Source organism: Aegilops tauschii, chromosome 2 (genome assembly GCF_002575655.3).
Source record: "Aegilops tauschii subsp. strangulata cultivar AL8/78 chromosome 2, Aet v6.0, whole genome shotgun sequence".
NCBI classification, from domain to species: domain Eukaryota; kingdom Viridiplantae; phylum Streptophyta; class Magnoliopsida; order Poales; family Poaceae; genus Aegilops; species Aegilops tauschii.
The window spans coordinates 18,196,836-18,268,309 of NC_053036.3; the positions used below are offsets into that span (position 1 = coordinate 18,196,836).

Consider the following 71,474-nt stretch of genomic DNA (forward strand, 5'->3'; position numbering starts at 1 on the left):
AACCCATCGGCGACACTTCGAGGAATCGACCGATCGGGCGTGGGGGGGGGGGGGGGGGGGGGTGGTGGTTTATTCCATGCGCACCACGCCCCATAATATTGCATCGAACCACCCTCCTTCACACCCCTCCTACCACCATAACAACCTCTCCATGCCGCGGATATGCAATAGATATATTCGGATTAGGACACCGAATCTACATCGTCGGTGTACAGTCATGGTCGTACAAAGAAGGTGTAACATTTAGTTTATATATATATATATATATATAGTCGGCTACGAGTAAACAAATCGCTTTTTGTTTATCTTGAAAACGCGTGCTTATTTTGCTTAACCACAGTTAGTCCCACCGACGCCCCGACACATCAATAACACTTGGATGAATCGACCGATCGGTATCCGTGTGGGGTGATAGCATCTAATGACATCATCACCCGTGCGAGTCATATATGTGGGACTAGTTGTTGGAAATATGCCCTCGAGGCAATAATAAAATGGTTATTGTTATATTTCCTTGTTCATGATAATTGTCTATTGTTCATGCTATAATTGTGTTATCCGGAAATCGTAATACATGTGTGAATACATAGACCACAACATGTCCCTAGTGAGCCTCTAGTTGACTAGCTCGTTGATCAACAGATAGTCATGGTTTCCTGACTATGGACGTTGGATGTCATTGATAATGGGATCACATCATTAGGAGAATGATGTGATGGACAAGACCCAATCCTAAGCATAGCACAAAGATCGTGTAGTTCGTTTGCTAGAGCTTTTCCAATGTCAAGTATCATTTCCTTAGACCACGAGATCATGCAACTCCCGGATGCCGTGGGAGTGCTTTGGGTGTACCAAACGTCACAATGTAACTGGGTGACTATAAAGGTGCACTACGGGTATCTCCGAAAGTGTCTGTTGGGTTGGCACAGATCGAGACTGGGATTTGTCACTCCGTATGACGGAGAGGTATCTCTGGGCCCACTCGGTAATGCATCATCATAATGAGCTCAATGTGACCAAGTGTCTGGTCACGAGATCATGCATTACGGTACGAGTAAAGTGACTTGCCGGTAACGAGATTGAACGAGGTATTGGGATACCGACGATCGAATCTCGGGCAAGTAACGTACCGATTGACAAAGGGAATTGTATACGGGATTGATTGCATCCCCGACATCGTGGTTCATCCGATGAGATCATTGTGGAACATGTGGGAGCCAACATGGGTATCCAGATCCCGCTGTTGGTTATTGACCGGAGAGTCGTCTCGGTCATGTCCGCATGTCTCCCGAACCCGTAGGGTCTACACACTTAAGGTTCGGTGACGCTAGGGTTGTAGAGATATTACTATGCGGAAACCCGAAAGTTGTTCGGAGTCCCGGATGAGATCCCGGACATCACGAGGAGTTCCGGAATGGTCCGGAGGTGAAGAATTATATATAGGAAGTCCAGTTTCGGCCATCGGGAAAGTTTCGGGGGTTATCGGTATTGTACCGGGACCACCGGAAGGGTCCCGGGGGTCCACCGGGTGGGGCCACCTGTCCTGGAGGGCCCCATGGGCTGAAGTGGGGAGGGGAATCAGCCACTGGTGGGCTGGTGCGCCCCCCTTGGTCCTCCCCTGTGCCTAGGGTTGGAAACCCTAGGGGTGGGGGGGGGGCGCCCCACTTGGCTTGGGGGGAAAGCCACCCCCTTGGCCGCCCCCCCTCAGATGGGATCTCCAGGGGGCCGGCGCCCCCCCCAGGACCCCTATATATAGTGGGGGGGAGGGTGGGCAGCAGTACCCTAGCCCCTGGCGCCTCCCTCTCCCTCCCGTGACACCTCTCCCTCCCGCTTGCGCTTGGCGAAGCCCTGCCGGGATCCCCGCTACTTCCACCATCGTGCTGCTGGATCTCCATCAACCTCTCCTTCCCCCTTGCTGGATCAAGAAGGAGGAGACGTCGCTGCTCCGTACGTGTGTTGAACACGGAGGTGCCGTCCGTTCGGCGCTCGGTCATCGGTGATTTGAATCACGACGAGTACGACTCCATCAACCCCGTTCACTTGAACGCTTCCGCTCGCAATCTACAAGGGTATGTAGATGCACTCCTTCCTTCTCGTTGCTAGTAAACTCCATAGATGGATCTTGGTGATGCGTAGAAAATTTTAAATTTCTGCTACGATCCCCAATAGTGGTATCAGAGTCAGGCCTATGTGTAGTTTCTATGCACGAGTAGAACACAAAGCAGTTGTGGGCGTAGATGTTGTCAATTTTTCTTGCCACTACTAGTCTTATATTGTTTCGGCGGTATTGTGGGATGAAGCGGCCCGGACCGACCTTACACGTACTCTTACGTGAGACAGGTTCCACCGACTGACATGCACTACTTGCATAAGGTGGCTAGCGGGTGTCTGTCTCTCCCACTTTAGTCGGAACAGATTCGATGAAAAGGGTCCTTATGAAGGGTAAATAGAAATTGGCATATCACGTTGTGGTTCTACGTAGGTAAGAAACGTTCTTGCTAGAAACCTATAGAAGCCACATAAAAACTTGCAACAACAATTAGAGGACGTCTAACTTGTTTTTGCAGCATGTTCCTTGTGATGTGATATGGCCAGAAGATGTGATGAATGATATATGTGATGTATGAGATTGATCATGTTCTTGTAATAGGAATCACGACTTGCATGTCGATGAGTATGACAACCGGCAGGAGCCATAGGAGTTGTCTTTATTTTTGTATGACCTGCGTGTCATTGAATAACGCCATGTAAATTACTTTACTTTATTGCTAAACACGTTAGCCATAGAAGTGGAAGTAATCGTTGGCGTGACAACTTCATGAAGACACGATGATGGAGATCATGATGATGGAGATCATGGTGTCATGCCGGTGACGAAGATGATCATGGCGCCTCGAAGATGGAGATCAAAGGAGCAAAATGATATTGGCCATATCATGGCACTATTTGATTGCATGTGATGTTTATCATGTTTTACATCTTATTTGCTTAGTATGACGGTAGTAAGTAAGATGATCCCTTATAATAATTTCAAGAAAGTGTTCCCCCTAACTGTGCACCGTTGCGAAGGTTCGTTGTTTCGAAGCACCACGTGATGATCGGGTGTGATAGATTCTAACGTTCGCATACAACGGGTGTTGACGAGCCTAGCATGTACAGACATGGCCTCGGAACACATGCAATAACACTTAGGTTGACTTGACGAGCCTAGCATGTACAGACATGGCCTCGGAACACGGAAGACCGAAAGGTCGAGCATGAGTCGTATAGAAGATACCATCAACATGAAGATGTTCACCGATCTTGACTAGTCCGTCTCACGTGATAATTGGACACGGCCTAGTTGACTCGGATCATGTTTCACATAGATGACTAGAGGGATGTCTATCTGAGTGGGAGTTCATTGAATAATTTGATTAGATGAACTTAATTATCATGAACTTAGTCTAAAATCTTTACAATATGTCTTGTAGATCAAATGGCCCACGTTGCCCTCAACTTCAACGCGTTCCTAGAGAAAACCAAGCTGAAAGATGATGGCAGCAACTATATGGACTGGGTCCGGAACCTGAGGATCATCCTCATAGCTGCAAAGAAAGATTATGTCCTAGAAGCACCGCTAGGTGAAGCACCCATCCCAGAGAACCAAGACGTTATGAACGCTTGGCAATCACGTGCTGATGATTACTCCCTCGTTCAGTGCGGCATTCTTTACAGCTTAGAACCGGGGCTCCAAAAGCGTTTTGAGAAACATGGAGCATATGAGATGTTCGAAGAGCTGAAAATGGTTCTCCAAGCTCATGCCCGGGTCGACAGATATGAATTCTCTGACAAGTTCTTCAGTTGTAAAATGGAGGAAAATAGTTCTGTCAGTGAGCACATACTCAAAATGTCTGGGTTACACAACCGCTTGTCTCAGCTGGGAGTTAATCTCCCGGATGACACGGTCATTGACAGAATCCTTCAGTCGCTTCCACCAAGCTACAAGAGCTTTGTGATGAACTTCAATATGCAGGGGATGGAAAAGACCATTCCTGAGGTATATTCAATGCTGAAATATGCGGAGGTGGAGATCAAAAAGGAACATCAAGTGTTGATGGTGAATAAAACCACTAAGTTCAAGAAAGGCAAGGGTAAGAAGAACTTCAAGAAGGACGGCAAGGGAGTTGCCGCGCCCGGTAAGCCAGTTGCCGGGAAGAAGTCAAAGAATGGACCCAAGCCTGAGACTGAGTGCTTTTATTGCAAGGGAAGTGGTCACTGGAAGCGGAACTGCCCCAAATACTTAGCGGACAAGAAGGCCGGCAACACCAAAGGTATATGTGATATACATGTAATTGATGTGTACCTTACCAATACTCGTAGTAGCTCCTGGGTATTTGATACCGGTGCGGTTGCTCATATTCGTAACTCAAAACAGGAGCTGCGGAATAAGCGAAGACTGGCGAAGGACGAGGTGACGATGCGCGTCGGGAATGGTTCCAAGGTCGATGTGATCGCCGTCGGCACGCTGCCTCTACATTTACCTACGGGGTTAGTTTTAAACCTCAATAATTGTTATTTAGTGACAGATTTGAGCATGAACATTGTATCAGGATCTCGTTTAATTCGAGATGGCTACTCATTTAAATCCGAGAATAATGGTTGTTCTATTTATATGAGAGATATGTTTTATGGTCATGCCCTGCTGGTCAATGGTTTATTCTTAATGAATCTCGAACGTGATGTTACACATATTCATAGTGTGAATACCAAAAGATGTAAAGTTGATAACGATAGTCCCACATACTTGTGGCACTGCCGCCTTGGTCACATTGGTGTAAAACGCATGAAGAAGCTCCATGCAGATGGACTTTTGGAGTCTCTTGATTACGAATCATTTGACACGTGCGAACCATGCCTCATGGGTAAGATGACCAAGACTCCGTTCTCCGGAACAACGGAGCGAGCAACCAACTTATTGGAAATCATACATACTGCTGTGTGCGGTCCAATGAGTATTGAGGCTCGCGGTGGCTATCGTTATGTTCTCACTCTCACTGATGACTTAAGTAGATATGGGTATGTCTACCTAATGAAACACAACTCTGAAACCTTTGAAAAGTTCAAGGAATTTCAGAGTGAGGTTGAGAATCAACGTGACAGCAAAATAAAGTTCGTACGATCAGATCGTGGGGGAGAATATTTAAGTCACGAATTTGGAACGCACTTAAGGAAATGTGGAATCGTTTCACAACTCACGCCGCCTGGAACACCTCAGTGAAATGGTGTGTCCGAACGTCGTAATCGCACTCTATTGGATATGGTGCGATCTATGATGTCTCTTACTGATCTACCGCTCTCACTTTGGGGCTATGCTTTAGAGACTGCCGCATTCACTTTAAATAGGGATCCGTCGAAATCCGTTGAGACGACACCGTATGAATTATGGTTTGGGAAGAAACCTAAGCTGTCGTTTCTAAAAGTTTGGGGATGCGATGCTTATGTCAAGAAACTTCAACCTGAAAAGCTCGAACCCAAGTCGGAAAAATGCGTCTTCATAGGATACCCTAAGGAAACCATTGGGTATACCTTCTACCTCAGATCCGAAGGCAAAATCTTTGTTGCCAAGAACGGGTCCTTTCTGGAGAAATAGTTTCTCTCGAAAGAAGTGAGTGGGAGGAAACTGGAACTTGATGAGGTGATAGTCACCCCTTCCGAACCGGAAAGTAGCGCAGCACGGGAAGATGTTCCTGTGGTGCCTACACCGACTGGGGAGGAAGTTAATGTTGATGATCATGAAGCTTCGAATCAAGTTACTGCTGAACTTCGTAGGTCCACAAGCACATGTTCCGCACCAGAGTGGTACGGCAACCCTGTCCTGGAAATCATGTTGTTAGACAACGGTGAACCTTCGAACTATGAAGAAGCGATGGCGGGCCCGGATTCCAACAAATGGCTTGAAGCCATGCAATCCGAGATAGGATCCATGTATGAAAACGAAGTATTTACTTTGACTGACTTGCCCAATGATCGGCGAGCCATAGAAAATAAATGGATCTTTAAGAAGAAGACAGACGCGGATGGTAACGTGACCATCTATAAGGCTCGACTTGTCGCTAAGGGTTATCGACAAGTTCAAGGGGTTGACTACGATGAGACTTTCTCACCCGTAGCGCAGCTGAAGTCCGTTCGAATCATGTTAGCAATTGCCGCATTCTATGATTATGAGATATGGCAAATGGACGTCAAAACGGCATTCCTTAACGGCTTTCTTAAGGAAGAATTGTATATGATGCAGCCAAAACGTTTTGTCGATCCTAAGAATGCTAAAAAGGTATGCAAGCTCCAGCGCTCCATCTATGGGCTGGTGCAAGCATCTCGGAGTTGGAACATTCGATTTGATGAGATGATCAAAGCGTTTGGGTTTACACAAACTTATGGAGAAGCCTGTGTTTACAAGAAAGTGAGTGGGAGCTCTGTAGCATTTCTCTTATTATATGTGGATGACATACTATTGATGGGAAATGATATAGAATTCTTGGAAAGTATAAAGGCCTACTTGAATAAGTGTTTTTCAATGAAGGACCTTAGAGAAGCTGCTTATATATTAGGCATCAAGATCTATAGAGATAGATCAAGACGCCTCATTGGTCTTTCACAGAGTATGTACCTTGACAAGATATTGAAGAAGTTCAATATGGATCAGTCCAAGAAGGGGTTCTTGCCTGTATTGCAAGGGTGTGCAATTGAGCACGGCTCAATGCCCGACCACGGCAGAAGATAGAGAAAAGATGAGTGTAATATAGGGTCTATTATGTATGCCATGCTGTGTACCAGACCTGATGTAAACCTTGCCGTAAGTTTGGTAGGAAGGTACCAAAGTAATCCCGGCATGGAACACTGGACAGCGGTCAAGAATATCCTGAAGTACCTGAAGAGGACTAAGGATATGTTTCTCATTTATGGAGGTGACGAAGAGCTCGTCGTAAAGGGTTACGTCGACGCTAGCTTCAACACAGATCTGGATGACTCGAAGTCACAAACCGGATACGTGTATATTTTGAATGGAGGGGCAGTAAGCTGGTGCAGTTGCAAGCAAAGCGTCGTGGCGGGATCTACATGTGAAGCGGAGTACATGGCGGCCTCAGAGGCAGCGCAAGAAGCAATCTGGATGAAGGAGTTCATTACCGACCTAGGGGTGATTCCCAATGCGTCGGGCCCGATGACTCTCTTCTGTGACAACACTGGAGCTATTGCCCTTGCCAAGGAGCCCAGGTTTCACAGGAAGACCAGGCATATCAAGCGTCGCTTCAACTCCATTCGTGAAAGTGTTCAAAATGGAGACATAGATATTTGTAAAGTACATACGGACCTGAATGTAGCAGATCCGTTGACTAAACCTCTCCCTAGAGATAAACATGATCAACACCAGAACTCTATGGGTGTTCGATTCATCACAATGTAACTAGATTATTGACTCTAGTGCAAGTGGGAGACTGTTGGAAATATGCCCTAGAGGCAATAATAAAATGGTTATTATTATATTTCCTTGTTCATGATAATTGTCTATTGTTCATGCTATAATTGTGTTATCCGAAAATCGTAATACATGTGTGAATACATAGACCACAACATGTCCCTAGTGAGCCTCTAGTTGACTAGCTCGTTGATCAACAGATAGTCATGGTTTCCTGACTATGGACATTGGATGTCATTGATAACGGGATCACATCATTAGGAGAATGATGTGATGGACAAGACCCAATCCTAAGCATAGCACAAAGATCGTGTAGTTCATTTGCTAGAGCTTTTCCAATGTCAAGTATCATTTCCTTAGACCATGAGATCGTGCAACTCCCGGATGTCGTAGGAGTGCTTTGGGTGTACCAAACGTCACAACGTAACTGGGTGACTATAAAGGTGCACTACGGGTATCTCCGAAAGTGTCTGTTGGGTTGGCACAGATCGAGACTGGGATTTGTCACTCCGTATGACGGAGAGGTATCTCTGGGCCCACTCGGTAATGCATCATCATAATGAGCTCAATGTGACCAAGTGTCTGGTCACGGGATCATGCATTACGGTACGAGTAAAGTGACTTTCCGGTAACGAGATTGAACGAGGTATTGGGATACCGACGATCGAATCTCGGGCAAGTAACGTACCGATTGACAAAGGGAATTGTATACGGGATTGATTGAATCCTCGACATCGTGGTTCATCCGATGAGATCATTGTGGAACATGTGGGAGCCAACATGGGTATCCAGATCCCGGTGTTGGTTATTGACCGGAGAGTCGTCTCGGTCATGTCTGCATGTCTCCCGAACCCGTAGGGTCTACACACTTAAGGTTCGGTGACGCTAGGGTTGTAGAGATATTACTATGCGGAAACCCGAAAGTTGTTCGGAGTCCCGGATGATATCCCGGACGTCACGAGGAGTTCCGGAATGGTCCGGAGGTGAAGAATTATATATAGGAAGTTCAGTTTCGGCCACCGGGAAAGTTTCGGGCGTTATCGGTATTATACCGGGACCACCGGAAGGGTCCCGGGGGTCCACCGGGTGGGGCCACCTGTCCCGGAGGGCCCCATGGGCTGAAGTGGGGAGGGGAACCAGCCACTGGTGGGCTGGTGCGCCCCCCTTGGGCCTCCCCTGCGCCTAGGGTTGGAAACCCTGGGGGTGGGGGGCGCCCCACTTGGCTTGGGGGGAAAGCCACCCCCTTGGCCGCCACCCCCCCTCCTCAGATGGGATCTCCAGGGGGCTGGCGCCCCCCCCAGGACCCCTATATATAGTGGGGGGAGGGAGGGCAGCAGTACCCTAGCCCCTGGCGCCTCCCTCTCCCTCCCGTGACACCTCTCCCTCTCGCTTGCGCTTGGCGAAGCCCTGCCGGGATCCCCGCTACTTCCACCACCACCCCGTCGTGCTGCTGGATCTCCATCAACCTCTCCTTCCCCTTTGCTTGATCAAGAAGGAGGAGACGTCGCTGCTCCGTACGTGTGTTGAACGCGGAGGTGCCGTCCGTTCGGCGCTCGGTCATCAGTGATTTGAATCACGACGAGTACGACTCCATCAGCCCCATTCACTTGAACGCTTCCGCTCGCGATCTACAAGGGTATGTAGATGCACTCCTTCCTTCTCGTTGCTAGTAAACTCCATAGATGGATCTTGGTGATGCGTAGAAAATTTTAAATTTTTGCTACGATCCCCAACACTAGTTCACGGGGGGGGGGGGGGGGGGGGGGGGTGACTATTAACAATACCCGTGCGGGTCGTGTAAGCGTTTGTAGTGAGCTTGCCAAGGCGCATCATTTCTTGCTTAAGAAGCAGGTAGTTCCACCGACACACAAAACCAACAACGTCAGTCCGATGCATGAATCGAATGGAGGGGGGACGATCATTTTTCACCGCCCACCACGTCCCATCGTGATGGAGCAGAACGCCCTCATTCCCCCTTGTGTGCCTCCGTGTGCGCGCGGGGGGGGGGGGGGGGGGCGTGGTGTGGTGTGGGGACTATGTACGTTGCACGGTGAACGTGCATATAGCTAACATGTCATTGCCGCCCCATCAATGCCTTGTGTGGTAGGGCGCACCTATATGTGCCATGCAATGGCAGCAACATATGGTTTAGGGGTGGGGAGGGGGAGGAATGTCGGTGGTACAAGCGTGTCTAGTACAAACCGGCTTGTAAGCCTGGTGGGCAGTACCCCCTGACGGACACACTAGAACAAGAGCCGTCGTATCATCATGTCTAGTAACGCCGTGTTGCGTAAGCCTGGGAGATTACATTGCATGATTGGCAAGACCCGGCAATGGAAGTGCATCGAACAATGAATCATGCATCGTTGGTGTCTGGTATGAAGCTAACAGCTTTGGTGTATCGTTTGATTTATACATACGACATGCTCGGTTGTGATCTATGAAATCATTTGTAGTGAGCTTGCCAAGGCGCAACATTTTTGGCTTAACACGCAGTTAGTTCCACTGACACACAAAACCAACAACGTCAGTCCGATGCATGAATCGAATGGAGGGGGGATGATCGTTGTTCACCGCCCACCACATCCCATCGTGAAGGAGCAGACCGCCCTCATTCCCCCTTGTGTGCCTCCGTGTGCGCGGGGGGGGGGGGGGGGGGGGTTGGGGGCGTGGTGTGGTGTGTGGACTATGTACGTTGCACGGTGAACGTGCATATAGCTAACATGTCATTGCCGCCCCATTAATGCCTTGTGTGGTAGGGCGCACCTATATGTGCCATGCAATGGCAGCAACATATGGTCAAGGGGCGGGGGGGGGGGGGGGGGGAGGAATGTCGGTGGTATAAGCGTGTGTAGTGCAAACCGGCTTGTAAGCCTAGTGGGCAGTACCCACTGACGGACGCAGTGGAACAAGAGCCGTCGTATCATTATGTCTGGTAACGCCGTGTTACGTAAGCTTAGAAGATTACATTGCATGATTGGCAAGACCCGGCAATGGAAGCAAGAATTGCCGGAGGAGGCACGACCAAACGGATGGAGCATGGCTCTGCAGATGATAAAACTCGGGCGAAGTTTAATGGTATAGACGATGATACAGGTGACCCCTCATAGGTACTACGTGTCTCCACATGGGGGTGGCTCTGTATATTTGTTTCTTTATGCGGAAATAGTAAGAGCCGGGATGTATCGCGGTCGTGCATTAAAAGTCGAATCGTCAACAACCATATGATGTGTGTGACCGAATGAAAAACCCCAAAAAATATTTTCAACTTCTCAACCACATATAATATGGAACCTATTATCATTTCCGAATAGGTCGATGAATCATGCATCGTTGGTGTCCGGTATGAAGCTAACAGCTTTGGTGTATCGTTTGATTTATACATACGACATGCTCGGTTGTGATCTATGAAATCATTTGTAGTGAGCTTGCCAAGGCGCAACATTTTTGGCTTAACACGCAGTTAGTTCCACTGACACACAAAACCAACAACGTCAGTCCGATGCATGAATCGAATGGAGGGGGGATGATCGTTGTTCACCGCCCACCACGTCCTATCGTGATGGAGCAGAACGCCCTCATTCGCCCTTGTGTGCCTCCTTATGCCGGGGGGGGGGGGGGGGGGGGTTGGTTGGTGGCGTGGTGTGGGGGGTGGCAGTGATGACGTTTACTGTGAAACGTCATCTATACGAGTAATGTATGTGAAAGTATATCATGATGCGAAATTATTAACACTAAATATATCGATTGCCCATTAATTAGTTTATTTTATGTGTAACTCATGACAACCATTAATATCGTGCCTCATAACACGTGATCTACCTGATTGCAGGCGTTGATATATCGTGCCTTTCTTGCTCATACTAACAATGATCCATGAAACGACACCACCCGGACACACCGGATGCGTACACCACATAACGATCGACATACGAATTAGGTTTCAGAACATGCGAAAAAATTATTTGACAAAAACTAACACTGCATCGGCCATTAATATGCAGCAGCATATCGTCTTGATGGCCTGTAGGCTCCCTTCTATGTCTCTTAATTGACGGTTGAGCTCCATCTCCGCACGTGTGGCATTAGTTGCATGGTTGTTGTCCAACTGCGGCGCCTCCGTCACAGCCTGGCCAGCGCCGAGGCCTGCCGAGCATGCATCCGTGTTGCGCTTCAGGAAGGCACGGAGATATACCCCTTTCGTTCTTGAAGAATCCGCATCCACCAAGACCCCCCCTGCCGTATCACGTCGAAAACACATGTTCAGACGAGGGGACCATATGTTTGAACCAACGGAACTAATATATCAGTACATCTAAGAAAATGATAGCATCATCGAACTAGGGTCCACCACAATCAAAGTGGATGGGCATGCTTATCGTGCAGCGTGGGCACTGGTAGAACACCCTCCTTCCACCCATCCTACCACGATAACAACCTCTCCGTGGCGCGGTTATGCACCATAAATTTTCTGGATGCTTCCATATGTCTTATGGGAGGGTGGGGGAGGGGGAGGGGGTGTTGCGGTGATGGCCTCTACTGTAATCGTCATCAGGGGACGTCATGTGTGTGGGATTGTAACACCGTATCAACATTGTCCGTGTACATGCGCGATTGCACAAAGATGGTGTAACATTTATTACAGTCGGCTATGAACGAACAAATAGCTCTTTGGTGATCCTTAAAACGCGCACTTATCTTACTTGCCCACAGTTAGTCCCACCGACACCCAACCCCGTCAGCGACACCTCGATGAATCGACCGATCGGGCATGGGGGAGGGGGGGTGGTTTATTCCACGCGCACCACGCCCCATGATATTGCATCAGAACACCCTCCTTCCCACACATCCTACCACCGTAACAACCTCTCCATGACACGGATATGCAAGAGATGTTCGGTCTAGAACACTAGACCAAAATCGTCGGTGTACAGTCATGATCGTACAAAGAAAGTGTAACATTTAGTTTATATATACACCATATTCGGCTATGCGTAGACAAATCGCTTTTTGTTGATCTTGAAAACGTGTGCTTATTTTGCTTAACCACAGTTAGTCCCACCGACAACCCGACCCATCAATAACACTTGGATGAATCGACCGATCGGTATCCGCGTGTGGTGAAAGCATCTAATGACATCATCACCCGTGCGAGTCAGATATGTGGGATTAGGTCACGGGGGTGACTATTAACAATACACAATGACATTTCGAACATTATTACGTTGGCGGTGCACCAATGCGCATCCTCAATCTTATGATAGGCGGTGATGGGTCAGTAGTACGTATTGAATCAACTTTGGACGCACAACAAAATGCGTGTACGATAAGACATACCGAAAATGTATTATATAAAGTTCACGTAACATAATGCACGAAACACTGATATGCATTCCGCCGCTACATGTTAGGGTGTCAACGTCGAACAATTGCGATAGCCCTTCACGGCTATTACACCACAATGATACCCGACATCCACCACGGGGCATGCATATGGATGTCTCCCGACGAAGCTTGCCCCGTGTGGATAATCTTCATCATCGTGCCTTTATTTGGTGCGGTTGTACGTCAGATCAAACCATCCGCCTGAGAATACATAAAAATTGTAAATCAATGATCATGTAGTTACGTGAATAACGGGAACAACGATAACTTTCAAATGATACATATTTAAAAACACGATATCATATCAAACACCATTCGCACCTCATGACATGCGTTCTACATGGACATAGGCATTGACGTACCGCGTTTTACTCGCACACACTAACGACTAACCCTGATACGATTTATACCCAAGCACACCAAAATGGATCCGCCACATAATGATCGTCTGACCGACTAGGTAAATTGTGCATATGATCTATTTATTTGACGAACACTAGCACTGCAATGGCTAGTAGTATGCAGCAGCATATCATCTTGATGGCTTGCAAGCTCCCTTCTATTTCTCGTAACTGACGGTTGAGCTCCATCGTTGCTCGTGCGGCTTCAACCTCACGCTGGTTGTCCGCTTGCGACGTCACCGCTACAGCCTGGCCAGTGCCGCGGCCCATCGAGCCTGCATCCGTGCTGCGATTCAGGAATGCACGGAGATAGACCTTCTCTGACTTGAAGAAACCACATCCGCCCGGCCTCCCCTACAGAATCACAACGAAACTACTACTCGGTCAAGGGGGGAATCATTATGGAACCAATTATGCAACAAACAAAATGAATGTTTATAGCATCCTATCTAATACGTGTGAGCACTCTCAGGATCTGGTCCACCGCGGATCACCGTGGATATACATGCTTACCATGTAGTATGGGCACTTGTAGAATCGCTGCCCTTCGGTCTCAGGCCTCGTCGAAACGATCAATTCCACTTGCGTTCTTCCACAGAACGGGCATGCGATCAGAGGGAACTGGGCGCCCGTGTTCGTCCACCCAGCGGATGAACTTGTCGACGTAGCTATAGAGGCCGATCAGGCGGTGCGAGACTAGATGAATATATCTAGCCGCGTGATTTGTATGGATATATATAGCCTGCTCGGATGTGTATGATTGCATATGCGTTGTGCGCGCCGACGACATGCATGGTATTCCTTTTCTTTTTGCGAATGGTACATTGTCTCACGGGTGAGAGACTTTCTATCATTTCGATAAAGCATCTGTTTACTCCATTGTTTTACCGTGTGCTGGCCGGCGTTGATGCAACGCCCAGCACGACGTATTCACCTCCATGAGACATGCTGTAAAAAAATGGAATGATTAAAAAATTATATGATTCACCTTTGGCACACACGTACGATCCAGCGTGACAAAAGCTTTGGCTTCGGCCCGCACGCCTTCATGGTCTTGTTACGCATGGAATCTACTTTACGCTGTCCGCGTGCCGGTTTCAGAAAAAATTGGCAACCGTAACGTCACCTCAATCTGCGCGTCTTACACGGCGGATGGATCATTTGTGGATTGTATGCGCACTCTTCACTCACACTACCGCAGTCCCGCCACAGAAAATCAAAGGGCATCTCCGCGCGCTACCACCCGTGGTTCACCCTGCAATGATTCCTGCAACGCCAAGTCCCTATGCCTGAATAGATTCTTCTATATATTCCAGCCCAGACCTTGCGTACTTAATGTTTGTTTGAAATATGAGCGGGCTGTTTTTGCTTCCTTAATCGGTACATACGCTACCACTGAAAAAAGTTTATTGCTTGCGTGACCATGTGTTATACCTAATATGAAACGAGTATTAATCGTTATGCATGAGCTGGTCGTATTACCACAGTAAAAAGCATGTTGCTATCCCACGCCCCACCACGGGTGATTCACATACTCATGGCATTTTCTGGCTACTGACGTCTCTGAAAAGAGAGGCAAGCGGCATGTGTCTGTGACGCCGGGCCTCGCTGCCACATAGCGCTCCGTGCCTTGTCTCGGCTTGTGCGTCCCTGAGCACGCTGCTTCACACGAGAGAACCCCGCCGCGCCGCCGGCCAATGCATGCTGGTCACACCGCTGGCACCTACCACCAAGCAGTAAAGAACAAAAAACCCATCACAATCCACTCGCCAGATGCATGCATGCACCCGTGAGCTGCCGTGCCTCCCCCACCCTCACTGAAACTCTTTAAATGGGTGTTGGTGACCATTGCGTTTGCACATCACACGCATCACGTCGCACTCAGCCACCACACCACTTCCATAGTTTTTAGACATGTCGGCGCCTCGTCCCTCCTCGTCCGGACCGCGGGGCAGCACGCAGGGCCAGAACGTAAGATCTGGGAGCAACTCCTATATCTCTCGTTCTACGGCTGCCTCGCAGGGCCATACAAGCTCCCAGCCCGGACGCTCACGGCGATGGCCAGTAATACACTTTTGTATTTCCTACTCCCCATGATGTACATATGTGTTTTACGTTGCCGGGTCATAACCGTATTGTACATATCCTTTTAGCTCGCACGTGACGACATGCTCCTGCCAGTCACCGTCAAGATGTTAGGCGACGCATCTGTACACACATTTGATGGCAATTGTCCAGTTATCAATGGCTATCGCCCGTCCACTGTGATTACACCGTTCCCATTTCCGAATTATTTATTGCCGCGCTAAATAAATTTACCGATACCCAAGTCATTAAAATTGATAGGTCACCTTGGTCGGACGACTAATTACACCATCTGCCACCGGAAACTCTTATCGATTTGTCCTGGATGATGGCACCGGCAGGATCGTTTGCACCTACTGGTAGGTGGTAAAACGATTCATATGACCCGTTACTAGAAATTGTTGTCCGCATAATATTACTGATCTGGTGCTATCCACAGGTTTGCTGGTCACGGTGGAGACAATCGCGTCATGAACATACCGTACGTCTCGAAACGAATAACATTGCTATACATGTATATGACCCGACAAAAATGGAATATTAGCAAAAATTAGGCACTTGGACACATTTAGTGTGAACTATCATATATTCACAAAACGCTTCGTTGAATGTGAACTAGTGTTGGAGACTATGTGGATGTTAGCGGGCGTCCAGACATGAACTCGAAAAACCCTACAATCACCGTGTTCAGTTGCAGGTGAGCATGATTTCACTCATATCAATGGAATCATCTTGTTTGGCCAAAAATGATTTTCTAACGCATTTGATTTCGTGCAGGCCTATTGCTCCGGATTTCAACTGTATTACACTTCACTTCCTGCAAACAATTTATGCATACCTTGATCTACAGCGCGTACGCTGCATTCCCCTGTCTTCTTTAGTTTCGTAATCATTGTTCGTACTGGATGAGTTATATGCTAACAATAACGTCTTATGTTTGTCTTTTATGTCGTACCAAAAAACAGCCTCCTCCCGAAACGCTCGTTACGGACATGTACAATTTGCTGCGAGACTACCTCGACACTGGGTATTTATCGATTTGATTTTCTATGTGTATGATCCGTACTATGTTTGCCGATTGCAAAATGGGAATAATTCCAACTGTTTTATGATGCAGTGACGAGGGTTTACCCTTCTCGTGGATCTGCACAGGCACCAGCTTCAATCATGTTATTGTTAGGTATTTTTCGTTAAAACGTCTGAATTCAAAATATAAACCCATAAACGAAAAAAAACATACAACTAACATTACAAATGTGTGGTTATTTGAAGGAGGGCTTTGGATATCCTTGTATCTCGTGAGTTGGCCATATATGACCCTGTGGAAGACAAATACAGTCTACCATGAAGTTTTTTCGTCACCGGAGGATCTAGACCAACAAAACGTAATTATGATGTGTGCTTTATTAAGTGTGACAATAAAGAAAATGCGGGGGGATTCTCCGCACACCTGATCGCCTGATAGCATGTCCGGCGTCATATCCCCATCGCATGAGTGTTGTTTCATGTTATATTTATGTAAAGCTAGTTAATCTAGAAGTATGTATTGCGTATCAGTGGTCATGTGTGACCAGAGTTCTAAATCGCCTTGTATCGTTATTATTTACTCTTTCGTCTATGCCTTATCCCGGCAACATATTAGGTGTATTTGGGCGTCCTGCGATTTTGGCATCCGTTATGGATTGAAATGATGTTTGTCGAAGATTGAATAATGATGTGTCTATGCCACTATCATCATTTGTTGGTTTTGGTGGTCACCTTATGTTGTTCCAACCGATCGAAGCAGATCTTGCACATCGTACATGTATGATTAACACTGTGATATGGTATGATTTATCAGGCGTGTGATTTTTTTGGGTATGTATGGCTGAAACAATGGTGTTCGAATGTTTAGCCGACTTAAGTCGACAACAAGAGAACTTCCTTAATATGTATGGTAGGGAACAATTATTATCAATCACCCCGAAAAGGAACCGCCATGTGTCCAACAAACTGATCCCCATTTTACACTGCCGTTGAGACCATCAGTTGCCATCCTTCACCGTTGGATGAAGATGTGGATGGCTATACGTTCCACCCGCGTGTTCCATCATGTTGATCACGATGATGCAATAGATACTTGGATATGATGTCTATGACGTAAGTCTTACTTTCGACACAGGTTTTGATGTAGGGATGATGTATATGGTCTTATAATATGAAAATGTTGCAACCATAGCAAGATTTTTGCAATGATGGTCCTGTAACAGAAAATGTACACATGTAAGTGGAAGGTAACAACGGTTACGGATACCGGTCCCATGATGGTCGGCGCCGTCTTATCGGAAAATGAATGTCGGCGACGCCGAATACATCAAAGGGGGGTGAAATATGTCAGAGTAGATCCGTCTTCGATCTATCTCCTTGGAGATAAACATATTACGTGAGAGGCGGCCTGGACACGTATTTCTTTCCGGCTTGCATGAAGGCGACCAAACAATAGCTGGGGTGTGAGGGGGGGGGGGGGGGTGGTTGGGGGGGTAGTGCAGGAGAGGATGACGGCCACATTGTCGGACTATATTCTGCGTGGAGAGAGCGAAGGGGCAATGGAGGTGGATAGCATGATAGGCCACCCCGACGCATGCGAATGGCGGCGTATGTGGCATTAGAATGCGCAAAATACCTATTTGACATAACGTCGTTAGAATATCACAAGCAGTACCGCCGGGTAAGTATAAACGTCATCGTATATATATGTGTGGTAAAAAATAACGCACGTGACATCCAATCTGATTGTTGAAGACTAATATTTACTCCTAACGGATCAGATGGTAGCCTGGTAATACAGTGATATTAACGTCCGGTTTTATTTTCTCTCACTTCCCAACACCCCCCTCGCACGGGTCATCTTATCCACTATTTATTTACCACTCCACACGTAACTTTTCAACTGTTAGCAATTTCATAACATACAAAAGGATCATGTGAGTAACTTTCTCAACTTATCCCAATCAACAGATCCCTCTCATTAATGCAACATGCTTTATGAAAACAAAATAATATAATTATGAGAAACAAATAACGGATTCGAGAAAGTATCAATTATACCATGACAAGCAAATCTTAGTGTGAAAGTGTTATTTTCTTAAATGAGGAGTCGTGTTACTGATGATTTGCTGGTACGTCGACCGTTAAAGCGTCCATCCTTCTATCGAACTTCGCCGTTCGTCATTCTATCCCATATAATGCAAGATCTCCCGCAATGAAGAAAAAACATCGTGATTACCCTTTGTCCCCCGTAAGGCAAATTTGTTTATGAAACAGAAATCATGATGCGGTATGACTTCATTGCATGATCTGATGCACTGGGTAAAACGAGTGCCGCCTCCCACAAGAATGCAAGGACCTTGTTCTGTGTCCAACGCTAGACCTCCGCGGGTGCCGTCCCATTCCGGCAGAATTCTTCAGCCTGCTGGGTCCCCAACACCGACCGTACCCCCGGAGACATCGGATGGCCGTGCCAGCCCAAAACGACGTGCAGATGGATGACACCCTGTATGATCACGCGGCCTGACCTCCTCCTTGCGAGCTGGCAAAGCCTTGCGGTAATACGTCGAGCTAGATACGACCACCCAAAACCTCGCTTTCTCTCATCGGCGCCTGGAGCCGTAACGATGGCCAAATTCCAGCGCCTCACAGCGACGACTTTCACCGCAGAAAGGCAGGCGGTCACCGCCTCACTTTTCCACCGGAACCAGGATGCGGCCGTCATGGTGCAACAGTCACCCGCGTCCGACGTTGGCGGCCACGAGATCATATAGGCAGAACGACGGCTCTGCATCATTCTTCCTTGAGAATGTCCTCAACCGCGACGACACAAACACGGTTCAAACCTAGCGTGCTCGTATGCATCGACACTCGAGCATATGAACTCCCGGTCGATGACAGCTCAAACGATTTGGGAGACACGACGATCCAGACGAATATGAGCACGTCGTGGAATGATTGCATGTGGTCCCCCGTCGCTTCACCGTGGCCATTCTATCCGCACCGTTGCCATGCTGCGGGCCGACATTGTTGTTGTGTTGACCGGCTGACAGCACCGTCGCTATTCTATCCACAGAAGCAACTTGCCGAAAGCATCAACTAGTTCCGATCTATATGTTTACTTAGGGGTGCTGTGAGCCTGTGATGTATGCGCATCATATACTCCCTCCGTTCCTAACTATAAGTCTTGCTATAGATCCCACCAGGTGACTACATACGAAACAAAATTAGTGAACCTACACTCTAAGATATGTCTACATACATCCGTATGTTGCATTCCACCCGTAAGGCAAATTTGTTCATGAAACATAAATCATGATGCGGTATGACTGTTGGGGAACGTAGTAATTTTAAAAAATTTCCTACGAACACGCAAGATCATGGTGATGCATAGCAACGAGAGGGGAGAGTGTTGTCCACGTACCCTCGTAGACCGAAAGCGGAAGCGTTAACACAACGCGGTTGATGTAGTCGTACGTCTTCACGATCCGACCGATCAAGTACCGAACGCACGACACCTCCGAGTTCGGCACACGTTCAGCTCGATGACGTCCCTCGAACTCCGATCCAGCCGAGCGTTGAGGGAGAATTTCGTCAGCACGACGGCGTGGTGACGATGATGATGTTCTACCGACGCAGGGCTTCGCCTAAGCACCGCTACGATATTATCGAGGTGTAATATGGTGGAGGGGGGCACCGCACACGGCTAAAAGATCGTAGATCAATTGTGTGTTAAGAGGTGCCCCCTTGCCCCCGTATATAAAGGTGCAAGGGGGAGGCCGCCGGCCAAGGTGGAGAGGCGCGCCTAGGAGGAGTCCTACTCCTACCGGGAGTAGGACTCCCCCCCCCTTTCCATGTTGGACTAGGAGAGGAAGGGGAAAAAGGTGGAGGGGAGGAAGGAAGGGGGGGCACCGCCCCCCTCTCCTTGTCCTATTCGGACTGGGGGGGAAGGGGGGCGCGGCCCTGCCCTGGCCTCCTCTCCTCTCTTCCACCTAGGCCCACTAAGGCCCATTAAGTTACCGGGGGGTTCCGGTAACCTCCCGGTACTCCGGAAAAAACCCAATTTCGCCCGGAACACTTCCGATGTCCAAACATAGGCTTCCAATATATCAATCTTTACGTCTCGCCCATTTCGAGACTCCTCGTCATGTCCGTGATCACATCCGGGACTCCGAACAACCTTAGGTACATCAAAACATATAAACTCATAATATAACTGTCATCGTAACGTTAAGCGTGCGGACCCTACGGGTTCGAGAACTATGTAGACATGACCGAGACACCTCTCCGGTCAATAACCAATAGCGGAACCTGGATGCTCATATTGGTTCCCACATATTCTACGAAGATCTTTATCAGTCAGACCGCATAACAACATACGTTGTTCCCTTTGTCATCGGTATGTTACTTGCCCGAGATTCGATCGTCGGTATCTCGATACCTAGTTCAATCTCGTTACCGGCAAGTCTCTTTACTCGTTCCGTAATACATCATCCCGCCACTGACTCATTAGTCACAATGCTTGCAAGGCTTATAGTGATGTGTATTACTGAGTGGGCCCAGAGATACCTCTCCGACAATCGGAGTGACAAATCCTAATCTCGAAATACGCCAAGCCAACAAGTACCTTTGGAGACACCTGTAGAGCACCTTTATAATCACCCAGTTACGTTGTGACGTTTGGTAGCACACAAAGTGTTCCTCCGGTAAATGGGAGTTGCATAATCTCATAGTCATAGGAACATGTATAAGTCATGAAGAAAGCAATAGCAACATACTAAACGATCAAGTGCTAAGCTAACGAAATGGGTCAAGTCAATCACATCATTCTCCTAATGATGTGATCCCGTTAATCAAATGACAACTCATGTCTATGGCTAGGAAACACAACCATCTTTGATCAACGAGCTAGTCAAGTAGAGGCATACTAGTGACACTCTGTTTGTCTATGTATTCACACATGTATTATGTTTCCGGTTAATACAATTCTAGCATGAATAATAAACATTTAACATGATATAAGGAAATAAATAATACTTTATTATTGCCTCTAGGGCATATTTCCTTCAGTCTCCCACTTGCACTAGAGTCAATAATCTAGATTACACAGTAATGATTCTTACACCCATGGAGTCTTGGTGCTGATCATGTTTTGCTCGTGGAAGAGGCTTAGTCAACGGGTCTGCAACATTCAGATCCGTATGTATCTTGCAAATTTCTATGACTCCCACCTGGACTAAATCCCGGATGGAATTGAAGCGTCTTTTGATGTGCTTGGTTCTTTTATGAAATCTGGATTCCTTTGCTAAGGCAGTTGCACCAGTATTGTCACAAAAGATTTTCATTGGTCCCGATGCACTAGGTATGACACCTAGATCGGATATGAACTCCTTCATCCAGACTCCTTCATTTGCTGCTTCCGAAGCAGCTATGTACTCCGCTTCACATGTAGATCCCGCCACGAAACTTTGCTTAGAACTGCACCAACTGACAGCTCCACCGTTCAATGTAAACACGTATCCGGTTTGCGAGTTAGAATCGTCCGGATCAGTGTCAAAGCTTGCATCAACGTAACCATTTACGATGAGCTCTTTGTCACCTCCATAAACGAGAAACATATCCTTAGTCCTTTTCAGGTATTTCAGGATGTTCTTGACCGCTGTCCAGTGATCCACTCCTGGATTACTTTGGTACCTCCCTGCTAAACTTATAGCAAGGCACACATCAGGTCTGGTACACAGCATTGCATACATGATAGAGCCTATGGCTGAAGCATAGGGAACATCTTTCATCTTCTCTCTATCTTCTGCAGTGGTCGGGCATTGAGTCTTACTCAATCTCACACCTTGTAGTACAGGCAAGAACCCTTTCTTTGCTTGATCCATTTTGAACTTCTTCAAAACTTTGTCAAGGTATGTGCTTTGTGAAAGTCCAATTAAGCGTCTTGATCTATCTCTATAGATCTTGATGCCTAATATATATGCAGCTTCACCGAGGTCTTTCATTGAAAAACTCTTATTCAAGTATCCCTTTATGCTATCCAGAAATTCTATATCATTTCCAATCAGCAATATGTCATCCACATATAATATCAGAAATGCTACTGAGCTCCCACTCACTTTCTTGTAAATACAGGCTTCTCCAAAAGTCAGTATAAAACCAAATGTTTTGATCACACTATCAAAGCGTTTATTCCAACTCCGAGAGGCTTGCGCCAGTCGGACAGACTTAAGCATCGCTACGGGTGAGAAGGTCTCATCGTAGTCAATCCCTTGAACTTGTCGAAAACCTTTCGCAACAAGTCGAGCTTTATAGACAGTAACATTACCGTCAGCGTCAGTCTTCTTCTTGAAGATCCATTTATTTTCAATGGCTTGCCGATCATCGGGCAAGTCAACCAAAGTCCATACTTTGTTCTCATACATGGATCCCATCTCGGATTTCATGGCTTCAAGCCATTTTGCGGAATCTGGGCTCACCATCGCTTCTTCATAGTTCGTAGGTTCGTCATGGTCTAGTAACATAACCTCCAGAACAGGATTACCGTACCACTCTGGTGCGGATCTTAATCTGGTTGATCTACGAGGTTCAGTAATAACTTGATCTGAAGTTTCATGATCATTATCATTAACTTCCCCACTAATTGGTGTAGGTGTCGCAGAAACTGGTTTCTGTGATGATCTACTTTCCAATAAGGGAGCAGGTACAGTTACCTCATCAAGTTCTACTTTCCTCCCACTCACTTCTCTCGAGAGAAACTCCTTCTCTAGAAAGGATCCATTCTTAGCAACGAATGTCTTGCCTTCGGATCTGTGATAGAAGGTGTACCCAACAGTCTCCTTTGGGTATCCTATGAAGACACATTTCTCCAATTTAGGTTCGAGCTTATCAGGTTGAAGTTTCTTCACATAAGCATCGCAACCCCAAACTTTAAGATACGACAACTTTGGTTTCTTGCCAAACTATAGTTCATAAGGTGTCGTTTCAACGGATTTCGATGGTGCCCTATTTAGAGTGAATGCAGCCGTGTCTAAAGCATAACCCCAAAACGATAGCGGTAAATCAGTAAGAGACATCATAGATCACACCATATCTAGTAAAGTACGATTACGACGTTCGGACACACCATTACGCTTTGGTGTTCCAGGTGGCGTGAGTTGCGAAACTATTCCGCATTGTTTCAAATGTAGGCCAAACTCGTAACTCAAATATTCTCCTCCACGACCTGATCGTAGAAACTTTATTTTCTTGTTACGATGATTTTCAACTTCGCTCTGAAATTCTTTGAACTTTTCAAATGTTTCAGACTTATGTTTCATTAAGTAGATATACCCATATCTGCTCAAATCATCTGTGAAGGTGAGAAAATAACGATATCCGCCACGAGCCTCAATATTCATCGAACCACGTACATCTGTATGTATGATTTCCAATAAATCTGTTGCTCTCTCCATAGTTCCGGAGAACGGTGTTTTAGTCATCTTGCCCATGAGGCACGGTTCGCAAGTACCAAGTGATTCATAATCAAGTGATTCCAAAAGTCCATCATTATGGAGTTTCTTCATGCGCTTTACACCGATATGACCTAAACGGTAGTGCCACAAATAAGTTGCACTATCATTATCAACTCTGCATCTTTTGGCTTCGACATTATGAATATGTGTGTCACTACTATCGAGATTCATTAAAAATAGACCACTCTTCAAGGGTGCATGACCATAAAAGATATTATTCATATAAATAGAACAACCATTATTCTCTGATTTAAATGAATAACCGTCTCGCATCAAACAATATCCAGATATAATGTTCATGCTTAACGCTGGCACCAAATAACAATTATTTAGGTCTAATACTAATCCCGAAGGTAGATGTAGAGGTAGCGTGCCGACCGCGATCACATCGACTTTGGAACCATTTCCCACGCGCATCGTCACCTCGTCCTTAGCCAAACTTCGCTTAATCCGTAGTCCCTGTTTCGAGTTGCAAATATTAGCAACAGAACTAGTATCAAATACCCAGGTGCTACTGCGAGCATTAGTAAGGTACACATCAATAACATGTATATCACATATACCTTTGTTAACCTTGCCATCCTTCTTATCCGCCAAATACTTGGGGCAGTTCCGCTTCCAGTGACCAGTCTGCTTGCAGTAGAAGCACTCAGTTTCAGGCTTAGGTCCAGACTTGGGTTTCTTCTCCTGAACAACAACTTGCTTGTTATTCTTCTTGAAGTTCCCCTTCTTCTTCCCTTTGCCCTTTTTCTTGAAACTAGTGGTCTTATTGACCATCAACACTTGATGCTCCTTTTTTGATTTCTACCTCCGCTGCCTTTAGCATTGCGAAGAGCTCGGGAATTGTCTTATTCATCCCTTGCATGTTATAGTTCATCACGAAGCTCTTGTAGCTTGGTGGCAGTGATTGAAGAATTCTGTCAATGACGCTATCATCCGGAAGATTAACTCCCAGTTGAATCAAGTGATTATTATACCCAGAAATTTTGAGTATCTGCTCACTGACAGAACTATTCTCTTCCATCTTGCAGCTGTTGAACTTATTGGAGACTTCATATCTCTCAATCCGGGCATTTGCTTGAAATATTAACTTCAACTCCTGGAACATCTCATATGCTCCATGACGTTCAAAATGTCGTTGAAGACCCGGTTCTAAGCCGTAAAGCATGGCACACTGAACTATCGAGTAGTCATCAGCTTTGCTCTGCCAGACGTTCATAACTTCTGGTGTTGCCCTTGCAGGAGGCCTGGCACCTAGCGGTGCTTCCAGGACGTAATTCTTCTATGCAGCAATGAGGATAATCCTCAAGTTACGGACCCAGTCCGTGTAATTGCTACCATCATCTTTCAACTTTGCTTTCTCAAGGAACGCATTAAAATTCAACGGAACAACAACACGGGCCATTTATCTACAATTAACATAGACAAGCAAGATACTATCAGGTACTAAGTTCATGATAAATTCAAGTTCAATTAATCATATTACTTAAGAACTCCCACTTAGATAGACATCCCTCTAATCATCTAAGTGATTACGTGATCCAAATCAACTAAACCATGTCCGATCATCACGTGAGATGGAGTAGTTTCAGTGGTAAACATCACTATGTTGATCATATCTACTATATGATTCACGCTCGACCTTTCGGTCTCCGTGTTCCGAGGCCATATCTGCATATGCTAGGCTCGTCAAGTTTAACCTGAGTATTCCGCGTGTGCAACTGTTTTGCACCCGTTGTATTTGAACGTAGAGCCTATCACACATGATCATCACATGGTGTCTTAGCACGAAGAACTTTCGCAACGGTGCATACTCAGGGAGAACACTTTTATCTTGAAATTTTAGTGAGAGATCATCTTATAATGCTACCGTCAATCAAAGCAAGATAAGATGCATAAAAGATTAACATCACATGCAATCAATATAAGTGATATGATATGGCCATCATCATCTTGTGCTTGTGATCTCCATCTCCGAAGCACCGTCATGATCACCATCGTCACCGGCGCGACACCTTGATCTCCATCATAGTATCGTTGTCATCTCACCAACTATTGCTTTTACGACTATCGCTACCGCTTAGTGATAAAGTAAAACAATTACATGGCGATTGCATTGCATACATTAAAGCGACAACCATATGGCTCCTGCCAGTTGCCGATAACTCGGTTACAAAACATGATCATCTCATACAATAAAATATAGCATCATGTCTTGACCATATCACATCACAACATGCCCTGCAAAAACAAGTTAGACGTCCTCTACTTTGTTGTTGCAAGTTTTACGTGGCTGCTACGGGCTTAGCAAGAACCGTTCTTACCTACGCATCAAAACCACAACGATAGTTTGTCAAGTTGGTGCTGTTTTAACCTTCGGAAGGACCGGGCGTAGCCATACTCGGTTCAACTAAAGTGAGAGAGACAGACACCCGTGAGTCACCTTTAAGCAACGAGTGCTCGCAACGGTGAAACCAGTCTCGCGTAAGCGTACGCGTAATGTCGGTCCAGGCCGCTTCATCTCACAATACCGCCAAACCAAAGTATGACATGCTGGTAAGCAGTATGACTTATATCGCCCACAACTCACTTGTGTTCTACTCGTGCATAGCATCAATGCATAAAACCAGGCTCGGATGCCACTGTTGGGGAACGTAGTAATTTCAAAAAAATTCCTACGAACACGCAAGATCATGGTGATGCATAGCAATGAGAGGGGAGAGTGTTGTCCACGTACCCTCGTAGACCGAAAGCGGAAGCGTTAACACAACGCGGTTGATCTAGTCGTACGTCTTCACGATCCGACCGATCAAGTACCGAACGCACGGCACCTCTGAGTTCAGCACACGTTCAGCTCGATGACGTCCCTCGAACTCCGATCCAGCCGAGTGTTGAGGGAGAGTTTCGTCAGCACGACGGCGTGGTGACGATGATGATGTTCTACCGACGCAGGGCTTCGCCTAAGCACCGCTACGATATTATCGAGGTGTAATATGGTGGAGGGGGCACCGCACACGGCTAAAAGATCGTAGATCAATTGTGTGTTAAGAGGTGCCCCCTTGCCCCTGTATATAAAGGTGCAAGGGGGAGGCCACCGGCCAAGGAGGAGAGGCGCGCCTAGGAGGAGTCCTACTCCTACCGGGAGTAGGACCCCCCCCCCTTTCCATGTTGGACTAGGAGAGGAAGGGGGAAAAGGTGGAGGGGAGGAAGGAAGGGGGGCGCCGCCCCCCTCTCCTTGTCCTATTCGGACTGGGGGGGAAGGGGGGCGCGGCCCTGCCCTGGCCTCCTCTCCTCTCTTCCACCTAGGCCCACTAAGGCCCATTAAGTTACCGGGGGGTTCCGGTAACCTCCCGGTACTCCGGAAAAAACCCGATTTCGCCCGGAACACTTCCAATGTCCAAACATAGGCTTCCAACATATCAATCTTTACGTCTCGACCATTTCGAGACTCCTCGTCATGTCCGTGATCACATCCGGGACTCCGAACAACTTTCGGTACATCAAAACATATAAACTCATAATATAACTGTCATCGTAACGTTAAGCGTGCGGACCCTAAGGGTTCGAGAACTATGTAGACATGACCGAGACACCTCTCCGGTCAATAACCAATAGCGGAACCTGGATGCTCATATTGGTTCCCACATATTCTACGAAGATCTTTATCGGTCAGACCGCATAACAACATACGTTGTTCCCTTTGTCATCGGTATGTTACTTGCCCGAGATTCGATCGTCGATATCTCGATACCTAGTTCAATCTCGTTACCGGCAAGTCTCTTTACTCGTTCCGTAATACATCATCCCGCAACTAACTCATTAGTCACAATGCTTGCAAGGCTTATAGTGATTTGTATTACTGAGTGGGCCCAGAGATATCTCTCCGACAATCGGAGTGACAAATCCTAATCTCGAAATACGCCAACCCAACAAGTACCTTTGGAGACACCTGTAGAGCACCTTTATAATCACCCAGTTACATTGTGACGTTTGGTAGCACACAAAGTGTTCCTCCGGTAAACGGGAGTTGCATAATCTCATAGTCATAGGAACATGTATAAGTCATGAAGAAAGCAATAGCAACATACTAAACGATCGAGTGCTAAGCTAACGAAATGGGTCAAGTCAATCACATCATTCTCCTAATGATGTGATCCCGTTAATCAAATGACAACTCATGTCTATGGCTAGGAAACATAACCATCTTTGATCAACGAGCTAGTCAAGTAGAGGCATACTAGTGACACTCTGTTTGTCTATGTATTCACACATGTATTATGTTTCTGGTTAATACAATTCTAGCATGAATAATAAACATTTATCATGATATAAGGAAATAAATAATACTTTATTATTGCCTCTAGGGCATATTTCCTTCAATGACTTCATTGCATGATTAGATGCACTGGGTAAAACGAGTGTTTCCTCCCACAAGAATGCATGGACCTTGTTCCGTGTCATCCACTAGGCCTCCGCGGGGTGCCGTCCCATTCCGGCAAAATTCTTCAGCCCGCTGTGTCCCCAACACCGACCGTACCCCCGGAGACATCGGATGGTCGTGCCAGCCCGAAACGACGTGCAGAATGATGACACCCTGTATGATCACGCGGCCCGACATCCTCCCTGACCTTGGCTCCATCCCTTTGCGAGCCGGCAAGGCCTTGCGGGAATACGTCGAGCTAGAGACCACCGCCCAAAACCTCGCTTTCTCTCATCGGCGCATGGAGCCTTAACGATGGCCAAATTTCAGCGCCTCACAGCGACGACCTTCACCGCAAAAAGGCAGGCAGTCACCGCCTCACATTTCCACCGGCACCAGGATGCGGATGTCATGGTGCAATAGTCACCCGCATCCGCCGTTGGCGGCCACGAGGTCATATAGGCAGAACGACGACTCTGCATCATTCTTCCTTGACAATGTCCTCAACCGCGACGCCACAAACACGGTTCAAACCTAGCGTGCTCGTATGCATCGTCCCTCGAGCATATGAACTCCCGGTCGATGACAGCTCAAACGATTTGGGAGACTCGATGATCCAGACGAAGATGAGCGCGTCGTGGGATGATTGCGTGTGGTCCCCCGTCATTTCATCGTGGCCATTCTATCCGCACCGTTGCCATGCTGCGGGCCGACATTGTTGCCACAGAAGCAACTTGCCGAAGGCATAAGCTAGTTTCGATCTATATGTTTACTTAGGGCTGCTGTGAGCCTGTGATGTATCCGCATCATATACTCCCTCCGTTCCTAACTATAAGTCTTGCCAGAGATTCCACCAAGTGACTACATACGAAACCTAATGAGTGACTCGACACTATAAAATATGTCTACATACATCCGTATATTGCATTCCATTTGAGAATGTCTACAAAGACTTATATTTAGGAACGGAGTGAGTATAATTGTTCATCGTTACTCCGGTTGTGCCATCCGCTTCGATTACTATATGCCTGAGCACTTTAGCGTGTTTTAGGGCGCCATAGATGATGATAAAAGGATCAAACACCACCACTCTCTACATATTGTTTCATCCCGTAACAACGCACGGGGGTTTAGCTTGTTCGTATAGAGAATTATATGTGTAGTATAAAAAATATGTTATTATGTCACTCTTATTGTTTTTTCCGCAGTGGACGTGTATTATGTAGCGTTAAATTTGACGTGTATTGTATATAAAATACAATTTTTTGTTTGATAACGATTCATTGAAGGCTACAATCAAGTAGCAGTTGCTCTATACGTGACATTAATAGCCGTTTTATGTGTATTGATGGGGGTTTTCTATCCCTTCGGGGTGACCGCACGCACCCAAATCCGCACAACAGTATGACTAGTGGCCCCGTCCACGTTGGTCCCTGATGTCATACCAAACTGCAATAGAAAAAGCGTGCGCTAGAAAATCTTGGACTAGAAGCGTCCGGATCACCACCGCGCGCCTGAACTTCTGCCCGCTCCTATTCCCTAAGAACGCGAGCGTCCGCCCATCCCTATCCCCCAAAGAACTCCTCTTTATCCATTGACGGGAGCCGGCAGGAGTCTAAATCCGTACCGGCTGCTGGAGCGCGAGGATCTCATATCGCCCGGATCCCAGGTATGCACCGTCCCCATTATGCCTCCGCTAGATTAGTATGTTTCCTCAGAGAAAAGTATGTGGATTTTTATTTGCCTCCCTATACTAAATCCAGTCATTATCTTCCCATTCAAGATCCGGTAGTCTCCGTGTCTGTGCGGTGGTCTCTCAACCCTAGATTTATTAGCATGGGCGAGTAAGTATTGGAATGGTGTGATGGGCGATGGCGTAGAGCGCTGGATTTAGAATCCGGTTCGTGGCTTGTTTGGCGTGAATCATTTCATAATCTTGTGCATGAATCTGTCTTTTCCCTGGGTAGTTAGTGTATTTCAGCTAAATGTCGCAGTTCGGCAAACCACGCCATACCCATTCCATCCATGGTGCCCGCCAGTTCGTATTTCTGTGTGCTAAATTTTTTATACTTTAATATCACGGCCATATCATGATTTATTTTTATCCACTTAAAACACCTCTGTTCAAAAGGGCGTGGCTCGCCTTGGTAATTGAAGACCCAGAATCAGTGTATTGTGCACTTACAATAATGTGTTCATATCAATAAAAAATCCTTAAGTTTTCAAGGAAACATCCATCTGTGCATAATTATAGCTTGTTCCAGATGATGTGTGCTGCTACATCTAAACATGAGTATCAAAAAAAGCTGTGAATTTTTTTTCTCTGAATATACTTACTGCGATTGTCAATAACCTGTATCATGCATGCAAACCTAAAAACTTATCTGAGCGGACGGTCGATTATATATATATATATATATATATATATATATATATATATATATATATATATATATATACACGTTTATGAACACGCTGTTATCATATTATAGACATCTGGTATTATTTCGTTGCATCAAATTGAATATGCTTTTGCCAGTTATTTTCTGAATATTTTCTGATTTTTCCATTTATTACAACGTAGGCCATGGACTGCCCACTTTGCAAAAACCCGCCTGCCGTATGTGGAGATCTCGACGGACCGCCCTGCCACATTTCAGTTCCAATGACAACCTTCTATTGGGTTGAAGCTGTAAGATGGAACTATCATGTCGTGGATTAGCTATATACGTCCTTACATATGATCGATGATAAGATTGACACCTTGGCGCATTTCTGGCCACATTTTGCTGCAGTTTGTCCCATGCTGCAACAGGCGTGTGATCGGGTCATGCATTGAGCATATGCGGTCCATTGCTGCCAAAGAGAATAAGCCCATGTGCAGTACGATCTTTGTAACCAGAGAACTACTGGAGTATGAAGTGTTGATTGATCATGGAGCTAAGAAGACCAGGATTCATGGTGATGGCTGGCATAGGTTTCTTGATGAGTATGTCGTGCAGCCTGGCGACATGATATATATCTGCCTCCCCCGAGGCAATGGAAGGTTTTTTGTGGATGTCGTTAGAGATGGCGTGAGGCAGAAGCCGCTTCCTTATCTTGGTAAGGCTACCGCACTGAAACCGCAACTATGTGATATGTAACAATTTTTGGAGCATTTTAGCTTCATTGAATAATGCATGTCAGCTTATAAATTTGATCTTTTGTCCAGCTTCGAATGGCCTGTCACTCATGAAGCGTGAGCTCATCGACAATTGCGTTTACACCAGGAGTGTACCTCGTTTTGAATATTCAGAGATGACAAAGATGATCATGTGTGCATTCGGTGGTTTAGAAGACGTGTGTTGCATTTTTGTGCACAAGATGAATGGCGTTGACATTAAGGACGGCTACATGGTTAGTAGATATACACCTGATATTCAGATATATACGTTTGTTGATTCACAACCCACCGTCAGATCATGGACGGCCGCTCACAAACGTGATGTTGTTGTTTGCATGGTACATAGGATCCCAAAGAAAGCCGTTAACCTCATTGAGAGCAATGCGGGCGTCTTGGAGAATTCAGGCATCATCCTTCTGCATGATGATGTAGGAGCTCATGTAACGGCATCGTTCAAGAAATCAAAAGATGGCAGGCTCATCATTCAAGGAGGTTTTCGAAAGTATGTCGAAAATCTCGAAATGAAGGAAGATGATATTGTGGTCATCACTTTTCACAAACGCGCTGGTTCTGCGTCCGTGACCGTCCGGGTGTGCATCTTATTCTAAAACACCTATGTTGTGCTAGTGTCTGTTTAAGGCATCTTATTAGTCCCTATGTGCCTCCTCGCTGATCGTGCGGCATCTCAATGCCTGCTCTTTTGTGAGAACTCATGAACCTGGAACCTGTAGCCTTCTGTGTGTGGTATGTGACTATGTGACCTTTCCACCTATGCATGTCCGTTGACTATATTTCCGACCCGTTGGCATATTTTCTACTAATGATGATATGCTCTGCATTGCTAAACTATAATTTCCCATGGTTGTATGCTTATGTTGGATGCAACGCGCGCAATGACATGCATGGAATTTGTGATTTGTGTTGCAACGTCGGAAATTATTCTTACGTGATCACAGTGAATATGATATGTTCATCACTGGTATATAACCCACGCCCCCTCCATCCATATTGTCATATTGCGCATCATGTGCCCGGCACATGTGCCCGCACATCTTGTGCTTGGCACTTATCATTCGCAGTTGAACCCAAACCGTGCCTACTCTTCTTGTACCTTGTACATGACACCCGGACGACTCCTCTTGTACCTCGTACATGACATCAGGATCACTCATGCTTGGTACACGACACGTGATTATAGTATACTCCACATGCACGTGGTCGCAAGGCAAGCCCAATAAGTGCCAGGTACATTGTGATGTTAATATGTGCCAGGTACATGTTTCCGACTTGACTACGAATTGACTGACCTATGGAAACGTAACTGTTGGCCTATGGCATCGGAATTTCGTTTACAATCTAACATCACACATATATTCAAAAGCCATGAAAATCATGCAAACTGGCCGTCAATATCTTGACATCCATACCAAGCAATTTATATATTTAGTCGTCTCCTACTACATTAGCTCACACATAACAGTCGAAACCATTCGGTGGTTTGACAGCATAATATATAGGTCCGCAAAGACATTCTAGTGCATTAACAGACCCAAACAGATACAGTCCCATGCAACACGTGCCCTAACAACATTCTCCCCTTAAATTCATTCGAGACTCAATTTTGTATCATTCATCGATAGACTCGATGAACTGATGTGGCCTCTTTGCATTGTTCCCCTTGAGATGTAGAATGTCGTAAAGGTAATATGCCGCCATAGAACTGTCATCGTCCTGGATATGATTGCGGAAACATGATCAAAACAGTAGTAACAAATTATTCAGGTCATTTGAATCTGTTATGTCCTATATTTATCTTTTTGGTCTTAACGACTAGAAAATCAGCATACTTACCACATGAATATTATCTGCCTCTTGGTCACCGATGAAGTTCCTGCAGAAGTTCATTGTGTAAAACCCAGATAGGTGCCTGCAATGACGATACATAAATATCATGATTTTATCGAATCACTCAAAACTCAACGGTATATGGTAGTAATATATAACAATTTCGCCCTATGACTGGAAACACTTGTTTCGAGAACATGGATGTAACTGGATGTATTATGGTTCTATTTGCGACCATTTGTATCCATTTTTCCGACAAGTACTTACTGACGAAGGGATTAATTTTGAACACGTCCTTATCGCAAGAGAAACCATGAGAATTCATTGATTACCTTTCAGACACTTGACGTTTAGGATGAATAATAGCCGGTTCTAAGTCACCGAACCCGAAGTCCCAAAATTCAAAATATGTTTTTGCAAACTCAATCATAGCAGACTTCAACAGGTTGCAGTTTCTCATATGTAGTTGTTTGATTGCTCCACCATTCTCCGATGCTAACGGGTCATAGATGAACACCTTCTTTTTAATTGTATGTATTGTGTAACATACCCAAGCGAAGCTGACGTAGGCCGGAAACATAATCTGCATCGCAATTAAATATCCGTTGGACAAAAAGTTACTCAACTTATCATTCAAACATGAAAAAATTGGTATGCTTTCTCATATTCCATGATACATTTTACATACCAGCATACAATTTGGTACGTCGTAGGTGATGTGATCTCCAATGAACTGATCCCGAATGGATTTATGCTGACATCGCATATCTCCTGCCATCACACGCATCTGCCAAAAAAGGACAAAGTAGCAAGTAGTAAGAAGCCCATAGACAAAATTACACTCGCCAATACGTAAACGGGCGCTTTTATTAAAAAACAAGGTGTTTCACGCCTCATTCATTTAGTTAAAACTACAAAATCTGATGCGACATGTTACCATGAGATCAGCCTCCATGTAATGTTTTATTCTGGTCATATCTCCGCCTTGGGCAGCTCCATCATCTATCTGTTTCAGTCTCCGAATCATAAGGCTAAAAATGTCGTGATCTACATCAACCTTACCGCAGAAGGAACTCTTCAGCTGGTCTGCGGTCACCTCTATGTAGCTTGGTGTGTGATGCATTATCCACACGCTGTACAAATAAAATGAATAGACACAATGTTATGTCAGCAATTATGGTGTATAATATAAATATGATGAATTGCTAACCATTGCTTGACATACGTTGCAAGAACCTTTCCCCGCAACCGTTTGCTCTAAAAACATAGTAATGTTGTAAGAGAACGTCGATGTCTTACCATTTCTCTGCATGTGATTCTTCCATACTTGCTACGAAGCAGAAAAAAGCGTCTATGACCTTCTTGTCATGACTGGCCAATGCAGTGATGCATGGCCCTGCCACATGGTTTGTGTGTGACACAGTTCTCCTTTTGACCACAGGCGAGTTGCTGACGTCGAAATCCAAAATCTTTGCGTTGAGGTTAATAATGTCCGTAAACCTTGTGTCCTTCTCAAATACAAAATAGTCTTGAATAATTTTATCAACGGATGTCGGTGAGGACGACCTTGTCTGCTCACTGAGGTACCAGTAGGGAGGAACAGAGTCGGCTACTGAACTTGCAGGAGTGCCCAAATTGTCTGAAGGACATGCGCTGGGGGTGTGTGATGACTTATTTGGTCCTTGACCATCACTACTCCCACCCGTGATGCCATCATTTCGCCACGATTCGCATGATGATGTAACACCTTGAGATCCGTTGTTAATGTCAGCAACATCCCCATCAGATATATTTCCGAATAAAGCACAACCACCGTCTTGATATCTACAGCTGAAACTCTTGTTCTTGCCCACCTTTGATGACGGTGTGAAATCCAGACCTAAATCAAAACTCGGCTCATTGTCCCAGCAAACCGTGTTCACATGATTCCTAACATCCATTGTGTTCCCCTCAAGCGTACTAGCCAGCAGGTCGGCCACATTGAGATCGACATCCATCTCAGAATTAGATCTCATCCCCCCACCATGTTGTGATGCTACTGCGTTGCTTGTTGCATCGATATCCACACGAGGGCGTTTATTTTGCATATGGATAACGAAAGCTTCATCGTTCCTCTTTTCTGGGCTGCTCACATCTGCGATCCAACATATAAAACTTATGTCAACAACTTATTAGTTTTACACATGACCACGTATACATATGGGATGCATGCTAACAAGACTAATAAAAATTACACGTCTGACATGTCGTAACACGTACCATCAGAAGCCATATCAGCCTCCACTGTTGAAGATTTCGTGGCATTGTTGTCTCTACTTACATTCGTCAACCCGGATGCATGCATCACACCCTTATTACGTGTAAAGCTGTTGTCATTTAACATTCTGTATATCTTCTCATAAAATTTTGCATTCATAACTTCAACCTGTTTAATGATGTCCTCTTGGTGTGCTGTCAGCTCATTATATAGGTTAAGTTTGGCCTGCACATAGATCAGTCATATGGTTTTAGAAAATGTATGACATCAATTTAAAAGGGCTGGCTCTCCGACAACGCACGAATATCATGTGAAACACCGATGCGGTCAGGAATGTCACCTGATGCGTCAAGCCCATAGCATCACAAATCTTGGTTGCGCATGCCCAAGCATCCCCCCCTTGTTGCGCATTATCTTCGTCATCTGCCCTAGAATATGCTGAACTATCAGCATCCCGTGGCTGCAAAATGAAACACATATAAAAGATGAGTATGCCCTATCAGCGAAGTTGCAGTGCTATTCTGGATTCTGAACTGGGTGGGAACTTACTGCTGAAATTCCATAAATGAAATCTCCGTTTTTCGATGAATCCATTGGCCTTTTGTCGGCATTAATCATGGCTCTAATTTTATCCACGGTGAAAGCTTTAATTCTGGGGAACACATCATGTGTCATGCTTAAGTCCCCCAACTGAATGTTGTCTAGATATAAAACCTGAGAAACATGCCGAAAAACAATACAACAAAAAACAATATTAATAACCCGTCGCTTATCAGATGCGTATGCTGTAACATCCTCTGTGAGCTGATGAAGTAATGAGGTATCTGAAACGTCTTGACCTGTAGGAAGAGCAAGCATCCTATTATGTTCGACACCGTCGCTTTCCTGCGAATATCTTGTTTCATCTTAACGGCGGCTGCACACACTACTTCAACAATATATCTTCCCCAATTGAACTTATCCAAGCTATCTGGGTCGACCAGTGCTGGCCAATAATCAGTGTAGAAGTAGTCATTCTTGACTGTCGGTGCAAATACATGTGTCATCATGAATACGATGTACGCAGTTTTGAATGCAGCCACCTCTGTTTGTGACATCTTCCCCTTGTAGTCACATGACAGTATGGACTGTATGCTCTTCAGACTTCTTACTTCCTTGTTCTCTATCCCCAAACGACCACGCAAGTATGCATATACAGTGTCACTCCTATCAAGAGTTCTGTCCATGACATCTGTTCCAGCTGCCGGGATTCCGAATACCTTCTCAACATCACTCTCATTGAACTTAAAAACCTTATTCGGTCCCAGTACAATGGCTTGTCTGACCTCATCCACCATCCCCAGAAGCCAGACCATATGCCTGACGCTTAGGTTGCTGATGAGAGGCATGGATAGAGTGCCACCCCAACCCATAGAGTTAACAATTTCTCGTTTCTGCTGGTCAAACTGCGAAATAACAGAGTACATCTTCTGAACTGAACATCTGAAAGTAGGGCCATTATACCCGTCGCCCCTGTCTGTTTCGTCCTCTTCAACGATTGTGGGCAACTTGTTGAGCTTGCTGTAGTTCTGCAAATTCAGAGCATTGGTCAAATGTAGAACTCTTGATACGGATAAACAAAAACGTTGGTTTCTTTTCTACGGCTGTTACCCAACAAACACCTTGGCGCATCCCATCTAACAAAACAGTCTAACTACAAAACCTCGTTACTTCTAAAACTGCATCAGTATCAGCTACCATGCGGTATCCAATCAGTACATAATATGTATATCGTTTTGCATCCCCGGATCCCAGTATCAACGGTCCGAGATTCAAATACTATGATTACATGCCATCTTACCTGCATAATGGCTGATTGTCCACAAACACCTGACGCTTATTTGCTGCCCCAAACCTGACCCTAATCTTGCCTGCATAGGAAACAAATCCATGAATAATCTCAATCGTGGTATGCGCCCCATCCCCAAAAAACATCCCGACCATCTACAAAACCTATGCGATTAGCTGAAATCACAAGTTTACCTGGTGTAGCTCCGTTGAATGGGGGGCGGTGCGAGATGCCCTGGGCGACGGTGCCCGCCGCGGCCCGGCACTGGTCGTTCCCGGCTGCCCGGCGCTGGATTTTCCCGGCGACCCGCCCGTCCCGGCGACTCCTCTTTCACCAGAAGCCAACCCCCCACCGCCCGCCCCCCCCCCCCCCCCCCCCCCCCCTCCCACAAGGATTTGGCTTCAGTTCATGCTCTGCCTTCCTTGGATCCCCCCCCCCCCCCCCCCCCCCCCCCGCCGCCTAGCATGCTCTGACTTCCTTGGATCCCCTTCCCCCGCCGCCTAGCATGCTCCTGGAGGTACGAGTGGGGGCGCAGAAAGACCTCTGTCACGGGCCGCCTCCCCCGTGACCGATAGTGTCTGAACTTTTCTCTAGCTGAACAGTACCTAGGCTACGAAATAGGCATATCACGGGCGACGGGGACTACTAAACCACCCGATGTAACCGTGGCCTGTTCATCTTACGGTAACGGACGACGCATATCCCGATGTATATGGACGACCCGGATAAGAGGGCCGGGGTGCAGCTGTGCTATTTTATATTTTCGAAACATTATCCCCGTAGTTGAGCCAACAAGGCGAGCAGCCGCTCGGTGCGGCCGGCGACCCAAAGTCGAGGACGAGCGGCAGCTGCACCTGGACGGCCTTGGCGACGGCGGCCGCGCGGCAGCATGTGTGGCCGGCGAAGTAGGTGAGGACGTAGTCACGTAGAGGGGAGGGTCGTGCTCCTGGGATCGCTGGACCTGCCTCGTGGCCGGGCAGCCGCCGTCGTGGAGTGCGTAGGCGCACCTGAAGTAGTGCCTGGGGTGGTCGCTGCCCCGGAAGTGCTTCTGCCCGTACTTGGTCCACATGAAGCCATCGTCCCAGCTCCTCGTCCTCTCCACCATCGTCGTCCCTCCGCTGCTCGCGTGCGTCCTGAAGAAAAAATGGTCGTGGTTTGGCTCGTTGCTCGACGTGTACACAGTACACATGTAATATAGCTAGTGTAGGTTAGTTAGCCGTACCTTGTTTTGGGCTTTGTCTGAGTGGCTGCGCCGCCGTGGGGAGCCGGCTTGTGCTTATGCCGGCGTGCAGGTTTGCCGTGGAGGACGGCGAGGGCGCGGTCGCAGCAGCCGATCGCGTGGTCCTGGACCTGGAGAAGGGCCTCGAGGGCAGCGGCAGACTTGCGGCCCTGGGCCATCATCTCGGACACCAGCGCCGCAGAAGTGGCAGGAGTGGCCAGTGCCGCCATGTCCTCTGCTCTCCAACTGAGCTGCTTTCTCTAATTAAAGTGTGTTGTGTCTCAAGCTGCTAGCTGGGGTGGATCTAAGCCGGCAGGAGAAGGTCCCCTTTTGTACACGAGATCTAAGCATAGATCGTGTGTGTGTGTGTGAGCAATAGATCTAGCTCGAGCAAGCAGTTAGCTAGCGAGTGCCGACGAATGCCCATGAGGTACTACATATTGACCAAATTAATTAAGCACGTCCAGTTTCATGGGGGGGGGGGGGGGGGGGGGGGGGGGGGGGTCACTCGCTCACCCTCTTGGACTAATTTTTACTTTGAAACATCCCCCTTGTTGGATTAATTTGGATCGGTCATATGCATCATGTCGCGCGGGTGTCGTTTAGCGGAATTATATAGTCCTTCAGGGCATGCATTGCATTTTGCATGCACGGCAATGATATACACTTAGTCAGGGGCGGAGCCAGAAATTTTCGTCAATGGGTTCATTCACTAACTAGTTGTGATTTTTTATGATGAACTAAGTCCTACTTTCGGACATATTGCAACAAGATTATATCAGTCAAAGTCCGCATAATGAATATGAATATGAATATGATATTACTTATCACACATATTTGTTACTTTGAAAAAATTAAGAGTGCATAACATACAGATCGGATGAAATTATAGATAAAGTAGTACCAAAATAAACTTCATATTTCAGATCCAACTTCTCATCTTTCTGAAAACATGGAAGAAAATAACAATAAGGGGATCATTAGAGAATAGTGTAACTTGTAAGAAAACAAAAATAGTAGGAAATTATAATTTAACTATGACGTTACCTTGGCAAAATAGTTGGCAATTTCCTTCTGAATATCTCCACTTACCCACTTGCAATTTTGGAGCATTCTCAAGAACTACCTTCAGTATATCATCATTTTGATTTGCCAAAGTCTTTACCAACTCTTGAAAGTTCCCCTTTTTTTCCTCTTATGTTTCGTCATGGCCTCGGAAAGCTAAGCCTTGATGGAACAAGTATCTAACCGAATCAATTAAAGCATTAAGCCGAATTCGATTTTGCTTTTTAGTAAGACCAGTTTGCTTATCGAGAGCAACCTGAATTGATTGATCTTTATTCATCAAAGAATCACATTGTTTTACTACTACATTATGAAAGCTATTATCATTACCTTTACCCTCATGGGTATCCAGCCTACTTTTCTTGTTCCAACCCTTAATTCCAAATGCATCACTCCCGGCTTGTCCCTCATTATTATCTTTGAAAAGTTAGCAACACAAACAAAAGGCCTTATGCACCTTGTCACTACACTCAAGCCAACAACCATAATCTTCAAACCAGTCTGGATTAAATCTCCGTGGAGTATCTCCAATGTCCCTGTGTGGATAAACAAAAGTAGACGGAGGCCTGTAAGGTCCCCTCGTTAAATATCAGCACCTAATCTCATCTTGCTTTTTAGGATTTCTTGTGTACTCCCAAATTCTCTTCCGATCAGCCGGATTGTAGGGCAACTGATCTAAATCAATGTCTTTGTGGATAGAAGGCTTTGGGAGACTACTGGTAGCGACATTGGATGCACTTTGCTTACATCTAATGGGTAACCTCGATGTCCCCGCATCATTATCGAGATCAGGTGATCGACTTCTCTTCTTTGAAAAATATCTTTCCATAGCCTACATCAATCAAAGTCCACGAACATAAGAATTAGAAAATTAGGGCAAAAAGGTCCCGTACTAGGCCATTAGATTTAGATTGGGTAGAACGTTCAGAGAGAAGAGATGTGGAGGTGATCTTACTGCCTCGATTTAGACTGCAGTTGAGCGCTTCTGCGCTATTTGCCGTCGGGCGTGGGCGTCCAGGTGAGGACCGAAGCGACGGCCTAACGAAATCTGGGCGAGACGGCGGAGAAAGAGGCGAGGCGAGTTGGAAAGCGACGAGGTGTGCGGCTGCCGTCCGTGTATTCTTTGTACAGGTATTGATTGATCTTTTTTTTTTTTGAGATGTCGTGTAACCAAGATGCCTGGGCTTTTGGGCCTTTTTATTTGTCTAATCATGTGGCGTTTAGCTGCTTGATGGGGTCAGGCTTAATTTTTTATTGGGGTCAGGCCTAATATGTGTACATGACATGCACGTAAGTAGCAAATTTCATTGGGTTCATCTGAACCCAATGGTTCAACGTTGGCTCCGCCACTGTTCAACGTTAGCTAGCTAGATGCTATTTTCTTTAGGCAAAGTTAGCTGCTAATACCAAGGGCAGATCTAGCAGGCTTGGCAGTGATCTGGACTAAAATAGTCCCAATTTGGCCTAATTTCCGTTCGGTTGGCTTCGGACTGGCGTCTTTGTTGGGAGACGGTCATGTAATAGGATAGGTGTTTAGTTTCCTATCTATCTTTATTCTGCCGGTTGTGGCTATCCCGTTTTCATATTTTTTGCTCTTTGCGAGCCTTTTGCTTTTTGAGACTTGGCGTTTTTGTTGAACTGTTTGCTTATTAACAAAATGGCCGCATGCACCTTTCGGATGCACAGGCCGGGGGATAACCTCCTTTTCAAAAAAAAAAAAGATATGTATGCATAATGATTCGGGTTGGTACCTTGATAAATTGCGGCGCTGGCAGAAGCTAGGTAGACCACAGAAGCAAAGTAGACCGACGAGCTAGCAAGTAAAGGAAACGGAGCTGGGATTCCTTACGTCTGCTTTGCGCGATTTTTCTTTGTGCTTTGTCTCTCTAAATAAAAGCTGTGAATTCCTTGCTTCACACACACCACATCCATCATCATGTTCTTCGCTTGTTGGGCTTAAATATACACATGGATTTAAAGGTAAAGATAAAAATAGAATGTTACTTTGTTGCTTTTGTCATCCCGTCAGTTAACCAAGTTATGTATCAGGCTATATCTCGTCAGTCTTGAGTTGCAGAAAATGACGTTTTGGCCACTGAGACTACATCTGAAACTTAAATCTAATTAACTAATTTCTATATTTTTTCGCGGAAACTGATTTCTATTTGCATGTACTGCTACTTACACCATTTTCATGCCAAAAACTGCATTTTGGCCACATATTTTTACCACAGTTGTAACTTGCACTGCCGATTCTTAAAAACAAACCGGACCCGGTATCGTTGTCATAAAATTCAAACCTGGCATTAAAGAAGAGAAGCCGGGAATAAAGCATTGAGTTTTTCTGGCCATTTTGTCTTGAACATGGTCGAAGTTGCCACTCTAGATTTTAGATGCACCACGCTCCCATATGGAGAGCTGATCGGCGCCACTTATCTGAATCTGTTGCAGAAATCGTCTGAATTCGTCGAAATGTCACGAAGACACACGTCGGTGGCTGCCCCTCGAGGTGCTGCGGGCAAGCTAGTTGAGCAACTTTGTCTGTCATTTCAGTGATATGGATAAGAAGGATTCCATACTGCTACTACTTTCCTGCCATGTGTGTACTGGTTCTGGTTGTCAACACCTCCAGTCTTGCTAAGTTCAGAGTTGCCTAAGCCACATCTGCTACAGCCAATAGGACCTAGAATTAATCAGTTAACCGCTTGTGGATTATTATCTACTCTAATCCAAGTCTAAATCTAGTTAGTAAAAAGGAATGGTTTCCAGCAATAGCCAGTCAAGAAAAAATTGATCCAAATTCTACAAGTTTATACGATCAGCGCAGAACAAAATAAAAAGGTACAGTTTATATATGATGACACACACGAATCACCATTTGTATACAAGTCGGAGGAATTGCTTATAGCATTACAATAATCAGTCTGTAGCTGACAAATCACACACCACAACAAACAAATGGAGAGCAGCAGCATAGCAACAGCATGAGCAGGCAGGTCGCTCATGCAGCTCAGGCTGAATGCCCTCTCTTATTTATTTCTCTCAAAGCTTGTACCATGCATGCATCATCTATCCAACAAGATGATGCATACTTACTTTGACGCTTATATGGCTTTCATCGAGCAAAGCTGAGCAAACTAAACAAACCAAACCAAATCAAATCAAACTGAACTGGAAGACGCACCACCACACCATGGCAATGCAGATGCAGATTTCACACCACCACACAGACCAATCAAGCAGCATGAAGTAAGGCACAGCAACACACACAAACGTGCACTCCAGAGAAAGCTTCTGCTAATTAAGCACCGTAGCACCATAGGGTCTACGTGCCTGTAGCGCTCGAATCATGGAAGGAATTGTTTACCTACAATGAAGCATAACAAATCGTTGATGACAAGATTGATTCCTTAAACATACATAGTATCAGAATCCAGAAAGAGACTAGTACAGATAGAATGGTAAAAGTAAGTTAGCTAGCACACTAAGTAAGTTATTAATGAAAGGAGACATGGACCAAACATATCTTACCTGAGTACGGTGCCTCTTGGCAGGTGGGCTTTCTTGTAGTATCGCGAGTGGCGTGGTTCATAGAGCGAAGGGTCGTGTTTCGCCTCGAGACCGTCCCACTTCAGGTTGTCCCACCAGTCCTTCTCACAGTCCACCTTGGGCCGCTTGCTGGTGCTGCGGCTGATGGCCGGCAGGCGGCTAAGGCCCCAACAGCCCCTGACCTTGACGGTCTCAAGGTTGGGCGCGAACATCCTGCTCCCACAGATGCCCTTTAGAGCGGAGAGCTGGTACAGGTGGATGTGCCTTAGCTTGGGAAACCTTATAATTTCCTGCTTCTGTTGGCGCTTAGGGTCCAAAGGAAAGACTTCCTTCAGATCACCGTGCATTATCACACGTGAAAACAGGGGCTAAAGCAACACCAGTACTAATCCTTTGACTGTTGTATTGTCGCTGTAACGATCCTCTCTCCATATTCTCTTCATCTTGCATGTGGAAGTACCAGTCTTCAGGACTTGGAGTAGGAATAGGTGTGCAAGCCCACATCCAGCAGATCACACCTTCGATTGCACTGACAGCTGGCGGGTGCTCCTGAAAGACATCCCTTGCATATAAGTACGGAGCAATCTGCTGCTGCCTCCCGATGCCTTGAGCAACTTCACGGCCACCAACAGCAGCTCCACTTGCAGGACATGAGGAATCAATCTCCATGTATACAAATTCTTCCCCAAGAAGTTGTTGTTGAAAGGTAAGAAGCGACCACATGAGCCTTGGATCCACAACAGATATGTACCAATTAAACTCAAAAGATGCAATTCCCCAAAACCAAGGATGGATGATGATCCTCCGGCAACACTAGCCTTCTTGGTCTTCTCTTCCCAATTGTTCTGGCTAGGTGATGCAGATTGGACAGTGCTGATGTGCAACTTCTCCAAATGGAGCAATCTTAGTTGGGCACAATGGACGAAGGGAGGAGATGCAAACTGAAGGTGCAATGAGACAGATGTAACACACGCAGCTTGCTACTTTGTGAATGTTGGAACATGCCAACTGGCAATATTGCTGTTGTATTTCTTGGTGGTTCATCTGCAGAAAGGAGGACTGATGTCACCTGAGTAGGCAGCACACGACTATTATCCTTTATAAGGAGTTGTTTGTGGGTGGTGAAATTCCAGCAGTTAACAAGTAAATCATCTGACACCTGTAGCACGGGAGCTGCGGCCTTATTATAGTTGGCATTACAATCCAAGCTCAAATTTCTCTGAAGAGAATTGCCAATGTCCCATGCTGATGCATTGTCTTGGCCCTGTATAATACCATCGCAGATCCAATAGTTTGGTGCATGTGTCTTCAATTCCATAGAAAGCAGGTCCCTGTATATGAGGCACTCCATGACTATCTTGTGGCTCATGTCGTCGGGCTGAACAATCCCAGTGCACTTGGCAACGTCCAAAGCCTCTTCATGCAGTATATCTCGCTCTTCCTCAAATGCAGATTTAGGAGAAGCAGATAAGCGAACATTTGTCTGACTCTTCATCTTTACCTTTTCCCCATCTTCTAATCTGAGACCCATCCGAAACCTCCCGTGTCAGGTCCACAAGACCTTGTTACCCAAAAGTGATATTACTGGGACACCACACTCATACAAATCAATGTATCTGTTGCTTCCGTTGTGGAAAACCACCAGAAATCTACTGTTATAGAGTTTTCTAAATATTTCCATCCTGATATCTGCTATCACCTCTCTGGAGCCTTCATCTTTCCCATTGAAGTCGTCGTCCTCGTCATACTGATCGAAGATGGCCATCACGGACTGCGGAAGCTCCAGCTCCTCCGCTACTGCCTTTTGCAAGGACCTCATGCTTTTCCACAGGGAGCAGTCCAGATGGATAACCTTATCAAACTTGCTCGATCTTGTTGATGATTTCAGGCGTTGGGCTACCAGATTGAGAACTGCGGATGCTCCCAATCCTCTCCAGCCCTTGAAGTAGATAACGTTTCCTTTGCGTGTATCCTCCAAACATCAACTATCTCTCCTGCTGCGGCATCGATGTTTTTTGCCTGGATCTTAATCTTCTGCAGTGTTCAACAAGAATAACACCAAATGAGGCTCGCCATTTTTAGCTTTATTTCTGCAACTCTTTCATTTCAAACTACAATGCGCATCATAATTAAAAGAAACCATAAATCAATTAAGACAGAACTTATTAACACAAATAAAAGCAAGGATCAAGTGGTGCATATAAAATCATGCAAGTGAGTGATAACCGCTTAATCATTGATCAAGTTTGTCGTAATTAAATGCGTCTATATTCTTGACTATGCCACTAGTCAAGATCTGAGTTGAGCTCACTGGCTTAAGAAACGAAGTAGGTCACAAATCTGCAGCATTAATCACTGAAGATGAAGGTGAGTGGTGCATTACCTCTGAAGACATGACGAATCGAACCGATCTTCTTTTTTTGTTATGATCTAGTTCTTGCTTAGCGGCAAGGCCAGTAGCTCCAGGTCAAACGATGTGCGGCAGCAAATTCCTTCCTTTCGTACACATATGAACAAGTTAACATCATTTTTCATTAAAGAATTAATGGCTTGTACAGATTTGGAGAAGGAATTTGTTAGGAAATATGCAACTTGTATTCCCATGAGGCCATAGGCCGATATATATACATGTACAGGTGTGGAACATATGCAGGAAAACCCCTTATACAACGGGATAAATACAAAGGGGTACATGACTTATATTATAACTCTAACACCCCCCCTCAAACTCATGGTGGATGAACAACACTGAGTTTGGAGAGATAAAAGCCATGTTGTGCTCGAGTCTGGGCCTTCGTCAGGAAATCCGCCAACTGTAACTCAGAAGGCACATACTGAAGAGCAATAACCTGATCCTGCACACCAGCGTGCACATAGAAAGCATCAACACCAATATGCTTGGTGAGCTCATGCTTCACAGAATCGCGCGCAATGCTAATAACACCTGTACTGTCAGATAAGAGCAAAGTCGGTGTAGTGACAGAAACACCAAAATCCTGAAGTAACCACCGTAACCAAGTCACCTCTGCCGTCAAAAGAGCCATGGCTCGCAACTCAGCCTCAGCACTCGAACGGGAAACTGCAATCTGTTTATTCGTCTTCCAGGCAATGAGAGAACCACCAAGAAAAACACAGTAAGCAGAAAGTGAACGGTGATCAGAAGGATCACTAGCCCACGTAGCATCCGAATAGGCCTGAAGCTGTAAAGAACTGGAGCGAGGAAAGAATAGACGGTGAGAGATCGTGCCCCGAAGATATCGGAGAACACGAAGGAGATGACTATAGTGAACCGATGTGGGAGCAGAGACAAACTGACTCAGAATATGAACCGGATAAGAGATGTCCGGACGAGTGACAGCTAGATAGACAAGACTGCCAACAAGATGACGATAACGCGTCGGGTCAGGGAGAGGATCACCATCAGTAGCACGGAGGTGAACATTGAGCTCCATAGGAGTCTCAACAATACGCTCGTCAGTGAGAGCAGCACGAGCAAGAAGATTCTGGATATACTTTTCCTGGGATATAAAAAAGCCATCAGAGGTAGAAGAGACTTCAATCCCAAGAAAGTAGCGAAGAGGTCCACGATCAGACATAAGAAACTGCTCATTAAGACGGGCCTTTACAAAGGCAATATACTCGGGGTCATCCCCAGTGATGACCATGTCATCAACATAGAGAAGAAGAAGAGTCCGACCACGAGGAGAAAGGTGAATAAACAAGGCTGGATCATGAGCACTGGCTGAAAAACCAGCAGTAGTGACCACAGAGGCAAAACGCTCAAACCAGGCGCGAGGGGCTTGCTTAAGGCCATAGAGAGAGCGACAAAGACGACATACCATGCCATCAGGAACAGAATACCCAGGGGGTGGCTGCATGTACACCTCCTCACGCAGCTCACCATTAAAAAAGGCATTCTTAACATCAAGCTGAGATATAGACCAGTGGCGTGCAGAGGCAACGGCAAAAAGTGTACGAACAGTGGTCATATGGGCCACAGGAGCAAAAGTCTCGTCATAATCACGACCATGCTCCTGTTGAAAACCACGAGCCACAAGACGAGCTTTGTGACGCTCAAGAGAACCGTCGGAGCGAGTCTTAACCTTGTAGACCCACTTACAAGTGATGGGACAGACTCTAGGAGGAAGAGAAACAAGATTCCAGGTACCAGTGCGTTCAAGAGCAGCAATCTCCTCTGCCATCGCAAACTGCCATTCAGGATGAACAACAGCCTGACGATAAGAAGTCGGCTCAAGAACAGCAGCACCAGAAGTGGGAAAACCAAAGCGATCAACAGGCGGACGAGGACGAGAACGCAAGCCATAAGTAGGCTGAGAGGAAGAGGACGACTCATCCAATGAGGCATCCACAGGTCGTGAACGACGAGTGTAATGCTGAGGAAAAGATGGAACAAGAGAAGGAGGAATCGCCAAGGTAGAATCGGGGGGTGGTGACGAAGAAGTCACCGGAGATGAAGGTGTAGAATCCGGTGACATGCTAGGCGAGGAGACCAGAGAAGATGGTGGCTGCAAATCGACTAGAGGTGGAGAAGCAGAGGAAGTGGAACGAATAGGCACAGGCGCGACGGGGGTGATAGGTGAGTCAGGAAATGTGAGGAAAGAGATATCCTCCACTGAAAAAATCGAGGAAGATGGGCGTGGGTTGAAGGGACGAGACTCATCAAAAGTCACGTCTCGAGAGATACGCATCCGACGACCAATAGAATCCCAACAACGATAGCCCTTATGCTCATCACTGTAGCCTAAGAAGACACACTCAATAGACTGAGCGGTCAGTTTAGTGCGTTCGCGGGGGGCAAGAAGAACATAGCAAACACAACCAAACAAGCGAAGCATCGAATAATCCGGAGAACGATCAAAAAGACGCGCAAAAGGAACACCACCCTGCAAAGCAGCGGACGGCTGAAGGTTGATGAGATAGGCGGAAGTGGAGATAGCCTCAGCCCAAAAATGAGGCGGAAGAGAGGCGGCGATCATCATCGCATGAGCCGTCTCAAGAAGGTGACGATGCTTGCGCTCAGACACACCATTCTGAGCATGAGCACCAGGACAAGAGAACTGGGCAAGAGTACCCTGCTCAGCAAGGACACCACGCAACATCTTAGAGATATACTCGCCAGCGGAGTCAGCACGAAAAACACGAATGGGTGAAGAGAACTGAGTATGAACCATGGCAGCAAAACACTTATAAATAGACAACACCTCACTACGAGAAGTCATGAAATAAAGCCATGTGTAACGAGAGAAATCATCTATAAAAATAATATAGTATTTATGACCACCTTTCGAAGCGAAAGGAGCCGGACCCCATACATCAGAATGGACTAAATCGAAAGGACGCTTAGACACTGACTCACTATGTGAATATGGTAACTGAATCTGCTTGCCAAGACGACAACCCTGACACTCTAAAGAGACATCTCCTGAGACATACCCCAGAAGACCTCGACGAACTAAAGACGACAACCGAGAACCACACAGATGACCAAGTCGATGATGCCACTGCTTGATGGAACCAGTAGCAGAGGCGACAGAAGCAGAGAAACTGGCGATGGTGGTGGCAGCGGAAGGAACATGAAGCCAGTCCAACTCCCAAAGACCCTGAGAATCACGGCGGCGAGGGCCAGCCCCAACCAGAGTGTGCGTGTGACGGTCCTGGACAGAACAAGAGTCAACGTCAAGGATGACACGACAACCAGAATCAGTAAGTTGACCAGCAGAAAACAGACTCATGGTAAGTCGAGGAACATGAGCAACATCAGGAACAGAATAAGAAGGAGTGGAAAGATTGCCTCTACTAGCAACAGAAAGTGGAGTACCATCAGCAGTGAAGACATGAACAGGAGAATCCAGCGATCGAAGAGAGGACAAAGCGGAAGAATGAGAAGACATATGAAAAGAAGCTCCAGAGTCTAGAACCCATGGGGATGTACCTGACTGTGTAGAGGGCGGTTGCTCAATGCGGGAAGCATCAGTCACAGAAGCAGCAGTACCCATCGAGGAAGAACCTGAAGCCGCGAGCAGACGCTTAAGTCTCAGAATATCCTGCTCAGTCAAAGCAATGGCTGAAGCTGTCGAGGGAGATGACGAAGTCCCTGAGGATGATGATCGCGCCTTGCGCGGTTGTTTCCGCTTTGTGTAGCACTGGGACTTAATATGACCATCATTGTTGCAGTAGTCACAATGTGGACGGGGGCGACCTGAGCCTCCAGAAGGAGTGGGCAAGAGCGGCGGAGCACTCGAGCGAGAATGGGTCGGTGCAGCAGGTGGAGTGGAAGAAGCCCGAGTAGCGAGCACAGAGGGAACCTCCAGCAAACCAGCACCACGTAAGCGAGTCTCCTCAGCACGAATCTCTGAAAGCGCCTCCATGAGAGAAATACGGCCACGAGCAAACAACTGAGCACGCCGGGGCTCAAACTCCTTACGGAGCCGAGACAGGAACTCGTAGACGCGATGAAAGTCCAAATTGGCTTGGACAGCCTGGCAGCAGGGGCAAGTACGACAACCAGCACTGCGGAGAGAATCAAGCTGGCGCCAGATAGCAGAACCCTGTGCATAAAAGTCATCAACAGTAGAGTCACCCTGCTGAAGAGCATGCTCCTGACGAACCACAGAAAGGTATAAGGCATCACCAGAGGGCTCATAGCGCTGACGAAGACAGCTCCACATCTGAAAGACAGTAGGAAGACCCAGAAACTCAGAAGCAAACTGAGGCAGAACACTAGCAGTGAGAACAGCTGCAGCACGAGCATCATCATCAAGCCACTGGGTGTAAACATACAAAGCACCATGATACGTCTGAAGAGCCTCCTCATAAGCCAAAACCCTCTCATCATAAGCACGATCAGCAGTCTCATCAGCAAGCTTAGCCACATCCTTGGCGGCCTGATTAGCGTCCGTAGGAAGAACCAGTGGAGTCGGCGGAGTAGGGGCCACCGGAGGGACCGGACGTGGCGGACAGCAGACCTCACCAGAAAGAACACCCCAGAGACGAATGCCACGCATGTGAATGCGCATGAAGCCAGCGAACTCGGTGTAGTTAGTACCATCGAAGATCACTGGACAGCGAGGGACAGCAACATAGCCCGATGCAGCAGACATTTTTTTAGCAGAGATCCGAAATCAGCAGAATCCGGACGAGGACGGCGGCTGGGAGCGGGATCCGGCACGGGAATCCGGCGAAACCCAGCGAGAATGGCAGCTGGGGGCGGGATCCGGTGCGGCGGCCCTCAGACGGCGGCAGGTGACGACGGGATCTGGAGGGCAAGCCGCTCTTGCGGGCAGGACCCGATCTGGAGGGCGAGCCGCTCTTGCGGGCAGCACCCCGAGCGAAGCAGCAGCAGTTGCAGATTGGAAAACGAGATGGGCTGGCGTCCTGGGCAACAGCAGCAGCTGTTCAATCCTGGACAAGCAGCAGCAGCGGGAGGATTGGATGGATTGCCCGGGCTGGAGGCGGAGACCAGCAGACTAGCCGGCCGGATTGATGAGGAGAGAGCAGCGCCGCTCGAAGAAGAAGGACGACGGCCGCTCGGAGATTGGATCGGGAGCACGAGTTGCGCGTGCGAAAAAAAACCTAAGGCTCTAATACCATGTTAGGAAATATGCAACTTGTATTCCCATGAGGCCATAGGCCGATATATATACATGTACAGGTGTGGAACATATGCAGGAAAACCCCTTATACAACGGGATAAATATAAAGGGGTACATGACTTATATTATAACTCTAACAGAATTAACTAATCTGCAGATATGTATACAAAATGATTCGGGCTGGTACCTTGATTAATTGCGGCGCTGGCAGAAGCCTAGATAGACCGCAGAAGCAAAATAGATCGACGAGGTGGACAAGGAAACTGGACGTTGCAAGGAGACGTGTGCCTTGCGTACAAGGAATATGGATATATCTTCGCTAGTTAGCAAGTAAGGAAACGGAGCTGGCATATGCAGCTATGTTTGCATACACATGAGCTGTCATTCCTTGCGTCTGCTTTGCGCGCTTTTTCTTTGTGCTTTATCTCTATAAATAAAAGCTGTGAATTCCTTGCTTCACACACACCACATCCATCATCAAATTCTTTGCTTGCTGTGCTTAAAGATACACAGGGATATAAAGGTAAAGATAAAAATAGAATGTTACTTTGTTGCCTGTCATCCCGTCAGTTAACCAAGTTCTGTATCAGTCTATATCTGGTCAGTCTTGAGTAACAGAAAATGACGTTTTGGCCACTGAGACTACCTCTGAAACATAAATTTAATTAACTAATTTCTGTTTGCATATACTTGTACACCATCTTCATGCCAAAAATTGCATTTTGGACCACATATACTTGTACAGCTGTAACTTGCACTGCAGAGTTTTGTAAAAAACATCAAACAGAACCAGATACCAAAACCGAGCCAGTTCAGTGGTGCGGACCGACATGTATGTCTAGCTTCCATGTTGAGGCCGCCTCATTACTTTGCCACGTTTGGGCAACCTCACTCAAGTGAAACCTATGTCTGTTGATCTGATGTTCTGAACCATTTCCTCAGTGTCGTAGTCAATTTTAATCGGTCTACCAACATTTCCACTTACCAATGAGCAATTAGTTGAGATAGCTTGCAAATGGAATGAGCGAAACAATTACCAAAATTTCACTAAGTAAAAACTTGGAAACATATGCAGCTCCTTTACAAAAAAGTATAATCCATCTACAAAACGGTGATGGCTTACAGAATTAACACGGTCTCTACTTTTAACAAATATACATGTTCTTTAAATTCCCCTATCAAGGAGTCAAACACATTAGTTCACGGCAAAAGAGAGAAGCAGAAACACTGCTACCAAACTCTCTCTCTCTCTCTCTCTCTCTCTCTCTCTCTCTCTCTCTCTCTCTCTCTCAATAAAAACATATCTACTCGGCAAGAGAGTAATGAGACTGAGGCTTGTACAGGTTCTATCCATGATTTTAAATCGTGGGTGAATGGCTGCAATCGCGGCTGGGAAAACTCGGCGCGATTTGCAGCCAGGAGACCATGCCAGTTTAGGCTGAAATTTTGTTGCCAAAAATGATGGAAACAACTCAAGCGAAAACATCAGTCCCACGACAGGGTATCGCCGGTCTGCACTATGATACATATGTTTCCTGAGACAAGGGAAATTTCATGTTATATCCTCGAGGAGATAACACCTCACTCATGGTGCAATACCCTAGCTTGTACTGGATTGTCAGACATAAATTTCTCACGATCAAACAAGTTTTGGGACAAGAAAACCCTGATATTTCTTTCCGTGGGGATCTTTTAGGGCCTCGCCTGACAGCATGGAATGAATTACTCATACACCTGGAGGCTATTGTGTTATCAGGTGCCTGGACATTTTTCGATGGAATTTGCATTAGAATGTCATTCAGTCAAGTCCATGTATGATGCAATGGTTCATTGTGAGGCTCCGGTTGATAACATGAAATTGTGAAAATTCAAAATTCCTTTAAGAGTGAAGATATTCCTCTGGTTTCTAAACAGAGGGGTCATCTCAATTAAAGATAATTTGGCACGACGCAACTGGCAAGGTAGCAAGACATGCAGTGGCGGAGCCAGGATTGGAGCAAGCCCTGAGCCTAAATTTTTTTCGCCCGGAGGGAAAAACTTAATGTTCATAAGGCATTTAGCTACCTCAAGAGACATCCTAAAAATACGTCTCAGTTGCAAGAAAAACTTAGAATTTAAACTCAATGCTTAACGATACGACAAAAAAGATAAAAACATGATAAACAAAGAACATTGCGTGATGAAAAAAGTACCAAATCAATGGTTTACTTCACTAGTGCCGCGCATAACCTCATCAACGGTGGAAGAAGAGCCAACACCTTCAAGAGATCAAAAGAAAAATTTCATAAGAGAAGGCATAAACCTGAAGTGAAACAATTATCATTAACTAATACAAATATAAAAACTTGCCACTTTAACGAGGTAAAAGCCCTTTGCGAGACCTATATGTTTGAAAGCGATATACAATATCATCATCATCATCAATACTTGCAAATACATCTTGCTTTATTTAGCAACCGGTGAAAAAAATCTCTACATCTTCTTCTACAATATGAAATTAAATTGGCATTGACATCAATTTGATTTCAACAATACCCTTGATATATGATTGGATGCATACACACACATATTATTTCATTTAAATTTCAGTTCGAAGCAGTTTATACACTGACACGAATAGAACATGGTACAAGACTACAAGTGGAAAGCATCAGGGGGGGAACAGAAAAGGTTTCATAGAAAATTAGAGGCATACAAGGTGCGGCAGCCAGCAGCGAAACAACTAGGGATGGCGCGCCACGCGGGTGAACGAAAAACAGGACAGGAAGGCGGCGACCGGGAGCAGGGGCGTGACGGGGCGGACGCGACGCCACTGCAGACGGCAGCCCCCGCGCGAGCGCTGGAGTCTTTTTTCTCTGGAGATCGATGCGACTCGCCGGCCGCCGCGCGAGCGCTGCGTTTCCTCTTACTCTTCCTCTTTTTCAGCAACAGCGCTGCGTCTCCTGTGCCTCGTGCGTGGGAATTAGATCGTGGGATTTTTTGTTTTGTTTTTTAGAACTGCGCGTTCGTTTCACGTAACACAGCCCATCAAGGCTTTGGACTGCTTTATTTCACTGGGCTGCACCCCGGGCCTGCAGAAAATCCTATATACTAATGTCCTGTTACATTTTCCACGCCCCGGACCTGGGCCCTGGGTGCCTGGGGTCCAGCTCCGCCCCTCAAGATATGTGCATTTTACCAACATGGCGAGTCTATTAAACACTTATGTTTTGAGTGTAAGTTTGCTCGGACAGTTTGAGCCATAATTTAAGTAGCTTTAAATTTATATCCTCATGTAGTGCACGTAACATGTTCGGCAACTGGTTGCGGGGTATTGATAAACAATTTTTTGCATATATTCTTATGGGGGCGGCTGCCTAATGCTGGGCATTGTGGCTTACCAGGAATGATGTGATTCTTAATAATAAATATGTTTCATCTCCTGTGCAGGTTATTCATGTATGTATACGATGGCTCCGTACTTGGTTTATCCTGCAGAGGCCGGAGGACATGGACCTTTTTATGATGGCGTCTACACGGCTGGAGCGTACGGTCAGGGAGGTTTTCTACCGCCATGGATCTGCCACATGATAGGCTGGAGTGAGCAATTATGTTAGCTGTAACATGTTTTTTTAGTTTTGGGAACTTTGGACTTGTTGGCTGTGTGCATCAAGCTATGCAAAGGCCGGGCATTCTTTCGATACGATTGTATCACCTCAATATATCAGTTCAATGAAATGTCCTTTATCAAAGAAAAAAATATCCTTGAAAAGATCCCAACAGTGCAGCAGCCCCTGGCCCCACTGGTACGTCAGCAACGGGTGCCGAGGAGAGCTCCTTGCGGCGCCCCACTGCTGGACCACTGCTGCGAGGTCGATGATGCAGGTGTTGCAGAACCTTGGACGCGCCCAGTTTATTAGCAGCAGCGGAGGCAGCTACTACACAGTTGAAGTTTCACTCAAGAGAAAGGCATATTCAAAGACCTCGTGGACTGACAGAGATATCATCTTCTCCAAAGAATTGGAAGGAGAGTAATTAAGGTGAATGAAGATTAAAGGATGCTCAGCGGTACCTACTAAAAAATAGCAAATTCCTCCAAAGATTATCCCTAGTAATCTCCACGGGCGCACAGAGAGCAGACGGGACCATTATCCCTGAAGAAATTTCGTGTTTAATTAAAACTAGCTCTGCTCATCTATGGTGCTTAATTTAGCCTGGCATTAAAGAAGAGAAGCCGGGCAAAAAAGCCTTGAGTTTGGCTGGGCATTTCGTCTTGAACATGGTCGAAGTTGTCGCTGTAGATTTTAGATGCACCCCGCCGCCATATGGAGAGCTGATCGGTGCCACTTATCTGAATCTGTTGCGGAAATCTTCTGAATTCGTCGAATTGTCACGAAAACACACGTCGGTGGTTTCCCCTGGAGGTGCTGCAGGCAAGCTAGTTGAGCAACTTTGTTTGTCATGTCAGTGACGTACATGGATAAGAAAAAGGATTCTGCTACTACGTCCCTGCCATGTATGTACTGGTTGTTAACATATTCAGTCTTGCTACATTCATAGTTGCCTAAGCCACATCTGCTACAGCCAATAGGGCCTAGAATTCTAATCAGTTAACCGCTTGTGGCTTATTATCTACTCTAATCCAAGTCTAAATGTATTCTAGTTAGTAAAAAGGAACGGTTTGAAGCAACAACCAGTCAATAAAAAATTGATCAAAATTCCAAAAGGTTATATGATCAGCACCGAACAAAACATAGAAAGCTACAGTATATATATATGATGACACACACAAATCACCATTTGTATAGCAGTCTGAAGGAATTGCTTAGCATTACAATAATCAGTCTGTAGCTGACAAATCACACACCACAACACACAAATGGAGAGCAACAGCATAGCAGCAGCAGGAGCAGGCAGGGTGCTCATGCCACCCAAGCTGAATGCCCTCTTATATATTACTCTCTGGCTCAGAGCTTGTACCCTGTATCATCTATCCAACCAGATGATCCAAGCTTACTCTGACGCATCCATGGCTTCCTCGAGCAACAATGGCCAAACAAACCAAATCAAGCAAAACCAGCTCAAATCTAATCAAACTGAACTGAAAGACGCACCGCCATACAGATTTCACACAACCACATGGACCAATCAAGCAGCACGAAGTAAGGCAGCAACACACACACACACACACACACACCCGTGCACTCCAGAGAAAGCTTCAGCTGAGCACGGTAGCACGGTAGCACCAATAGGGTGGGCATGCCAGTAGCGACCGACCTATGGAAGGAATTGATTACCTACAGTGTGGCATAACAAACCGTCAATGGGATGATACTATGCATGCATATACCAGGACAAAACAAAAGTAGTACAGACAGAAACAGTAAGTTTAAGTTCGCTAGCACACCAAGTTATTGTTCAAAGTAGGGACAGAAACCCCGTACGCACCTCACCTGAGAACGGTGACCCTTGGTACGTGGGCCTTCTTGTAGTATCGCGAGTGGCTCGGCTCATAGAGCGAAGGGTCGTGCTTCGCCTCCACACCGTCCCACTCCAGGTTGTCCCACCAGTCCTTCTCGCAGTCCACCTTGGGCCGGTTGGTGGTGCTGCCGCTGACTGCCGGCAGGCGTCGAAGGCCCCAACAGCCCCGGATTCTGACGGTCTCAAGGTTCGGCGCGGACATCCTGCTCCCACAGATGCTTTGTAGGTTGGAGAGCTGGTACAGGTGGATCCTTCTTAGCTTGGGAAATTCTATAGTTTCCTGCTTCTCTTGGCGATTAGGGTCCAAAGAGAAGACTTCCTTCAGATCACCGCAGCACACGATCTCCAGCGTCTCCAGGCTAGGCAGGGTGTCCATATGCTCAGACAAGGGAAGCACATGTATGAGTCTGGGGCAATAGTCCAGGTGCAAGAACGCTAGGTCTTCGAACGAATCTCCACCAGGTTGACCTACTGCACTCCAGTTCCAGATGTAGCGCGCCTTCAGGAGCTGGGACGCCCAGAACGTAGACAAGGACCAAAAGACGTCCAGGTCATCACTTAGTTGGGGAGTAGCAAAGACAGAGCATAGCTTGGGGCACCTCTCAACTCGGCACCATTTAAGCCACGGCCACCTTGAACCTTGTGGGCACGGAACGCAAGTGATGGACGAGCTATCATGCACATACAACATCTTTGCATAATTACATATAAGGAGAGGGGCTGAAGCAACACTGGTACTAATCCTTTTGGTGTTGTGTTGCCGCTGTAACGATCCTCTCTCCATACTCTCTTCATCTTGCATGTGGAAGTACCAGCAGTCTCGAGGACTTGGAGTAGGAATAGGTGGGCAAGCCCACATCCAGCTAATAACACCTTCTATAGCACTGACAACTTGCAGGCGCTCTTGCAAGATATCTCTTGCATATAAGTATTGAGTAATCTGCTGCTGGCTCGCGATGCCTTGAGCAACTTCACAACCACCAACAGCAGCTCCACTTGCAGAAAATGAACCAATCTCCATGTATACAAATTCTTCCCCAAGAAGTTGTTGTTGAAAGGTAAGAAGCGACCACATGAGCCTTGGATCCACTACAGATATGTACCACTGAAACTCAAAAGATGCAGTTCGACCGATGTCTTGTGGTGAAGCCCCAAAAGTAAGGATAGATGATGATCCTGCAGCAGTACTAGCGTCGTTGGTCTTCTCTTCCGAATTATTATGGCTAGGTGATGCAGATTGGATGGTGTTGATCTGCAACTTCTCCAAAACCCTTGTCCTTTTATCTTCCGATGGCCATAATATTGCACAGAGCTTCTCACAGCCCAGCAGCATGAGACGCTTGAGGTTTGGAGCTTCCACTTCTCTGAGGTCAAGGGTTTTCACTGCCGTTCCCGAGAGGTCCAGCTCCTCCAGGCTCCCCAAATTACCTCTGAGAAGTATATTCTTCAACTGAGAACAACCCCGGAAGGAGATGCTAGATATCTTGGCAGTAGTTGTAGATTTGTTACTGAAGCTAAATGACTCAAGCAAAGAAGGCAGGACATCGTTGATGAAGGAAGATGTCGTAAGGCTATTTGTACTGGACATATTGGGGAATTGTGCTTGACTATATTTGTCTTTGTTCTCCGTAGGGACTGGATCTGCTGCTGTTACTCGAAGTATGACAAGGCTATGTCTACCATCCCACAAATCACTGATGCTCCCATGCTTGACTCCCTCCACATTCAGCTCCCTGAGTTCAACCATCAATCTCTTCATCTTTTCACTTAGCAACCAGGACCAGTGTGTATACCTCAGATCCAGCACCCATAGCTTCTGGAAACATGATATGTCTTCATTGTGGCTTGGATGCTCATCATCCTCTGTGATATTTCTGCAATGGTCCAGATGGAGCAATCTTAGTTGGACGCAATGGACGAAGGGAGGAGATGCAAAACTGAAGGTGCAATGAGACAGGTGTAACACACGTAGCTTGCTGCTTTGTGAATGTTGAAACATGCTAACCGGCAATATTGATGCTCTATCTGTTGGTGATTCATCTGCAAAAAGGAAGAAGGATGTCACCTGAGGAGGCAACGCTCCAGCCTTATCCTCTAGGAGTTGTTTGTGGGTGGTGAAATTCCAGCGGTTAACAAGTAAATCATCCGACACCTGTAGCACGGGAGTTGTTTCCTCATTATATGTTAAATCAAAATCCAAGCACATGTTTCTGTGCAGAGAATTGCCAATCTCCCATGCTGATGCATTGTCTTGGCCCTGTATAATGCCATCGCAGATCCAATAGTTTGGTGCATGTGTCTTCATGTCCGTAACAATCAGTGTCCTGTATATGAGGCACTCCATGACTATCTTGTGGCTCATATCGTCAGGATGAACAATCCCCGTGCACTTGGCAACTTCCAAAGCCTCTTCATGCAGTACATCTCGCCCTTCCTCAATTTCACATCCAGTATGAGAAGGAAATAAGCGAACATCTGTCTGACTCTTCATCTTTTCCTTTTCCCCTTCTTCTAGTATGAGATTGCTCCGGAACCTCCCGTGCCAGGTCCACAACATCTTGTTACTCAAAAATGTTGTTACTGGGACACCACAATCGTACAAATCAATGTATCTTCTGCTCCCATTGTGAAAAACCACCACAAATATACTGTTAACAAGCTTTCTGAAGATTTCCCTTCTGATATCTGCTATCACCCCTCTGGATCCTTGATCCATCCCATTGAAATCGTCCTCCTCGTCGCATAGATCAAAGATGGCCATCACAGACTGTGGAAGGTCCAGCTCCTCTGCTACTACCTTTTGCAGGGCCCTCATGCTTTTCCACACCGAGCAATCTACATGGATAACCTTGTCAAACTTGTTCAGTCTCGTGGATGATTTCAGGCGTTGGGCCACCAGATTGAGAACAGCGGATGCTCCAAATCCTTCCCAGCCCTTGAAGTAGATCACATTTCCTTTGCTTGTATCCTCCAAAACACCAATTATCTCTCCTGCTGCAGCATCGATGTTTTTCGCCTGGATCCAGATCTTCTGTAATGTGCAAAAACAATAACACCAAATGAGATTCGCCATATTTTTTTTGTTTTATTTATGCAACTCTTTCATTTCAAACCACAAACTGCATCATAACTAAAAAAATCATAAATCATTAGGACGTAACTTATTAACACAAATAAAAGCAACGAGCAAGTGGTGCATATAAAAACATGCAAGTGAGTGACAACCGCTTAATCACTAATCAAGTTTGTCATAATTAAATTCATTTAAATTCTTGACTATACCACTAGTCAAGATCTGAGTTTAGCTCACTGGCTAAAGAATGAAGTAGGTCACAAATCTGCAGAATTAGTCGTTGAAGATCATTCCACACAAAAAAAAAAATCACTGAATATCAAGGTGAGTGATGGATTACCTCTGGAGGCATGATGAATCGAACCAATCTTCTTGTTTGGCTTTTATGGTCTAGTTCCCGCTTAGCGACAATGCCAGCAGCTCCATGTCACACGATGTGAATGCAGCTAATTCCTTTCTTTCTTACACAAACACATTTGAAGAAGTTAACATCATTCCTCATTAAGAATGACTCTTACAAATTTGGAGAAAGAATTAACTAATCTGTAGATATGTATACAAAATGATTCAGGTTGGTACCTTGATCAATTGCGGCGATGGCAGAAGCCTAGATAGATCGAAGAGGTGGACAAGGAAACTGGAAGTTGCATGGAGACATGTGCCTTGAGTAAAAGGAATATGGATGTAGCTTCGCTAGCTCATACAGGAAACGGGGCATGCATATGGAATTATGCGTACGCATGAGCTAGCAGGCATTCGTTGCGTCTGCTTTGCGTGCTTTTTCTCTCTAAATAAAAGCTGTAAATTCTTTGCTTCGCTAGCTGTTACTCAAGGCTGCCAATTCCATCATCATATTCTTTGCTTGATGTGTTTAAAAGATGCACAGGGATATAAAGGTAAAGGTTAAAATAGAATGTTACTTTGTTTTTTTTTTCTCGAAAAGCGGCGCTTTTTATTACTTAAAAGATTTAAGTATTACATCTGGCCTCTGCATAACTAAGATGCACACAGTCAAATAAAGTCCTCTCACACAAACGAAAAATTAAGAAGGCGGAATACAAAGAGACATGTAGAGTCTGTATAACGCCTAGAGCGTGTGTGTGTCGGGGGGGGGGGGGGGGGGGGGATCCTAAGATCATGCTGCCACCCATGTTGGGTAAAAGTATCCCTCGCCGTAGCCTCCAATCGTGTACACACCTTCATAAACAGATCTCGATTCTGCACGCATTGTAGAAAGGACCATAAACGAAGAGTCCCGGTACATCTGTAGATAACCTGCATCAGAGAAGTACTTTTATCATTAAAAACCTTATCATTTCTATATAGCCAAAGCGAACAAATAACAGCAAGCGCTCCCACCCTGAGAAAAGCTCTAAACATGTGATCAATCCCATGTAACCAGTTGCCAAATACATTCGCAACACTATGGGGAGGATACAAGCCAGAAGCTATTTGGATGATTGACCATATGGAACGAGCCAATTTTCATTGAAAGAATAAATGTTTTATTGTCTCATCATGGTGACAAAAAACACATTGCGTACTTCCATGCCAATTCCTCTTAATAAGGTTATCTTTAGTAAGAATGACTTCGCGACGAAGATACCATGCAAAGATTTTATTCTTAAGAGGTATCTTCATCTTCTAGATCTTCTTATTATTATATCAACTGGCACATCGGACTGGATTAACGCTCTATACATTAACTCCACTGAGAATTGTCCATTCTCATGGAGGTTCCATCGAAAGACATCAGACCCATGTGACAATTGCACCATGGACAACCGCTGGAGCAAGGTGTTCCAAGATTGGAGTCTGGGTCCAATTAAATCTCTTCTGAACGTCACATTTGGCGGAAATGATTCCATTACCGTGGCGATAATAGTATCACCCTTGTGACGCACAATGTTGTATAGAGCCGGATATTGTTCCCGGAGTGTGGCATCTCCTAGCCACTTGTCCTCCCGGAATCTAATTTCTGAACCATCCTTAATGGAGAAAGATCCATATAGCAAAAGAAATATTTCTTTGTAGCCATTAGACCCGCCCAAAAATGAGAATCCCCAGGCTTCCAATATACTTGGGATACCGCCTTGGAACCCACATATTTCCTCCTTAGGAGATTTTGCCGTACACCATCTTCCGTCAGTAATTTAAACAACCCATTTGCCGAGAAGGGCCCTATTCTTAACCTCAAACTCATGAATGCCCAACCCGCCTTGGTCTTTGGGACGGCAAACCACATTCCATTTGGCCAATCGATATTTTTTTCTCTCGCTATCTCCTTGCCAAAAAAACCTTGATCGGAAATAATCCAATCTATGTAAGACTCCTTCGGCAACTGGAAGAAGGAAATCATATATAGTACCCAATTACTTAGTACTGGATTTATGAGGACCAATCTTCCACCCAGAGACAACAATTTACCTTTCCAACTACGAAGTCTTTTTTGCAGTCTCTCCTCTACATGTTTCCATTTAGCATTTGTGAGTCTCCGATAATGTATCGGTATCCCCCAAATACGTGATCGGAAACTGGCCCAACCCGCATCCGAACAGTTCAGCGTACAGGTGGGCCTCGTCTTAAGCGTCGCCAAAGCAAAACAATTCACTTTTATGAAAATTAATCTTGAGACCCGACAATTGCTCGAATGCTGATAAAATTAGTTTCATATTTCTCACTTTCTCGAGGTCATGATCCATGAAGAGAATCATATCATCGGCATATTGAAGTATATAGAGACCACCATCAACTAGATGATTTACTACCATTCAATTTGGCCATCAACCTTGGCACGCTTAATCATGACTGCTAGCATATCCGCCACTATATTGAATAACATGGGTGATATCGAGTCACCTTGTCACAATCCCTTCTTCGTTTGGAAATAGCGTCCAACATCGTCATTGACCTTGATGGCAACACTACCTCCAGAAATGAAGCTATGGACCATAACACGCCACTCTGCAGAAAATCCTTTCATTCTGAGAGTCTATTGAAGAAAGGGACACTTGACTTTATCATAAGATTTTTCAAAGTCAATTTTGATACCACCCCGTTCAACTTTTTCCGGTGTAGTTCATGGACTCTTTCATGAAGGGCAACAACTCCATCTAGGATGTGTCTGCCTTGCATAAAAGCTGTCTGTGAAGGGCGAACCACATGTTCAGCAACCGAATTCAGCCTAATAGTCACAACCTTCGTGAATATTTTAAAACTAACATTAAGGAGGCAAATAGGTCTATATTGTTGTATCCTTTCAGCCTCATTAACCTTAGGTAATAAAATAATCTCACCGAAGTTTAAGCGAAACAATTCTAGTTGGCCAGCTTGAAGGTCGCTAAGAGCATCTCCAATAGCCGCGCCACGCGCCGCGCGCTAAAAACTCATTTGCCGCGCGCCCTTCGCCTGGTTTTGCGCGGCCGGCAGCGCTGGTTCCAGCAGCCGCGCTAAAATGCAGCACGTGCGACTCGCCGGGGCATTGCATATGTTGCATTTTGAACACAAAATGGATTTGAAACCTTCAAAATGCAATGAACATGACATATAAATTTCACACAAACAAGTTGATGAGTAAAAGTTCATGCCCACAAGTTCAAAATCATGCCCACAAGTTCATCCAACCAAGTTCAAAATGCAAACCAAGTTCATGATGACACAAACGAAAGACACATCAAGCCTCGTCCTCATCTTTGTCCTCATCTTCGGAAGACGATTCTTCCTCCTCCAAAGATGATTCTTCCTCCACCTCCTCATCGCGCACCGCATCACGTGAAGCTCCGACGGTGTTGCCAAGATCTTCAATGGCATCTTCATGAGAATGTGTGTGAGGAGGCACACCGGAAGACATTCCGCCCATCGCGGCTGGAGGTGCACCCATGGCTCCAATGAGAGAAGCAAAACTCATGCCTCCCATGGCGGCCATAGCGTCGGAGGGTGCTCCAAAGCCACCCATGCCTCCCATGGTCTCCATAGTAGCTCCAAAGCCACCCATGGCACCTAAACCACCCACGGTACCTCCGAAGCCACCCATGCCTCCCATGGCGCCAAGGCCACCGCCACCCATTGCGCGAATCATGGTTCTTTTTTGGATCAAGACTTCATCACGGGAAAGATTGACAAACTCCTTTTGCGCCTCATTGAGGTTAGATGTGTCCAAGAAGAACAAGTGCTTCTCCCATTCCAACAATCTAGTTCGCTCCTCATTGCTCACCTTCCTCTCCTCCAAAGCCACCTTCCTCTCCTCGGCCGCCACCCTCCTCTCCTCGGCCGCCAACCTCCTCTCCTCGGCCGCGGCATCTTGGTTCCTTGCCATTTTCCTCACCTCGTTGGCTTCTTTTCTTTCCTTCACAATAGCTTCCATAGCATTTTTGAGCTCATCATCTCCTTTCCTCTTCTTCTTTTTTGTTTTGTCTTTCTTGCACCCATCCGGTCATTTTGGCTTCGAGTATGAAACCGAGTTGGGTGCGGGGCTTCTCTTGCCGTTATCATTTGATGCATCCTCCTCCTCCTCATCATCATCATTCAACTCAATTGTTCGCTTGCGTTTGTTGCTCAAATGCAAATCATCCAAATCTTCACGCTTCATAGTAATGAGGCAAGGTAAAGATCCTTCCTTTCTTGATCTTCCCCTTCCTGGTTTTCCTCTCCTCTTCTTTGAACAAGTTTTGTGCAATGTGGTACTACATGAAAACAAAGCAAGTTAGCACTTCGAACACCAACCACAAGTATGATGAACATGTATGAAATGCCACTTACTCTATCGTCCTCATTTGTGCCACTTGGGTTCAACTTGTCAACCGCCTTTTGACAGGCCGCCCACCTTTGACAATCCGAGTTGATTGTCGACCACCGGGACCGAAGTGATCTCTCGGAGCGGTCAATTCCACTCACGTTGCGAACATCAAAGTGTTCTTTCATCCGCCCCCAATAAGCATCTCTACTTTGATCACCTCCAACGAAAGGATCCCTCGACAATTGCAACCAAGTATTGCATAGTAAGATGTCACCGGCGTTGGCGTAATTGCCTGCTCTTCCTTTCGGCGCGTCGACAATGCCCTCACCATCCTCGTCCACCTCGAACTCATGGTCTTCGAAGTGCATGTAATTGGTTTGAGACCAATGTGAATTGTTGGAGCCAACACCCATAGTTGACATGTATGCATCATCATTGACACTAGAAAATATATAGAACAATGCAAATAAGCTATCTATATGGATGCATTCAAAAAATAACAAGAAAAGAAAAGTTGGAAAAAAATTCTACCTTTGGGGCATATCGTTGAACACGTTGTGCACGTCGGCCGCCGGCTCAACGAGTGAGCTCGCCGGCGCTTCGGTAGCCGCCGTGCCCGTCACACGCTCTGCAAGCTTCTTTCTCCTCGCCTTCGAGGTGCCGGAGCCGTCCGCCGCCTTGTTCTTCTTCGCGGATGTCTTGCCCTTCTTCCGCCGCGCCGCATTGGGGAGCTTCGAGGGGGGGGGGGGCGGCGGCACGGGACGGTGCCGGCGCGACGCCACCCGCCGCCGTGGTCATCCGCGGCGGCATGAAGAGGCCGCGCGCGAGGCCGATGCTCGGAGGAGCTCCGGCGGTGGCGACACCAACGCTCCCCGCGCTAGGGTTTCCGGCGGCGGCGGCAGCGGGGGAGGGGTCGCGGCTGTAGGATGGGGTGAGCGGGGTGCCGGCGCGTGCGTCCATCGGGTCAAGTTCACTAGTGCCGGCGCGCGCGGGGCGAAGGTGGCGGGGAGGAGAGAGTGCGGCACGAGCGCTCGTGGGTGTCGCGCGCGGAAGCCGGCGCCCCAAATACACAGCGCGAGTTGGCATTTCGGACCGCGCACCCAACTACATATGCCGCGCACGCGGTTATTGCGCGCCCGCTGGAGCTTGTCTACAGGTTGCGCGCGCGCTAAAATGACAAAATTTGCGGCGCGGCGCTTGTTTAGCGCGGCTGTTGGAGATGCTCTAAACAAAAGTAGGAGATCCGGTTTGATGACTTCCCAGAAGTTCTGATAGAACTCTGCGGGAAAACCATCTGGACCCGGGGCTTTGTTATGCTCCATTAAGAAAACCGCCTTTCTAACTTCCTCCTCAGAGTATGGAGCTGTTAGTAGGCTGTTTTCTTCATCAGAGATCTGAGGGATGTCATCTGTTCGGGACTCATCCATCGAGAAGTTTCCTTCCTCTGGGGCTCCGAACAGATTTTTATAATAATTGGTGATATATGATTTGAGTTGCTCATGCCCCTCAATTGTGCCCTCGTCCTGTTGTAGGGAATGAATAATTTTCCTCCGATGTCTGCCATTGGCGACCCCATGTAAATATCTAGTATTCAAATCACCTTTCAGGATAAACTGAGAGTTTGAATGTTGGTACCATTTGAGTTCCTCTTGACGCAGCATGCTAGCTATCTGTGCATTCGAATGATTCTTGATCTCGATTTCTGTTGGGGATCGTAGCATAATTTAAAATTTTCCTACGCTCACCAAGATGCATCTATGGAGTCTACTAGCAACGAGGGGAAGGGAGTGCATCTACATACCGTTGTAGATCGCGAGCAGAAGCGTTCCAATGAACGTGGATGACGGAGTCGTACTCGCCATGATCCAAATCACCGATGACCGAGTGCCGAACGTACAGCACCTCCGCGTTCAACACACGTACAGTGCAGCGACGTCTCCTCCTTTCTTGATCCAGCAAGGGGGGAGGAGAGGTTGATGGAGATCCAACAGCACGACGGCATGGTGGTGGATGTAGCGGCTCTCCGGCAAGGCTTCGCGGAGCTTCTGCGAGAGAGAGAGAGAGGTGTTGCAGGGGAGGAGGGAGGCGCCAAAGGCTGTTGTGTGCTGTCCTCCCTCCCCCCCCCTTTTATAGGCCCCTGGGGGGGTGCGCCAGCCCTAGGAGATGGGATCTCCAAGGGGGGGCGGCGGCCAAGGGGGGAAGGGGTTGCCTTGCCCCCCAAGGCACGGGGGAACTCCCCCCCTAGGGTTCCCAACCCTAGGCGCATGGGGGGGGAGGCCCAAGGGGGCGGCCCAGCCCACTAGGGGCTGGTTCCCCTCCACTTTCAGCCCACGTGGCCCTCCGGGACAGGTGGCCCCACCCGGTGGACCCCCGGGACCCTTCCGGTGGTCCCGGTACAATACCGGTAACCCCCGAAACTTTCCCGGTGGCCGAAACTGGACTTCCTATATATAATTCTTCACCTCCGGACCATTCCGGAACCTCTCGTGACGTCCGGGATCTCATCCGGGACTCCGAACAACTTTCGGGTTTCCGCATACAAATATCTCTATAACCCTAGCGTCACCGGACCTTAAGTGTGTAGACCCTACGGGTTCCGGAGACATGCAGACATGACCGAGACGCCTCTCCGGTCAATAACCAACAGCGGGATCTGGATACCCATGTTGGCTCCCACATGCTCCGCGATGATCTCATCGGATGAACCACGGTGTCGAGGATTCAATCAATCCGTATACAATTCCCTTTGTCAATCGGTATGTTACTTGCCCGAGATTCGATCGTCGGTATCCCAATACCTAGTTCAATCTCGTTACCGGCAAGTCTCTTTACTCGTACCGCAATGCATGATCCCGTGACTAACGCCTTAGTCACATTGAGCTCATTATGATGATGCATTACCGAGTGGGCCCAGAGATACCTCTCCGTCACACGGAGTGACAAATCCCAGTCTCGATCCGTGCCAACCCAACAGACACTTTCGGAGATACCCGTAATGCACCTTTATAGTCACCCAGTTACATTGTGACGTTTGGCACACCCAAAGCACTCCTGCGGTATCCGGGAGTTGCACGATCTCATGGTCTAAGGAAAAGATACTTGACATTGGAAAAGCTCTAGCAAACGAAACTACACGATCTTTTATGCTATGCTTAAGTTGGGTCTTGTCCATCACATCATTCTCCTAATGATGTGATCCCGTTATCAATGACATCCTATGTCCATAGTCAGGAAACCATGACTATCTGTTGATCAACGAGCTAGTCAACTAGAGGCTTACTAGGGACAGGTTGTGGTCTATGTATTCACACATGTATTACGATTTCCGGACAATACAATTATAGCATGAATAATAGACTATTATCATGAACACAGAAATATAATAATAACCATTTATTATTGCCTCTAGGGCATATTTCCAACAGTCTCCCACTTGCACTAGAGTCAATAATCTAGTTACATTGTGATGAATCGAACACCCATTGCGTCCTGGTGTTGATCATGTTTTGCCCTAGGGAGAGGTTTAGTCAACGGATCTGCTACATTCAGGTCCGTGTGTACTTTACAAATATCTATGTCTCCATTTTGAACACCTTCACGAATGGAGTTGAAGCGACGCTTGATATGCCTGGTCTTCCTGTGAAACCTGGGCTCCTTCGCAAGGGCAATAGCTCCAGTGTTGTCACAGAAGAGAGTCATCGGGCCCGACGCATTGGGAATCACCCCTAGGTTGGTAATGAACTCCTTCATCCAGACTGCTTCCTGTGCTGCCTCCGAGGCTGCCATGTATTCCGCTTCACATGTAGATCCCGCCACGACGCTTTGCTTGCAACTGCACCAGCTTACTGCTCCTCTATTCAAAATATACACGTATCCGGTCTGTGACTTCGAGTCATCCGGATCTGTGTCGAAGCTAGCGTCGACGTAACCCTTTACGACGAGCTCTTCGTCACCTCCATAAACGAGAAATATATCCTTAGTCCTCTTCAGGTACTTCAGGATATTCTTGACCGCTGTCCAGTGTTCCTTGCCGGGATTACTTTGGTACCTTCCTACCAAACTTACGGCAAGGTTTACATCAGGTATGGTACACAGCGTGGCATACATAATAGACCCTATGGCCGAGGCATAGGGGATGACACTCATCTCTTCTATATCTTCTGCCGTGGTCGGGCATTGAGCCGTGCTCAATTGCACACCTTGCAATACAGGCAAGAACCCCTTCTTGGACTGATCCATACTGAACTTCTTCAATATCTTGTCAAGGTATGTACTCTGTGAAAGACCAATGAGGCGTCTTGATCTATCTCTATAGATCTTGATGCCTAATATATAAGCAGCTTCTCCAAGGTCCTTCATTGAAAAACACTTATCCAAATAGGCCTTTATACTCTCCAAGAATTCTATATCATTTCCCATCAATAATATGTCATCCACATATAATATGAGAAATGCTACAGAGCTCCCACTCACTTTCTTGTAAACACAGGCTTCTCCATAAGTCTGTGTAAACCCAAACGCTTTGATCATTTCATCAAAGCGAATGTTCCAACTCCGAGATGCTTGCACCAGCCCATAGATTGAGCGCTGGAGCTTGCATACTTTGTTAGCATTCTTAGGATCGACAAAACCTTCTGGCTGCATCATATACAACTCTTCCTTAAGGAAGTCGTTAAGGAATGCCGTTTTGACGTCCATTTGCCATATCTCATAATCATAGTATGCGGCAATTGCTAACATGATTCGGACGGACTTCAGCTTCGCTACGGGTGAGAAAGTCTCATCGTAGTCAACCCCTTGAACTTGTCGATAACCCTTAGCGACAAGTCAAGCTTTGTAGATGGTCACATTACCATCCGCGTCCGTCTTCTTCTTAAAGATCCATTTGTTTTCTATGGCTCGCCGCTCATCGGGCAAGTCAGTCAAAGTCCATACTTTGTTTTCATACATGGATTCTATCTCGGATTTCATGGCTTCTAGCCATTTGCCGGAATCCGGGCCCGCCATCGCTTCTTCATAGTTCGAAGGTTCACCGTTGTCTAACAACATGATTTCCAGGACAGGGTTGCCGTACCACTCTGGTGCGGAACGTGTCCTCGTGGACCTACGAAGTTCAGTGGCAACTTGATCCGAAGCTTCATGATCATCAACATTAACTTCCTCTCCAGTTGGTGTAGGCACCACAGGAACATTTTCCCGCGCTGCGCTACTTTCCGGTTCAGAAGGGGTGACTATCACCTCATCAAGTTCCACTTTCCTCCCACTAATTCTTTCGAGAGAAACTCCTTCTCCAGAAAGGACCCGTTCTTGGAAACGAAGATCTTGCCTTCGGATCTGAGGTAGAAGGTATACCCAATGGTTTCCTTAGGGTATCCTATGAAGACGCATTTTTCCGATTTGGGTTCGAGCTTTTCAGGTTGAAGTTTCTTGACATAAGCATCGCATCCCCAAACTTTTAGAAACGACAGCTTAGGTTTCTTCCCAAACCATAATTCATACGGTGTCGTCTCAACGGATTTCGACGGAGCCCTATTTAAAGTGAATGCGGCAGTCTCTAAAGCATAACCCCAAAATGAGAGCGGTAAATCGGTAAGAGACATCATAGATCGCACCACATCCAATAGAGTGCGATTACGACGTTCGGACACACCATTTCTCTGAGGTGTTCCAGGCGGCGTGAGTTGTGAAACTATTCCGCATTTCCTTAAGTGTGTACCAAATTCGTGACTTAAATATTCTCCACCACGATCTGATCGTAGGAATTTTATTCTCCTGTCACGTTGATTCTCAACCTCACTCTGAAATTCCATGAACTTTTCAAAGGTTTCAGACTTGTGTTTCATCAGGTAGACATATCCATATCTACTTAAATCATCAGTGAGAGTGAGAACATAACGATATCCTCCGCGAGCCTCAACACTCATTGGACCACACACATCGGTATGTATGATTTCCAATAAGTTGGTTGCTCGCTCCATTGTTCCGGAGAACGGAGTCTTGGTCATCTTACCCATGAGGCATGGTTCGCACGTGTCAAATGATTCGTAATCAAGAGACTCCAAAAGTCCATCTGCATGGAGCTTCTTCATGCGCTTGACACCAATGTGACCAAGGCGGCAGTGCCACAAGTATGTGGGACTATTGTTATCAACTTTACATCTTTTGGTATTCACACTATGAACATGTGTAACATCACGTTCGAGATTCATCAAAAATAAACCATTGACCAGCGGGGCATGACCATAAAACATCTCTCTCAAATAAATAGAACAACCATTATTCTCGGATTTAAATGAGTAGCCATCTCGAATTAAACGAGATCCAGACACAATGTTCATGCTCAAAGCTGGCACTAAATAACAATTATTGAGGTTTAAAACTAATCCCGTGGGTAGATGCAGAGGTAGCGTGCCGACGGCGATCACATCGACCTTGGAACCATTCCCGACGCGCATCGTCACCTCGTCCTTTGCCAGTCTCCGTTTATTCCGTAGTTCCTGATTTGAGTTACAAATATGAGCAACCGCACCGGTATCAAATACCCAGGAGCTACTACGAGTACTGGTAAGGTACACATCAATTACTTGTATATCACATATACCTTGGGTGTTGCCGGCCTTCTTCTTGTCCGCTAAATATTTGGGGCAGTTCCGCTTCCAGTGACCACTTCCCTTGCAATAAAAGCACTCAGTCTCGGGCTTGGGTCCATTCTTTGACTTCTTCCCGGTAACTGGCTTACCGGGCGCGGCAACTCCCTTGCCGTCCTTCTTGAAGTTTTTCTTACCCTTGCCCTTCTTGAACTTAGTGGTTTTATTCACCATCAACACTTGATGTTCTTTTCTGATCTCTACCTCAGCTGATTTCAGCATTGAATATACCTCGGGAATGGTCTTTTCCATCCCCTGCATATTGTAGTTCATCACAAAGCTCTTGTAGCTTGGTGGAAGCGACTGGAGGATTCTGTCAATGACCGCGTCATCCGGGAGATTAACTCCCAGCTGAGACAAGCGGTTATGCAACCCAGACATTCTGAGTATGTGCTCACTAACAGAACTGTTCTCCTCCATTTTACAGCTAAAGAACTTGTCGGAGACATCATATCTCTCGACCCCGGCATGAGCTTGAAAAACTAGTTTCAGCTCCTCGAACATCTCATATGCTCCATGTTTCTCAAAACGCTTTTGGAGACCCGGTTCTAAGCTGTAAAGCATGCCGCACTGAACGAGGGAGTAATCATCAGCACGCTGCTGCCAAGCGTTCATAACGTCTTGGTTCTCAGGGATTGGTGCTTCACCTAGCGGTGCTTCTAAGACATAATCTTTCTTGGCTACTATGAGGATGATCCTCAGGTTCCGGACCCAGTCCGTATAGTTGCTGCCA

The 71,474-nt window shown here is 46.3% G+C and overlaps 5 protein-coding genes and 1 pseudogene across 6 annotated transcripts; 2 read left to right on the plus strand and 4 right to left on the minus strand.

Moving 5' to 3' along the window:
- Positions 1 to 15,123: 15,123 nt before the first annotated feature.
- LOC120974861 (replication protein A 32 kDa subunit B-like) lies at positions 15,124 to 17,039 on the plus strand. The gene is made up of 9 exons (XM_040401388.3): positions 15,124 to 15,306; positions 15,396 to 15,506; positions 15,589 to 15,686; positions 15,767 to 15,808; positions 15,947 to 16,024; positions 16,105 to 16,180; positions 16,293 to 16,354; positions 16,445 to 16,507; positions 16,600 to 17,039. The coding sequence occupies exons 1-9, from the start codon at positions 15,157 to 15,159 to the stop codon at positions 16,673 to 16,675; spliced, it is 756 nt and encodes a 251-aa protein (XP_040257322.1). The 5' UTR covers positions 15,124 to 15,156; the 3' UTR covers positions 16,676 to 17,039.
- Positions 17,040 to 29,802: 12,763 nt separating this feature from the next.
- LOC120974863 (uncharacterized) lies at positions 29,803 to 32,309 on the plus strand. Its single transcript, XM_040401390.3, has 5 exons — positions 29,803 to 29,956; positions 30,872 to 30,979; positions 31,083 to 31,389; positions 31,499 to 31,683; positions 31,797 to 32,309. Exons 2-5 carry the CDS (start codon positions 30,875 to 30,877, stop codon positions 31,815 to 31,817), a joined length of 618 nt encoding a protein of 205 aa, XP_040257324.2. The 5' UTR covers positions 29,803 to 29,956; positions 30,872 to 30,874; the 3' UTR covers positions 31,818 to 32,309.
- A 554-nt stretch (positions 32,310 to 32,863) lies between these two features.
- Positions 32,864 to 38,005, minus strand: LOC109780981 (uncharacterized). The gene is made up of 12 exons (XM_020339561.3): positions 37,575 to 38,005; positions 37,393 to 37,462; positions 36,392 to 37,120; positions 36,102 to 36,266; positions 35,893 to 36,012; positions 35,555 to 35,777; positions 34,595 to 35,429; positions 34,233 to 34,428; positions 33,984 to 34,082; positions 33,628 to 33,878; positions 33,302 to 33,377; positions 32,864 to 33,181 (listed from the first exon to the last, which is right to left on the minus strand). Exons 2-12 carry the CDS (start codon positions 37,396 to 37,398, stop codon positions 33,077 to 33,079), a joined length of 2,805 nt encoding a protein of 934 aa, XP_020195150.2. The 5' UTR covers positions 37,399 to 37,462; positions 37,575 to 38,005; the 3' UTR covers positions 32,864 to 33,076.
- Positions 38,006 to 42,510: 4,505 nt separating this feature from the next.
- LOC109780972 (putative disease resistance protein At1g63350) lies at positions 42,511 to 43,806 on the minus strand. Its single transcript, XM_020339551.4, has 2 exons — positions 43,196 to 43,806; positions 42,511 to 43,031 (listed from the first exon to the last, which is right to left on the minus strand). The coding sequence occupies exons 1-2, from the start codon at positions 43,558 to 43,560 to the stop codon at positions 43,028 to 43,030; spliced, it is 369 nt and encodes a 122-aa protein (XP_020195140.2). The 5' UTR covers positions 43,561 to 43,806; the 3' UTR covers positions 42,511 to 43,027.
- Positions 43,807 to 44,089: 283 nt separating this feature from the next.
- LOC120973333 (uncharacterized) lies at positions 44,090 to 50,334 on the minus strand (annotated as a pseudogene).
- Positions 50,335 to 55,559: 5,225 nt separating this feature from the next.
- Positions 55,560 to 60,092, minus strand: LOC109780978 (uncharacterized). 2 transcript variants are annotated; one of them, XM_020339557.3, is made up of 4 exons: positions 59,939 to 60,092; positions 59,700 to 59,816; positions 56,259 to 59,317; positions 55,560 to 56,102 (listed from the first exon to the last, which is right to left on the minus strand). In XM_020339557.3, exons 2-4 carry the CDS (start codon positions 59,709 to 59,711, stop codon positions 56,099 to 56,101), a joined length of 3,075 nt encoding a protein of 1,024 aa, XP_020195146.3. In that variant the 5' UTR covers positions 59,712 to 59,816; positions 59,939 to 60,092; the 3' UTR covers positions 55,560 to 56,098. The 2 variants fall into 2 exon arrangements, with proteins under 2 accessions (XP_020195146.3, XP_020195145.1); XM_020339556.2 differs by having other exon boundaries at positions 56,254 to 59,317.
- Positions 60,093 to 71,474: the final 11,382 nt, after the last annotated feature.

What these genes read in the sequence shown, in the direction of transcription:
- LOC120974861 (XM_040401388.3), top strand. Translation starts at nt 15,157, where the DNA reads ATGTCGGCGCCTCGTCCCTCCTCGTCCGGACCGCGGGGCAGCACGCAG. An exon ending in AATCGCGTCATGAACATACC is followed by an intron (nt 15,809 to 15,946) that starts GTACGTCTCGAA and finishes AATGTGAACTAG; the next exon opens with TGTTGGAGACTATGTGGATG. An exon ending in ATCACCGTGTTCAGTTGCAG is followed by an intron (nt 16,025 to 16,104) that starts GTGAGCATGATT and finishes GATTTCGTGCAG; the next exon opens with GCCTATTGCTCCGGATTTCA.
- LOC120974863 (XM_040401390.3), top strand. Translation starts at nt 30,875, where the DNA reads ATGGACTGCCCACTTTGCAAAAACCCGCCTGCCGTATGTGGAGATCTC. An exon ending in CCTTCTATTGGGTTGAAGCT is followed by an intron (nt 30,980 to 31,082) that starts GTAAGATGGAAC and finishes ATTTTGCTGCAG; the next exon opens with TTTGTCCCATGCTGCAACAG. An exon ending in ACATTAAGGACGGCTACATG is followed by an intron (nt 31,684 to 31,796) that starts GTTAGTAGATAT and finishes CATGGTACATAG; the next exon opens with GATCCCAAAGAAAGCCGTTA.
- LOC109780981 (XM_020339561.3), bottom strand. An exon ending in ACATGGAGGCTGATCTCATG is followed by an intron (nt 34,083 to 34,232) that starts GTAACATGTCGC and finishes CTTTTTTGGCAG; the next exon opens with ATGCGTGTGATGGCAGGAGA. An exon ending in AAACGTCAAGTGTCTGAAAG is followed by an intron (nt 33,378 to 33,627) that starts GTAATCAATGAA and finishes TCGTCATTGCAG; the next exon opens with GCACCTATCTGGGTTTTACA.
- LOC109780972 (XM_020339551.4), bottom strand. Translation starts at nt 43,560, where the DNA reads ATGCACGGTGATCTGAAGGAAGTCTTTCCTTTGGACCCTAAGCGCCAA.